We start from the raw sequence: 72,089 nt of genomic DNA, 5'->3' as shown, positions 1-72,089 counted from the left end.
AGGAAGAGGGGTATCCCTCTTCATGCCCTTTGCTTGCAAGACTGCTCCACAAATTGAGCATAAGGGCGTTTTCACATCTATAGTTCGTTTGCTGTGGTCCGAATCAGTTGATGAGTTTGTAAACTTGGAGCGTGTCCCCCTTGGTTCAGTTTCTTTTCACACAGAGAAAAATCCAAGCAAACCAAAATGCATCACTACAAACCACGTGAGAACGTTCACTCCGCTTATTGGTCAGATGTGTCTGGAGTGGGAGCAAGAAAGTAAATACAGGAAGAAGGTCCTGTTTTTCTGGACTAGTGCACATTGCTATGCAACATGGAGCAACGGAAGAGTTGGCATTTGCTCATAACTGTTGTAATTATCTGGGCAATATACCAGGTAAAACTGTATATACCTGCTATACCTGCTATACCTGCTACACCTGCTATACCTGCTACACCTGTTATACCTGTTATACCTGCTATACCTGCTACCTGCTACACCTCGCTACAGGAGCTAGCTCAAACTTGTGGAGTAAATTGAGTACACCTGGTAGTTGGGTCGGATCGAGGTCGGATCACGTTCCCACCACAAACAAACCGCTCCAGAGTTCGTTTGGGACCGGACCAAGACCGCCTCCTCTAAAGGGTCTCGGTGCGGTTGTTTTGGTCCGCACCCGAGTGTGATTACTGTGTTCACACCTGCCCAAACGAATCGCACCAAGGGGGAAAACGAACCGATCCGATTTAACCGGACTAAAAGTGCAGGTGTGAAAACGACCTTAGTCCGGTTAAAGCGGACTCTGGTTCGTTTTCCCCCTTGGTGCGATTTATTAATTTTTTTTAACTTTATGGTCACCCTTAATATTATCGGTCTAAATGCAAGAGGCCTTAATTCTCCCGTTAAAAGGGTTAAATGTCTAGAATATTTTTGATGTAAAAACATAGATGTTGCCTTCTTTCAAGAGACCCACCTGAAACAAGTCGATGTTCAGAGATTTCAAAATAAGTAGTATAAAGTTGTCTCTACTCTAGTGCACCTAATACTTCTAAAGGAGTCATTATTGTGAAAAAAAAGTTGAATATGAGTGTTGGTGTGGTGGGAGGTGACTCAGTGGGTAGGTTCTGTTATGCCAACACCAAGACTGTAATCTTGTTGTTGACGCATCTATGGATTGTAGTAACCCCTTGTCTTCTGGACGTAGTTCCTCATCTAGTTAAATCAAGTCATTCGTACATGATCTTAACATTGTCGACTTCTTATGCTTATAAAAGGAATAGTTCACCCAAAAATGAAAATTCTGTCATCATCTACTCACCCTCATGCCAAATGAAACACAGGTGAAATTTGTTAGTCCATATAACACACAGGAAGGTTGCCAGCACAACTTGGTAGCAGCCTTCTCCAAAACAACTGAAGTCAATGGGGACCTGTTCTTTAGAGTTCCAAAACAAAAACAGCCAAACAATCACACTGTGAATAGAAAGACCTATACACCATTATTTGTTGCAAATCAATCAGCTGTAGTTCAGATTTGCACTAAATGATGGTGTAAATATACTGTAGGTCTTTTTGGAACTCTGAAGAACTGGTCCCCACTGACTTCAGTTGTTTTGGAGAAGGCTGCTATGGAGTTGTGCTGGCAACCTCCCTGTGTGTTATATGGACAAACTTCACCTGTGTTTCAACTGGCATGAGGGGGAGGAGATGATGACAGAATTTTCATTTTTGGGTGAACTATTCCTTTAAATCCAACTACTAAAGATTTTACATTCTTCTCCCCCCGCCACCTTTCATATTCCAGAATTGACTATTTCTTTATTTCACCTGTGATTGTCAAATACATCACTAATCCTGTAATACTTCCCACCTTATTGTCTGATCATTCCCCAATCCTTATTTGTCTGTGTGACACTCCTGGTCCCCTGGGGCATAAAAGATGGCGCTTTAATACTTCACTTTTGCAGGACAGACTTTATTCCTTACTTACTGAAAAGAGTAAGTGAATTTTATTATCATAATCCCCAGTCAGATGTTAACCCACACACAATGTGGGAAACAACAGTGTTATATACGTGGAATTTGCACTTCATATTCATCCCACCTGAATAAAGAGTGCACTCGAAAATTAGAGCTGCTTGAAAAAGAAATAAGCGAGCTTGAGACCCATCAAAAAACCCAGTTCACCAGTGACAGACAGAAAGTTACATAAGAAAAGGTCAGAATATAAATAACTAACAAATATTAGAGCTGAATTTCTTCACCAGAGGACAAGGCAGTTAAATTATGAGAATGTGGAGATGCCGAGCAGACTGCTTGCTCAGAGGCTTAAACAGTCAGAACGTTTCTGACGATGCTATCAAGAACGAAAATGGCAATATATGCACTCTCCCTTCCAAAATAAATGAAATATTTACCAGATTCTATAAGAAATGTCCATTCTGATTTAATATCTGCGTTTTTAGAATCTTTAGAATTAACACCTCTCTCTTGAGCAGGCAAAACAATTAGACTCTCCTTAAGGATGCTATTGACATAATGCCCAAAAATAAGCTTTATTCTATATATGTTATTATATTTATATTCCTCCTGAACTGCTGCTGGTGTTGTGGGATCTGGTGGGCCCCACACTACTGAACTTGATCAATTTCGCCTTGGATACTAGCTCCTTCCACAGAGACCAGAAAACAGCTCTAATCACCTTACTGTTAAAAAAGAATAAGGACACGTTAGACTGTTCCAGCATTAGGCCTCTGTCAATCCTTAAAGGAATAGTTCACCCAAAAATGAAAATTCTGTCATCATCTACTCACCCTCATGGCAGTTGAAACACAGGTGAAGTTTGTCCATATAACACATAGGGAGGTTGCCAGCACAACTCCATAGCAGCCTTCTCCAAAACAACTGAAGTCAGTGGGGACCAGTTCTTCAGAGTTCCAAAAAGACCTACAGTATATTTACACCATCATTTAGTGCAAATCTTAACTACAGCTGATTGATTTGCAACAAATAATAGTGTGATTGTTTGGCTGTTTTTGTTTTGGAACTCTAAAGAACAGGTCCCCATTGACTTCAGTTGTTTTGGAGAAGGCTGCTACCAAGTTGTGCTGGCAACCTCCCTGTGTGTTATATGGACTAACACATTTCACCTGTGTTTCATTTGGCATAAGGGTGAGTATATGATGACAGAATTTTCATTTTTGGGTGAACTATTCCTTTAATGCATATTGTAAACTGTTTGCTTAAGTGCTGTCAAGCAGGTTAGACAAGTGCATCTCCTCTTTAGTACTCCCAGACCAGGCAGGTTTCATTAAAGGCTGTCAGGCATCAGATAATATTCAACGTCTATTGCATATCACTTTTTCTCCAAACTGTTTACAGCAACCAAAAATAAGTTGTTTAATAATTTAAACCGCTAGCACCTTGAAGTTTAACTTTAAGTTAATTTTACATTCAAAGCAGCACTGTACTATTTTAAATAGCTAATCTTTGTTAGCTTAGCTAACCAACTCACTATTCAAAATCACGCCCTTTTCTCCCAACAACAAAACTAATGGCAACTTGTCCTTATCACACAGGTAATCCCGTTCTAAACGGTCGAAAGCCTTTTCTGCTTCTCCAAATCCCAACCCAGTTTATCTGGATGAGTTTCTAGGTGTAACGTTACTGTTGACTGTGTCATGTTGTATGAGACAGGATGTGACTGAATGTTGTGTCCATACACATCCTCTCCTGCTCTCCTCCCAGCAGCAGGTGTCCTCTCCTCCCATGGCAGGACAGGTCTCCTCCTCTCTCCCAGTCGAAGACTTCCAGGTCGCCACAGGAGACCTGCTCTCCTGCAGGTCCTGCAGCTACTGGGTGCAGTCCTTCCTGGGGGAGGGCACCTATGGAAAGGTTGCTAAGTGCATTAAGATGGGCAGCAACGAGACAGTGACTATGAAGATTATGAAGAATCACATGGATGTAATGTGTCAGGCCAAGCAAGAGGTGGATTTTGATTGATTTTATTTAAGTGCCCTGCATCTATAACATGCCCAGCCCTCATGGGCTTACAGACATTATTTTGCAATTAATTAAAGCAGTGGTTCTCAATGTGGGGTCCGGGGACCACCAGGGGTCCTTGAGGGGGTTCTAGGGGGTCCCCAGCAAAATGATTAATTGTTAAACTTCAGCATTATTTCATTTACAAGAAGTTAACTCAATTAGAGAATGTAGAAGAATGACTGTTTTGATCATAGTTTCACTGTTATCTCTCTACCTACAATACAGATAGACATGGAATTCTGGACAAAATCATTTCTAGTAATAAAAATATTCTCAGATTTGGGTCCGAGAGACAAAATCTCATCAAATGGGGGTCCGTGGCTCTAATGTGGTCTAAATTAGTAGTCCTTGATATGAAAAAGGCCTATTTAAGTCAGTACATAAGTATTGACTTAAATAGGCCTGTAGGCCTACACAGGAGTTTAGACCTATGTAGTAACAGCAATTCAATAACACATCACGATATAAGCTAAAGAAAATCCTTACAATACAGTGTATCATTCATCATATTTATGGGTATAAGACATTTTACCTTCCCCTCCCTGCTCTTTATATAAACTTAGCTAAAACGAAAACTTCCTCCTTACAACAAATGTTTTCTCAAGTCACAGTATGTCATGCAATGAAATATAAAATTAAATTCATTTCATTTTGGGCTTGCTTATCAAAGTTTGAGTTGTACCATGCTTGTGTTAATACTCTGTACAGTAGTTATATCAACTTTATATATAAAGAAGAACAAGAATATGTGCAAAAATATTCACCAGACAACACCAGACACCCACTTACAGTAATGTTGTGCCATGTTTGCAAAAGTACTGTGTTGCAGTGTCAACTATATATATATAAACCTGAAAAAAACCTCTCCCTGACCTCTGATATATTCCCCAGGTGTCCATCCTTATGAAACTGGAAGCCTTGGACCTGGACACATGCAACTTTGTGCAATGGAACAGCTGTTTCATCCACAGAGGATACATGTGTCTGGACTTTAAAATCTGGACATAAGTCTTAAAGATTGCGTGAGGCAGAGATATTTCCAACCTCTGCCTCTGAAGAAGATAAGACCGATCCTTCACCAGGTACGGTGTACTTTCTTCCTCTCTGTGTTGATACACTCTTTGAAAATGGATACTGATGGAATGTAGTTGACCTTCTCATAGAATGAAGGTCTGTGATTTTGATGACTTTTCAGTTGGCCACAGCGCTTAAACACCTAAAGACCATCGGAATAATACACGCAGACCCGAAGCCTGAAAACACCATGATGGTAGACCTTCGACAGCAGCCGATCAGGATCAAAATCGTTGACTTTGGCTTAGTCTGTGATGTTTCAGAAGCCAGTTTGGTTTCATATATTCAAACCCGGTGGTACAACTGAGTCACTGACACCGTAACTGATCTCTTTTTGTAGTTTTCACTGATGTAATCATTCTTGTTGGTCTCCTCTCAGGTCTCCAGAGATCATACTGGGCATTCCCTTGACAGAGGCCATTGATATGTGGTCTCTGGGCTGCAGATCTGTTCCTTGGCGTTCCCCTCTACCCCGGCACATGTGAATATGACATGGTCAGCATTGTACTGAAGTCTGTTTTCCCCTCTCCATGTCTCCTCATAGGCTTTTGATTTCACATTTTAATGAAAGAATTGAGAAAGAACTCTTGAGAAAATTGTCATCATCTGCTGATTTATGACAGGAGAAATAATGGCTAGAGAAAGTATTCCCCCCACTGACCTTTTGTGCATTTTGTGCATCAAGTGTTTTTCATTATGCAGTTGTGTAATTTTTTCCTGTTCTGAAAAAATGAAAATGAAAATGTAGAAATGTATTTTCATAAAACAACAACATCTAGCTTGCATAAGTATACAACTATTTTGCTTCAGTTAAAGCTAAATTGCCAGACTAGCTAAGATCTGTTCAAAATTTCACAGCCAGACATAATCTTTATTTAGGAGGTCTGAGCGATACTTTGCTTTCAAAATTGCATTCATTCTGTCTTTACTGGTAACAAACCAAGACCAGGTCTCTTCACTACATCTTAATGGGATTTCACAGTGTATTGTGGATTTTCTATCACACTACTCAAGCACAGTATGGGATATGTGGTTCATTCATTGTCCAAATCCTCAGGTTTCAAAGAAAATCCAATTCTTCAGCCACTTTTTACTGCATGTCAAAATACAAATGTGATTTCTGTGTATTTTTCCTGGGTCATTTTTATTATGAAAGTCAATGGAGAAATGAGACAGGAAAAACTCATCAAGAGTGTGTGACCTGAAGTTGTGTTGTGTCTCCAGATGCGGTATATAGTGGAGACTTCAGGGTCGACCTCAATTCTGGAGGCAAAACCCAGTACTTCTTCCAGAGGAATACCAGCTCCACTGACCATCTCTGGTGACTCAAGGTAGTCTGATCTAGCTGAGCTAAGACCTAGAATTTCTGTCTGTCTGCCTATGTGTCCATCTGTCTGCTTGTCTGTCTATATTTCTCTCTGTCCATCCATCCTTCCTTCTGTCAGCCTGTCTGTCCGCCTGTGTGTCTGTCCTCCAATCCGTCCGTCTGTCCTAGTTTACTGTATTCAGGATATAATTGCTAACTACTACTGCAGTCAACTCAGACACCAGTAGACTACTGGAAGGAGACCGGGACCCAGTTGACAGAGGCCAGGAGGTGGAGGTTCAACTCCCTGGATGACCTTAAGCAAGTAGGTTATCTCTTTCGATCGTTCAACTTCCAGGACCTTCCTTGAACATGAGCATATTTCTCAAGGATATCTTACTCTCAAGGATCTCCGGGAGGTTTCATTCACTAGCTCTATTTTCATGATCCAGGTGATTTGAAATGACTCTGTTGTTTATTCAACTTTCCGTTCCAACTGCCCTGTGTTGAGAGGGCTGCACATTAGAGGTCTTCACAGGTCTACCCGGACCCTAGGATCCGAGACCCAACCCGGGACCCGTACGGGTTCGGGTCCATGTTTTATTATGGTCAATCGGGTCCGGGTCGGGTCCCATTCTATTACCGCGGGTCCCGGGTCTGTTTATCATTATGTGTAATACCCGAGTGGATCCGAGAAGACCCGTGATCAGCGCTGATCATGTGACGAGACAAGAAATGCACGGAAGCACTGTGTAACTTGTGTGATGATTAGGCTGACCTAGGATCAGATTACAAGAGCGAAAATAAGGTGAAAAAAACGTTGAGCAGCGCCAGCGAGTTGGAGCGGAGGAAAGGCGCAAGATGGATCCCTTCTTCACTGAGGTGAAAAATATGCCAAAAGAAAATGAATATAAAAAGGTCAAACCTAGCAGTAATTGTAGGCTATTGTAGCTACGTAGCTGCTGGATTCCATGATGGAGTCTCACTGTCATCTACTGGACAAACTGTAGAACAGCACAACTTGGCAAGTCTTTCTGTTATTTTGATCTCCTTTTATTAGGCACCATATGTTGTATCCGACATGATAAACGTTTTTAGCAGTAGAACGTCATTTTTAGTAGCGATTTTAATTACCGGGTTTGTCTGGTCCATAAAATAGACCCGACCCGATCCTCTCTCCTCTCGGACATGCACCGGGTCGGGTCGGTATATATATATTTAAAAAAATTATCGGGTCCAATCGGATCTCGGAATGAATTTCCCGGATCCATTAGGGTTCGGGTCCGTCATTTTGGACCTGTGAAGACCTCTACTGCACATAACGTTGCAGTTGGATGCCAGCATTCGAATAACACCTTGTCAGGTTCTGGAACATCCATTCATCGGCATGCGCCACCTACAGGACATCTTCCACCAGTATGTCTGTCCTAAGTGTGTACTTGTGTGCTGATGTTGATGAATGAAGTTGGTTGATTCACTAATCTGTTGTCTTTCAGTGTCAGGTCATGTTTTGAGATGATGGGCACCTGAGGCAAAGCCTGACCTCTGATAGTGGGAAGGCTGTGTCCGAGTCCACCGATCAGCCATCTCTGCACCAGCAGGCCTCCTCCAGCACCACCCACCTTGCCCATCAGAGCATCCCCCGCCAGGTTCACCCTACTGGGATGAGCAGGGCCCAGCCTCTACTCCAAAGCACCAACCCACATCTCTCTACCACACAGGCATAACATGCCTTTTGTATCTGAGTTAGCGGAGTTGTCCATATAATAATAAATAATAAAGTTTATTTGTATAGCATAGGGTTGTCATGAAACTAGAATTTCTAACTTCGACACGATACCCAGGAAAATATCGATATTCGATACCATTTTCGATACCACGGAAAAAAATGACAACACATTAAGAGGCATAAAAATTTATGGTAACACTTTACAATAAGGGTCACTAAGTTAAGTTATAAATTGATACCTTAGTTAACATGAACCCCATTAGTAAATTACACATTAGTTAACTGTTAATTAAGGGTTAGTTAATGCTTATTAAGCATTAACTAACCCTTATTAAGCATTAACTAACCCTTAACTTAGTGACCCTTGTTGTAAAGTGTTACCAAATTTATTTTTAATAAACATGAAGCTGAGCTCTGAGCTCAAACAACACATTTTTGATTGGCAGGTGTCGATCGCCGTCATGATTCGCTCTTTTTTATTGAGGGGCGTGAGCTTATACTGTACAAGCATGTTAAACATCATATCCTGGCCTCTGCAGCATAGACTGTAAGCAACTAAGCAAAAAACACAGACACAGAGACCTAGTCGCTTAAAGGAATAATTAACCCAAAAATGAAAATTCTGTCATCTACTCACCCTCATGCCAAATGAAACACAGGTGAAATTTGTTAGTCCATATAACACACAGGGAGGTTGCCAGCACAACTTGGTAGCAGCCTTCTCCAAAACAACTGAAGTCAATGGGGACCTGTTTTTTAGAGTTCCAAAACAAAAACAGCCAAACAATCACACTGTGAATAGAAAGACCTATACACCATTATTTGTTGCAAATCAATCAGTTGTAGTTCAGATTTGCACTAAATGATGGTGTAAATATACTGTAGGTCTTTTTGGAACTCTGAAGAACTGGTCCCCACTGACTTCAGTTGTTTTGGAGAAGGCTGCTACCAAGTTGTGCTGGCAACCTCCCTGTGTGTTATATGGACAAACTTCACCTGTGTTTCAACTGGCATGAGGGTGAGTAGATGATGACAGAATTTTCATTTTTGGGTGAACTATTCCTTTAATATCCAACAACGGAGGGGGAAATCCCAGTGCAAAATGAGAGTGACAGATGGACAGACAGACACACGCACACACGCTTCTCCATAATGTAGGTCTGATATAACTCATAGCCCATTCAAAACTTTGCACTATGCACTTACACAGCTCAAGTCATGAGCCTATCAGAACGCTTTTAGCTTGTTCAAGCAACAGATACCCTAATACTAATGATAGGGAAAAATCAGCACTTATCAAAAACAGTTACAAAGTGCTTTACATAAAAAGCAAAAGTAAAATCAGTAGACAAAATAAAAAAGAAGAAAAGAAGAATGTTTTAAGAAGCGATTTAACTGATTTAGCAAGCCTCAGCTCCTCAGGCAGGCCATGCCGGAGCCGAGTGGCCCCTCACCCTTTGTCCTCAACCCCAGGTCAGGGACAGCCAGCAGGTTCCCGCCTGAGGACCATCATCACCACCAACATCATGATCCAGGGGCGGACTTAGTGATTTGGGGGCCCTAGGCAAAGGCAAGCATGGGGCCCCCCTGAATTCCAACTCTCTCACTTATTAATCCATCCTTTCTATATGTAAACTTGGGTAGCTTTGCGTATTTTAATTTTTTAACTTCTCTCTCAGGTACTGATGCAGTGACAAGGAAAATGAGTTTAAAGTCAACTGGAAAAATCTCACTATAAGTGGAATAGCCCACTATAGCTTGACTGAGTAGGGGGGTGACCATGACTCCCGATTTAAGTCATTTATTGTAACAAAAAGAGGTGTTTTTCAAAAAGTACATTTCTTTAAATTGATTAAAAATAGGTTTACATTAGTTGTATTCTTGTCTTTTGTGGGGCCTTCTGCTGCTGGGGCCCAAGGCAGTCACCTACCTTTGCCTAATGGTAAGTCCGCCCCTGTCATGATCATCACTGTCATCATCACTGTCATCATTATAATTGTCATCACATTGCATACTTTGGAGGGATCCATGCTTTGGATCTGTTATTTTGACAGTCATGCCCTGAAAGTATTGCTGGTATTTACAAGCATCTAAATGTGTCTCCTGAAGCAGGTTCCAGATGCACTTTAAAACTGTGATCAGTATAGATAGAGATGAGATAGGTAGAAGAACACCATATAATTGTATAACATAAGCCTTTCCTACCTATTCCTACCTATCCTACCTGTCAGCAGTTTATAACCCCATAATTTATCATTTATATTTTAAACTGTGCAATACCGATTCTAGTAATAATTTTGTGCAATAATTCAACTGTGCAATAATTATTTAATTATTTAATTATTTACACTGTTGTATATATTGGAGTATGATGCACATATTTGTACATAATTCTTATTTCTCATTTCTATATAATTATTATTATTATTATTATCATTGTTATATATTGTAGTATAATGCACATATTTTATATTTCTTATTTCTTATTTCTGTTTTTCTTATAAGTTCTCTATGCTTATATATATTTCTCTTCTAGAATGTGAGCAACTGCAATATCCCCTCGGGGATCAATTAAGTATTTCTGATTCTGATTCAATTGATACATTATGATATTGGGATACACCCCCCCCCAACGATATTGTATCTATAGGTTGATTTCCAATATTGTGATATTTTCAATCAAATTTAGAAATATCTATGCAGCAATCCATCTATGAATGTCTGTCTTTTTGTTCCTTTTTCATTCATTTATTTATTCATTCATTCATTCATTTAGCTCATACGCTTCATGCTCTGCTTTCAGATGAACTCCAACCTGAATTTAACCATGTGTAGAACGCACCGCTAAAAAGAACCACAGCTGTTGTTTTTCTAGCTTGCTGAAAGAACATGGCTTTTGTGTTTCAGCATCCCTCGAGTTAAGCCTTGTGCAACTCCCAGCACAATGAGGCAGTGTTTTTTTTGGCTGGTTAAAGACCATTATGCAGATTGGAGTCTGGCAGAAAACATCCAAACCTAATTTCCCCGTCAGAGAGAGGAAACACAATGGAACTGAACTCTGAACTCCATCACCGTTTTACTCTGTTTGACCCCGCTTCTCAAATGTAGTGTCCAGTCCAGCCATTAGTTAGGCCAGTGGTTCTCAAACTTTTTCACATCAAGGACCCCTAAACTGACACAAATTAGACCACGGACCCCCATTTGATAAGATTTTGTCCCAGGGTCCCCCATCTGATAAGATTTTTGCTTTTAGATGTTTTATTACAGAAAGTGTATGAAACCCATGACCAAAATAGTCATACATTCTGTCATTGTGTTACTTATGGATGGAATTATAGTGAAAATAAATTATTCCCCTTTTTACTGGGGACCCCTGGAACCCCCTCAAGGACCCCTGGGGGTCCCCCGACCCCACTTTGAGAACCACTGAGTTAGGCAACAGTACAGTCAGTGGTGATGATAGCAAACTGACACGTCTATGAGAGCTGTATTGTAATTAACCATGCATAATACCATGATGCCACACATCATGTATTCTTGATTTATTTTATGACTTTTGCTTTACGTTATTCGATTAGTTTATTTTGCAAGGACAATGCACATTAACAAACATTTCAATAAATGTGGCGAGAGTTTGCCAAAAAGGCTAGTTTTCATCTGTGGTCCCTGGCCAGATGTCATTAATGGCCACCTAGAATTAAAAGCAAAAAATAAAAACACAAACAGATGCATGAGTGGAAAAACAGAAATAGATATTGCAGAATAAGTGTGACAATCCGAAAATCCTTTAACCCTTGGCTATCCATAATAATCAATGAGTCCGAAAAAATCACTGGTGGACTTTGAGACTGTCTTTTTTTTATTTTTTATTTACTTGACTGCCTTTAGGGTGTTTGCTTCATGCCCCTTACCCCCACGCCCTACCCTCCAACTCTCTCTCTCTCTCTCTCTCACACACACACACACACACACCCACACCCAAAGGCCGATTTCAGTTGTGTAAATCCAGCCGTGCAGATGCATATCTATTTTGCATATCTTTTATGTCTTTGCCAACGCATTGGCCGCAAGCCTAATGTGTTTCCTTTGTGACTGTAAAGAACAGGACATGTGGGATCAACTTAGAGCTAGAGATCTTTGCATTGGCTGACTGATGCAAAATGCCCAGTAGGCCCTCTAGTGGAACATTGTCCACACTGCACCACAGTCTCTCCAAAGGGTAAAAGGGGGATACCATCATGTCCATATATCATCAGGAGATTGAATGGATAAAATAAAAGCAGCTGTACAGTCAATAGCCTAGTTCTCATTGGGGCTGTAAATCTGTAACTTAACTATCTCTGCAACTTTTTTTGCAACTTGAACAAAGCATCTCTCCAATCATAACGGTAATCAGTTTCACATTGGTTACAAAACCACTGCAATCAAGACCTACACATTATGCACTTCACGCTCTTCATTTGCATTTCACCAAAGTGAGTGACAGTGTACAGCCCATAATTTGCCTTTTGTCCTTTTTAGATTTGTCAAACACTGATAAACCACCAAACCTTAGGAGTGAAACACTTACTGATGTTTTAGGGAAAGTGGGAATTGATTTGCATAGCAGGTTATAACATAAACATGGTACATTTGTAGTGCAAAATTTTATATATTTAGAATATGGTAACACTTTACAACAAGGGTCACTAAGTTAAGGGTTAAGCATTAACTAACCCTTAATTAACAGTTAACTAATGTGTCTGGTAATCATTTACTAATGGTGTTCATGTTAACTAAGGTATTAATTTATACATTATTTAATAGTCATCTTTATAATCTATTAAACAATGTATAAATTAATACCTTAGGTAACATGAACACATTAGTAAATTACACATTAGCTAACTGTTAATTAAGGGTTAGTTAATGTTTATTAAGCATTAACTAACCCTTAACTTAGTGACCCTTACTGTAAAGTGTTACCTATAATATATATATATTTGCCAAAGGTGGAAAGAGTAAAATATCTGACTCAAGCATAGGTACTGTCACTTTACTGAAAGTTTATTTAAGAAAAAAAGTAAAACTAAAATGTAGCTCACTTAAAATGTACAGTTCTGCAAGTGTTCAAAACTGGACCTTGGAGCACTTGGATTATGCTGCACGAGCTGAATGGAGTAATTTTATGATCATTTTTTTTTGCTTTTTTGGAACTCTGAAGAACCTCCCTGTGTGTTATATGGACAAACTTCACCTGTGTTTCAACTGGCATGAGGGGGAGGAGATGATGACGGAATTCACATTTTTTGGGTGAACTATTCCTTCTGCAAATACAACATCTTGCTCTTCGTTATGTGCCTTAGCCCTGTCTACATGTTGAAACAATTACATCATATATCCCGGGTAACAGGCTTACCGTGGGCGGAGGTTCTTACCTGTAACCACCATCTGTGCATCGCTGTGCCTCACACAGCAACACACAGCAGTGCTGCGGGAGAAAATGAGTCATATTTGAAAATGTTATATTTGAACCCGCTTGCTATATTTTTGAAACTGGCGTGGGGATTTGTTTGGGGAGATTCATGAGAGTTGGCAACCTTGGCTGAGGCTAAATCATGCTTGGAGCCGACACCCTACTGTGCTCTCCTCAATGTGACGGATGCCCAGTGAAATGAAATCATATCGAGACTGCCAACTCGGAGAGAGAAGACAATATTTTGGGAATAAGTTCGCAGCGTCATATGTGCTCGACTTGCGTGTGGGTTTGCGTACGAGAAACGGCGTCCGACTGTTTCATATTTTCTTTATGCGTTTTGGAGGGTGACAGAATGAAAACCAGACCTGTTGCCTGCGCCGCATATGGCAGGAGTGGATTAATCCTGTTGCCACATGTAGCTAAGTTTGGAAACCAGGGCTTCACGCCAGAACTGTTAGCTCTGAAATATGTTGCAGAGAGAGAGAGAGAGGACGTGCATTTTTTCGCTCGCTTACACTGTGTTCTTCACCGTTGTTGAAGACAAAGTAGGACATCTCAGGTGACCGTCTTTTTAAAATAATAATCAGTTGTTTTGTTACTCTCTATCACTGATGATATTCGAGGGCTTGGGGCCAAAGGGGCGTTAAGTGCGATTTTGGACGAATATGAGTATTATATATCAACTGAAAGGTCTCAGTGAGATCTTTTCAGTGCCAAAAGGACATAACTGAAATCATGACCCATAAGTTTTAATTAAACAAAAAGTGAAAGCCGTAACAGTAAAAGTAGGGTTTTGCTTGGTGTCAAAAGGGCGTAACTGCACTTACGCCCTTTTGACACCATGCAAAACCCCACTTTTGACACTGAACAAGCATTGTGGGTAGAGGACTCTAACAGCACTTAGGTCAACTGAAAATGCATGCTGACGTAAGTAATGCTAGCATGGCAGCATGATCACATCATTTTTAGAATCCTATTCATATCCTAATTAATATTCTAGGTCATTAGATTAATGTAAATACATATGTTAATATTCCCATGAAATACTTAGGCCTATAGATTCAAAATGTTATTTTATAATGTTAGGAGTGTGAACTGGTCAGGATGAGCTCTGATAGTCAGACTGCTGGTAGCTGAAGTTCTCCCTCAGTGTTATGAGGAGTTTGTCTGTGAATGTGGCCCAGGACATCAATAAGTGATGTGTCCTGGGACACATACAAAAATGTATTATACTAGCAAAAGAAAAGAAAAGTAGTAGTTTAGAATCAAAAGTAGTTTCCTATGTCTATAGGGGTTTATTAAAAGTTTTTAACAGAAAAAAGTATCAATCAATTTGATATGTTCCATGTAGCCTACAATTTTAAAGGCCTTGGTGAAAAGTTGCTGAGCATTACTTCAAGGTAAAGATATTCATTCTGATCTTGTTTTATATTTCAGTGTTGACTGAAGTGAAATTGCTCGATTTGTATTAAAATGAATGTGCTTTACAATTGTTTACTTACATACGGCCATATTCTGCATGGCTGTATTGGGACAATGTTTGTGCCAAAAAGGCATATTTCACTCTTTTGCCATTTTTAAAAGAGTTAACAAATATAATTCAACTTAAACTGTAGCAGTATTGTTTTTATAGTAATGCTCAATCTGATAACATAAAAAGTTAAAATATTGTGCTTAGTATGTGGTAACGGCAGCTGATCCAAGTTTGAGCAAAATTTGTTTTGGCTCTCTTGTAAAATCTGCTATAATTCACTTACGCCCCTTTGGCTCCAAGTCCTCAAAATATTCTCTTTATATAACACAAAAAGCTCTGTCCCCCAAACTTTCTTGTCTCTCTCAACGCAAAATGCTGAAAAGAGCGCCACCTACAGAAACTCAAAGGTCATCAAGAGAAAATCCTAAGGAAATCAGTACTGGACACACTGTTTGATTGACAGGTGATCTCTGGGAAGAAACACAACAGCAATGATAATCATAGTACATGAAGAGGTCCTGGAACACGGCATTCAGTATTTGCAGTATCCCTGTAGTTTTATGTAACACCGCTGATGCTTACAGTCACAGTTTTACTTTAGATGAAGGCGTGGCAGAGTGGTGATGGCACCCACAGGACATAGCATTGCCTTAATAGGGGGAACATGTGGCCATATGGTAATGTCTTTTACATGTGTCGACAATCTGCTACCCTCAAACATTTTATTCTTATTTTGGGACAGTAAAATGGATAAGGGGGGAGCAGGGTAATGGTGTGTCTGTGTATCTGCAGGTTTCAGAAAGCCAAATTAAAGCCTTTTTAAGACCTTTTCAGTGCTACCAGGAATTGAAATTAAGACCAATTTAAAAACCAAAATAATTGCATGTTATTGTGTACTGCATATAAAATGTGTGTAACCCTTGTTACCAACAAACATTAATTCCTTCACATAGTTTACTGATCCTCACTCTGTGATGGAGGCTCTGGGTATGGGAGCTGAACACACAGCAACCCAGTTCCTCTGTCCAGGCACTGACTCTCACACACACACACACACACACCTAGACTGATATTCATCTCGATGCTTTGGCAATATTGTCTGTGAACTTTCATGCCAATAAAGCACATTTAATTGAATTGAATTGAATTGAATTGAATAAAGAAACCAAGCTGTAAAAAAAAAACCAACCTATTTCTGATTGAACATATGAAAATGAAAGTTGTCAAACTTACTGTAAAATCTTAAATCTTAAAGTCCAACTGTGTTTAGTACAGCAAATAGCATATTGTACTGACCCTTAATCTAAGAGTGGAAAGGCAGCACAAAGAGACCTGTCATTGTATGGTGGAGAAAATATGGTAACACTTTAGATTAGGGAACACATATTAACTATTAATGAGTTGCTTATTAACATGCATTTTAGCAGTGTTTTGGTTCATTATTAGTCATTACAAACCACTTAATAGCACCTTATTCTGTACTATCGTATTCTACAAGTATAGTCCATTAACTATAGCTTTTCCCTCAATCATCCTAATTAGTGCTTGCAGGAGTCAGTAGTTTTTGCATATGAATTGGGCTTTTAGTCTGCTTTGCTCAGTATGGGGCTCATAAGGTGCTAGTATCACATATTATTGAGAGAAATTATTAAACTATTGAGGGAAAACCCATAGTTAATATTTAATATGTGTTCCCTAATCTAAAGTGTTACCAAATATTTTAACACTTTTTAAGGCCTTCAATTTAGATAACTTATTTGAATACTTTTTCATCTGTTTTAAGGACCTGTGGATACCCTGGTGTGTGCGTGTGTGTATCTGTGTGTGTGTGTGTGTGTGTGTGTGTGTGTGTGTGTGTGTATCCGTGTGTGTGTCTACATTTATGCATATGTACAATTGTATGTACCTGTGTGTGCTTGAAGAGACTAAATCTTTATAAAAACATTCCTGCACACTTCTCATGCACACACAGCCACACAGTATGCTAGTTCAGTGCATATTAAAGAGGTTAAAAGACGGCATTGAAACTTGTGCAATAGCCACATCATAACTGGCATTATGACAGCAAAACTACAAAAAAGTGGCCCAGGGTTGCCTTACCGTCCTAGTAAATTCCTCTCATCTGTATCCCAGCATCCTTTTCTCAATAAATAATGAAAAAAGCTGGCATCCCCGTACACTTTAGATCTTTGAATGGAGTGAATAAGGGAAGGCTGGTGGAGGGAGGATTTTAGAATTAAACTACTTCTACAAGCCCCCACAGTTCTTAAATAGTGTGCTAGAGGGCGCCATAGCTTCACACTAAAGCCAACTGCTTCTAGGTCTGCTTGAGGTCAGACACTCAACTGAAGCCCCAATTTCAGTGTGTGAATGGTTGATTAACATTTGAGGTTGAATCCAAACTACTCAGATGGTACAAAACTCCTAAAGTGACCCAACACCAAAAAAAAAAAAAGCCATATTCTATACTGTCCTTTCACTTTCCTTCACTCTTACATGCTGAAAAACATCTAAAAAAAACCTTAAACCACCTTAAACTAATACAGTATAAATGGTTAATGCAGACATATGTGACACCGGTGGAATTAAATCGATATAACAAAACATACCAGACATATGCACAAAGTGTACGGAAACTAGAGGAACATTGTTTCATTGTATTTGGCAATGCAGAAAGATTAAAATGTTCTGGGAAGAAGGTCAGAGTTATAACCGAGAAGATTATTACAAAACAAATCTTATTGGTTCCCAAGCTTTTTCTGTTGGGTTTGTATCCAGAGAAAGATAATTATAGTAAAAATGAACCAACATTTATAGATCTCTGCTTGCTTAACGCCAAAAAATGTATCGCACTGTTATGGGAAACGGTTCACAGACCAAGCACTAATCAATGGATAAGACTGATGTTATCAAGCCTTCCATTAGAAAGGATAACTTCCATATTAAAGGCTAAACAGCGTGTATTTGAGAATATATGGATGCCCTTCATTAATTATGTTAAGGACTTAGATTTAACAGATGATCAAGTGAATGACTAATATTTGTGGCCAATGCAGTTTCTGAGCTTGTAGATTTTTTTTAATTTTTTTTATTATTTTTCTTCTAAATACTTGTTATATTTTGTATCTATTGCAATTAATATACTCCATGTTTTTTTTGTTTTTGTTTTGTTTTATTTTGTGTTTATGCAGCAATTTTATGTTGTATTTTATATTATATGAATGTAAAATGCTGTATGGCGATGTTGAAAATGTAAATAAAAATATTGTGGAAAAATAAAAAAATTGCACAGAACAGAGCAGCCAGATTAGTTCTTCGTTGTTCTTTCCAGGCTAATGTGTGTGAGATGCATAAACGATTATCTTGGCTAACTGTGGAGGCTAAATTAAAATCTAGTCTTCTGTTATTCATGCAAACTGTCATCTGGAATAATACACCACACTTCTTTTGTGAAAAACTAGTATATACTGGTTTTTGTCATGTGAGTACTGGTCATGTGGTAGTACCTAGTCCACAAACAAATTGTATGATGAGAACTGTTCTTTATAGAGGTTCTTCTGCCTGGAACATGCTCCCCACCAACATCAGACAAATCAAAAACACAACATTTTTTTTTTCAAAAAGTCACTAAAACAAAAATTTATGAATCTCAAATAGCTGTTATTGCGTTGTTGCTGTTTTGGAACCTTTTGGTTTGTTTTTATTTATTTATTTTTTGACAATTTTGCTTTTTGTGAGTGTAGAATTATATGGTTCTATCTGCCTTCAGGATAGTTCTGAGATATTGAGCTTCAAAGTTTTCAGCATCCATTGGGTTAAATGGAGATGGGTCCTTTTGTTTTAGAAATTACAGACTCAAAAATCATTATTTTCAAAAAATAACACCACACATATGTCAACAGGCACAACAGGCAATAGAATAGGTTCAAAACTCAGTTTTGAAAAAGGTCAGATAGAACCTTATAATACCAAGGTCACGTTTTGTTTCCATTATAGGTTACTGCTATTTATTGTTTTAGGTGTAGAGTCATTTCATTTATTTTCTGATCTATATACAGTACTGTGCAAAAGTCTTAGGCACCCTAGATTTTTTATATAAATTTCTTATAAGTCTTAGGTGTTTATTTGTTTTCTGCATTAGTGTGTCAGTAGACTGCTGTTTATTGTAAATTTTTGATATTCAGAAACTTTTCATTTCATTAGTTTTGAAAGCATCTTCGCTTTATGGATTTCTTTGACATATGCCTAAGACTTTTGCACAGTACTGTATATTTGGCTTATATGGCTTTTTCTTGTTGATACTGTGTGATTTCAAATTGTCTTTTTATTATTGTTATTGTTGTTTTTGTGTGGACCCCCAGGAAGACTAGCGACCACTTTGTGGAAGCTAATGGGAATCCAAATATAGAATAAAGAACAGAATAAAGAATACATGACTATATAAGCTTATGCCATACTCAACAGGGTGCGGTGTTCATCTGACTTTCACCGGATTCACGTTCTCGGCTCTAAACATGCCGTGCTCGCGTGTTTGTTTTTTTTCCGATATGAAAAATTCATCTCTCAAAAAAGAAAGCAGCGAAGGAGCCCCGCCCCTCCTCGTCCCACCCTCCCCTCCCGCATCTCAATCGACTCGAGCGTCTATATGCGAGATGGTTAGGGAGATGAGCGTGTCACTCCATCAACCCGCCTCACTTTGGTAATACTAAACAGGACGAGGTTATGTGGCGGTTAAAAGTATGCTGAAGGAACAAAAGTGACAGAACACGGGGAAGGAGGCGGGAGTTTTGTGGTTTTATCTTTTATGCCGTGACTAGGATCCTTCGACAAAGCTGCATGTAGCCTAAAGCAGTCCTATTCTATCACTGAGTAAACAGACGACCCCTGACCAAGTGACATATTTTATGGATATTTCATATTATATTCAATGCATAACAATAACAGCGCAGAACAGCTGATAACTGTACAATTAACCCAAATAGTGAACGCAATAACTGCAGGAAGTTTGTGTAAAATGAGCAATTTGGATGAATATTGAGCAGATTATGTGAATGTTGCATCAGAGATTAGTTTTCCTCATATTTTTAGGAACGTTTTATAAAATTCTCTTTATTATTTATTTTTAACTATCATAAATACTTATTATGCTTATTTCAGTGTTTTCTTCTCCCTGACGCTCGGACAGTGAATATAGCTTGTGTTCACGTTGTCCCTTATCCTCGTTTATATCTTAAAAAAACATCTAAACTTTAAAAATAACAACTACATTTAGTTCATTTCTTGAAATTAATGAAATGCTGAGATATGCTGTATATTTTTTAAGTTTCCTTACACCCCTTAAAACCAAGAAGGCCTTGCGACCCCCCGTGAAGCTTTGGCGACCCCTAGTGGGGGTCGGGACCACCAGGTTGGGAACCAGTGGCCTAAAGGAGTGGTTCTCAAACTTTTTCACGTTAAGGACCCCTAAACTGACACAAATTAAACCACGGACCCCCATTTGATAAGATTTTGTCCCAGGGTCCCCCATCTGATAAGATTTTTGCTTTTAGATGTTTTATTACAGAAAGTGTATGAAACCCATGACCAAAATAGTCATACATTCTGTCATTGTGTTACTTATGGATGGAATGATAGTGAAAATAAATTATTCCCCTTTTTGCTGGGGACCCCCTGGAACCCCCTCAAGGACCCCTGGTGGTCCACGGACCTCACGTTGAGAACCACTGGCCTAAAGGTTGGGGAAAGTGGGCTGATGGCTGAAAAGGTTGCCAGTTAGAATCCCCAAACCTGGAAAGTAAGCAAGTAGCTTTCTCCCTTCCCCCTGACAGCCAACTGAATGAATGTGAATCAGGGCGTCAGCAGCTCATCAGCAAATAACAAGAAATTGAGGGAATTTATGTAAGGCTGAGTGATTTATACATTTCTATAAAATCTATAACCTGAATGAATAATTGAATGTTTTAACAGCATTAATTACAATGAATGCTCTGATTATCAGCTAGGGGTGAAAAACATTTGAAAATAAATATCAACCCAACCATCTAGTAGTTGGCTTGCAATTATACAGACAATTGGCAGCAAACTAAGCAAACTGATTAATGATGCAGATTCATTTAATATTCCCACATTGTAAATGAATCTGCCCCGAGGTTTGTTGATATTCTTATCATGTCCTCAGCATAACATTGTACAGAAGTTGATGACATTATCATCTTGAGCAAAGTTCGTTTCTAATGCATCTGTCAAGTAAATACTGTATTTTAATTGCACTGGAGAAATAAAAACCCCTTAAAACCAAGTGCGGTAAGTTTGGGAGGTTGTCCTTGAGGGAGGCAAGATAATAAATGGCCGTTGTGTGTGTATATATGTGTGTGTGTGTGTGTGTGTGTGTGTGTGCAGCAGCATGGCTTGACGTGAGGCAATAGGATAGCACAGTTGCATGGTTGAAAAAAAGAATACTACATTTTTCTATATCTACCAGTCTACCTCACTCACAGGCATAGGCACACACACACATAGATGTGTATGTGTGTGTGTGTGTGTTTTTGTGTCTGTGTTAGTATTCCTGAGGAGAGTCAGGCAGATCTCTGGCCCGGAGAAGTGTTAAATAATGAAGCAGGGTCTTTTATCATGCACAGTCCTCTCAGGGCTCACACTCTGTCTTCTCTTCATCGTCCTCACACAAACAGGCATCGCTCAGCAGCCCCCCCCCCCCCCCCCCCCACCTGTCTCAGGACATGTGAGGTAAACGCTGAAAGGTGCGGGTGTGGCAGCGGGGGCGCGGCTGAAGTGTCGGATGGAGGCGGAGCGGCAGAGATGGCTGTAAGCTATCAAGTTGATTGGCAGCCCGGCGTATTCGAGTGCTACTACTCAGGGGTTTGCGCTCATCCAGTGAGACGGGGGACCACGGCAGGACACACACACACACTACCATGCAACTTGACGAAAAGAAGATAAAGAAGCTGATAAAGAAGAAAGACCAGAGTACCAGCCGGTAGACTCACTTGTGTTGGTGGCCTGTTTATTTAAATCATTTGTTTTGAATAAAGCGTGTCCAGTCACCCAGTGGTCCATTTTTGAATTTGCATGGCGATTCATCGGGGTCTGGACCCTGGACAAGATACAGTCTGACACACCTGATTGGATGCTTGATGTGGGCGGGACAAACCTACTTATGACGAGCGTTACAGAGCGACAACAACTACCAAAATGGCAGCGCCAGCAAAGGAATTGGACGATAGCAAGCTAGATGTAGTGATTTCATCAGTCCTTAAAAAACGTAATGCCATCAATGAATTTACACAGGAACAAACAGTGTGTTTAAAAGCTCGGAAGTGAACGCCGCCATGATTGTTATTAGCTCTGAGGCGTTTCCAGATTACATCAGTCTGCCTTGCTACTGTTACCTTGCAAAGGCAGCTGGATTCGCGAGATCACGATCACGCGAGAATCCATCTTGCCAGGCTTCAAGTTATGCGTTTGTGGCCGAACCACAGTGGTGCGGACTAATCAGCGTCCTATGAGGGCAGCTGGGGGCGGGGCTTAGGTGTGACGACAGTGAGAAGCGACTGTTCGTTCACAACAATGGCGGCTCCTAAAGAGGCTAGCGTAGATGCTGCTGTAACATCAGTTATCTCTGAACTGGAGAGTATTTCTTCATTGAAAGAAGAGCAAAGAACGGCACTGAAGGCTTTTCTGGATGGAAAAGATGTTTCCGCAAGAGTTTGTTTATATGGTTCGTTGATCTGATTGGTTGAAGTTAGCCTGTGATAGACGGTGATGGTTCATCCAATCACCTGCCAAGTATTTTTTGAAAGTGCCTGCCCTTTTCCAAACAGTTTCCAAGGACGACTTCCCAGATGGTTCTGTGTAACAAACCATCTGGCAAGTCAGGTTATTGCTACTGTGATTGGTCAAAGATTTTGATAACTAGCACTAACCAATCGGTTGGGGCGAGGAATTACGTCAGTGAATCAGTCGTGGATAGGCTTGTGTCCAAACCCCTATGAATCGCCATGCAAATTCAAAAAGTGCTAAAGACTGTGATTCATGGGGGCTGAACACCAGGCAAAGTCCATGGCATCATCCATTGAGAATGCACAACATAATGTAGAAGTGTAATTATAGTGGTTGGATCGCTAGGAGTGTCCATAAAAGCTTTGGTGCACCTTGGTGTAGTGTTTAAGATTTTATTATAGGGATGCAACACCCGTCACTAAGGGTGTTTTCACACCTGCGCTTTTAGTCCGGTTAAATCGGACTCTGGTTCGTTTTCCCCCTTGGTGCGATTCGTTTGGGCAGGTGTGAACACAGTAATCGCACTCGGTTGCGGACCAAAACAACCGCACCGAGACCCTTTAGAGGAGGTGGTCTCGGTCCAGTCCCGAACGAACTCTGGAGCGCTTCGTTTGTGGTGGGAACGTGATCCGACCTCGATCTGACCCAACTACCAGGTGTACTCAATTTACTCTGCAAGTTTGAGCTAAACGGCTCCTGTAGCCAGGTATAGCAGGTATAGCAGGTATAGCAGGTATAGCAGGTATAGCCAGGTACAGCAGGTATAGCAGGTATAGCAGGTACAGCAGGTATAGCAGGTGTAGCAGGTATAGCCAGTATAGCATTTTCAAGACGTTTCCTCGAAGTGCATTCGGCATTCTGCTGGTACAGTTTGGCCTGGTATATTGCCCAGATAATTACAACAATTATGAGCAAATGCCAACTCTGCCGTTGCTCCATGTTGCATAGCAATGTGCACTAGTCCAGAACACAGGACCTTCTTCCTGTATTTACTTTCTTGCTCCCGCCCCAGACACATCTGACCAATAAGCGGAGTGAACATTCTCATGTGGTTTGTAGTGATGCATTGTGGTTCGCTTGGATTTTTCTCTATGTGAAAAGAAACCGAACCAAGGGGGAAACGCTCCAAGTTTACAAAGTCATCAACTGATTCGGACCAGAGCAAACAAACTATAGGTGTGAAAACGCCCTAAGTGTTCAATAATAGGCTCGGGATCCAGTTACTGAGATGGCCATGGCGTAAGCCTGTGACCGCTTGTGTCCTTGTGGATGGGGGTGCGATCATCCTGGGAGAGATCACACCTATAATGATAGAGGATAGGACGAACGTCATCAGAATGATATGGCATGAGTTTATTAGCAGTTACCTTGTCCTCTGGAAGGTGATGAAAAATAAAAGTGAACCGATTCAATAAATGAATGAAAACGCCTCGCGGCATAATTCTTTTGAAATTTTGTGTTTAACGCAAGCAACATGATTTTTTTTACCAGTAGACTTTAACTGTAGACAACGCTCCAGCTGCTGACACATTACTCTTTAAATGTTTTGTCCCTGCATGAATTAAATGGTGTCCTATGGGTGGTAGGGGGCTATTTGTCAGACTTTGTCAGGCGAGTGGGTGCCACCAGTATGTGTGACAAGTTCAAATGAGCTGTGTAAAAACACGTCATTTTATCAGTGGAGTGTCAGAACTGGTTAGATGGACAATAGATATAATAACTTATTTTCCCAGCAGTAATGATTATAAGCCTATTTGTCCGCATGTTATTCACATTAGGGACGCAACATGTTTTGTATCATCAGCAAGGGATGGGTGAGCCAAAAGACAGCAGTGTGTGTGCAAGTGAGTGTTTGTACAGCAAAATAGTGTTGGTGTGTCAAAAGGATCTGACAAACCAGCTACTTACAGTATGTAAACCCTAAATCGTACAGCAGATAATTTGGGGGGCAGTAACAAAATGACACACTTGCACTGACAATAGGCTATTTTCACTAACATAGCTACCGTTCGTCCGCAGGGTATAGATCGGTTCTCACCATTGCCAGCGATGTTAAAAAGCCAACTTTCTGTCACCCATAACTCTGTTTGTGTTTCAACATAATCTATAACACAATACAGGTGTTGTCACTGACATATCTTTCTGTTTCTGTTGTCAGACGACTGCGCAACTATAAAAAAAAGTGATTTGAACGAGGGTCACAAAATGCTAATGTAGCCAGGTTAAATAATGGCCATTAGATCAAGCTACATAATATTTAATTTATTAGTAATTAATTAATAGATATAAACACACTCCATGACACCTACGTTAGACAGGGTATTTTTACTGAAGGAAAATACATCAAATGTGAAATACAGTGGGCAGATGGACAGCAGTAGTCGGTAAAAATATAATATATACGTTTTTTTTGTTGGTAAGAAAAATATTATCTTAAACAAAGTTGATTAACTTAATGTGCTTGATACTGATTTATGGATTATTATAACCTAGAGCACAGCCCAAATCGAGGCCGAATTGGCCATCAACAGTGAACTCCGAGATCCAGCGGTGAGTTTGCTAACTATGCTAACATTGCTAGCGGGTGATACATAAGAAGTGTAGTAACTGCACCTACACCGTCATTGTCATCACACATCTGGAAGGGCCTTGCATCCTGTGTGAGCCTCTTCCCTGATAATGGACCAGGAAAGTGGTTGGAAAGTGGTTGGATCGTAAAGGAGGCCACTGACCTCTTGGTAAATCTCTCCAACCAAGAAACTCAGTAAACAACCATAAAACACCAACACACAGCTTGTCTCTGATGAGCCCCTAGGCGCCAGAGAGTCTGAAGTGACACCCATTGGAATGTGTCCAAAATCAGAAGAAATCTTTGATACAGACTCATGAAACCTTGGGTATTACATTGTGGTGGACTCTAATGTATATGTCTAATTTTATGTGTAACTGTGATGTTTTATATAATAGTTATTTGCATTATTCAATTTCTTTATCTTTACATGGGGCTTAGATAGCCATGTTTGATATTAAAGTGTTCAGGAATTTGTGCTGAGTTTAATAATAATAATGTTACGCCGGTCAATTATATTGGATAGATCTGGGAACCAAAATTTGGTTTTCATGCATATGTAATGAGCTGTAACACTAGACATGCCAGCCCACGCACACACCCCTCAACTGATCACAACAAAACCAAACACACATTTCCAATGGGGATTTCATGCACTTTACGTGGTCGCGACACGTGTGCTAACGGAGTCTGACAACAACCAGTGGTGGAAGAAGTTCTCTGATCCTTTACTTAAGTAAAAGTACCAATACAGCAATGTAAAAATACTCCATTACAAGTAAAAGTCCTGCATGAAAAATCCTTAGTAGGATCCTAAATCCTACTACTAATATTTGCTGCTAGTACATAAGTATTAGCAGCAAAATGTAGTTAAAGTATTAAAGTAAAAGTAGTGGTTTGGTCCCTCTGACTGATATTTTATTATATATGACATCATTAGATTATTAATACTGAAGCATTAGTGTGTAAGCAGCATGTTACTGTTGTAGCTGCTGGAGGTGGAGCTAGTTTGAACTACTTTATATACAGTTAGCTAGTTTAGTCCAATGGTTCCCAACCTAGGGGTCGGGCCCCTCCAAAGGGTCACCAGATAAATCTGAGGGGTCGTGAGATGATTAATGGGAGAGGAAAGAAGAAAAAACAAAGTTCTGATACACAAATCTGTTTTCAGTTTTTGGACTTTTTCTCTAATCTTTGATTTTTGCTGAAATATTGGATCATTTGAACATTTATTGAAATGAAACCATGTGAGGTTTAGAGGGAAAAATCACTATTTGGTGGAGCTGTTAACAACTCATAGACATCTGAAATGTGACCCGACTACACACTGCTTTTTGTAAGACGTTAAAAGCCAAAAAGGTTGGAAACCACTGGTTTCATCTTTAACAATGTGTTGTATTTTAAAAGCTTGTTATATTATCCATTGTGTCAAATCTCCATCTGAAAAGTAACTAAAGCTGTCAAATAAATGTAGTGGAGTAGAAAGTACAATATTTCCCTCTGAAATGTAGTGGAGTGGAAGTATAAAGTAGCATCAAATGGAAATACTCAAGTAACTCTAAGTATCTCAAAATTGTACTTAAGTACAGTACTTGAGTAAATGTACTTTCCACCACTGACAACAACTTTGTTCCAAAGTTTGTCTCCAAAGACATACCCAACTGCATCATCATCATAAGCCAAGTAGAAAGCCTTTCATCCGAAACAGTGAAGATAGCCTTGCTGCCTTGCCTGTCTGCCTGACAAATACACACACACACACCAGCACGTGTGTCTGTGTGTCCTGCCTGCTACAACCTCGCTATCAGCTATCCTGCTGAGTTTAACTCTAAAGAATCATCAGAACCTCCAGAGTGGGTCGGCGTTAGCCTTGAGAGACCCACAGCCCTGTCCAGCAGCCTGCGTGCTCCAGCCTGCGTGCTTCACTCTGTTGCGGCCTGCTGAGATCAACTGAACAGACGTGGGATCTTCATCCTCCAGCACCTCGTCGAGCCGAGACTCCTCACAGATGTCTTCCACTGCTCATCTTCCACGATTGTGTCTGCTAAAATATCGGTTTAATTATCAGTATTGTATATTCAAATGATCATCTATTGCTATTGCCATTGATTCATCACAATTCATATGTATACCTCTTGTATATACTGTACTATATTCACTTGTATTTACCTGATTATTGAGTGTGCTTTAGTTTAGTAATAAATATATTATTTTGCATAAAGGCACCTCCTGTGCTCATTGTGTGGGTTTAAATTCAAACATGCAGAGAGTTCACTCCTTCAGATGAGACCTGTTGATGCTGTCTGTTATCTGGTGCCCCGTTCTTAATTCTCATTGAAGCTAACTCTAAATTATATTGATATCAGACACCATTAATACTCATACCGTTACCATTAGAGCTCAACCCAATTGCTTAATGTGACTGTGTATTAGCCACTATTTTGTGTTGTTTTGTGAGGCTGATTGTTAAAGCTAATTTTTGCATTTTCACATGCTTTGCATGCATTGTAGGCTAATTTGACTTGTTGTAACTCACTGCCTCTGAGGATTTGATATGTTATTGTAATGAACTTGTACCTTATGTAACTATGGTTACTACCTTTCTCAATAAGCTTATTATCAAGTTAATTTATTAACATTCATACTATAAGGTTAACTGTGGTGGCTACATTTAATTGTAATTTTGAAGAAGTTACTAATGTAGTTATGGCTCCCTGATTCTGTATTTAAACTTACCAATTGGTGTATCTATGAAAGCAATTAAGATTTGCTTTTGGATTTTAGGTTTTACACTTTATTCTTTGTTTATAGCTTAAGAAAAATGTTTAATAGTAATTGATAGTTATTATTTTAGTTTGTTATTTCGGCCAATTAGAGTGATACTATTGGAGTACTTACCTGCTTTAATTTCCAATACAATCTATTTTTTTCTATACAATTTTGTGTTGTCTCTTTCATTACTGCTGTTCAATCTTTGCCTCCTGTCGTCCCTAGCCCTTCTGATACTCGTCCATCTATCTATGCTATTAGCTCTAATATCTACATACACCAACATATATGCTACACTAACAGCACAGAAATTACCTTTAGCCTTGATTAGCCAGTTAGCATTTTGTGACCCTCGATCAGTTACAGAAACAGAAGTGGAGTTTTAGTTCTACAAACATTTCTCGGAGGCAGAGCTACGGTGGCCGAGACGAACTGCATATCCAAAACGCTTTGCAAATTCGAAAAACACACACACATTAACGGAAAACACAAATGCAAAAATCACAACACAAATGCAAAAGCCACAACACAAATGCAAAAGCCAAAGAATAACAACGGAAACAACGGATGTTGACAATGAAACGGGCCGACTATTATTGCCGGCAAACTATTATTACCTGCACATTGAACAACATTGCTCATTTGTGACAATCACATAGCAATAGTAATCATAGTTAGCTAGCGAACAACGTTTCACTTACTTCTCAAACGGGCAAGTCGGCCGGCAATAATAGTCGGCCCGTTTCATTGTCAACATCCGTTGTTGCTCACTTCCGTTGCTATGCTGTGGCTTTTGCATTTGTGTTGTGATTTTTGCATTTGTGTTTTCCGTTAAAGGAATAGTTCACCCAAAACTGAAAATTCTGTCATCATCTACTCACCCTCATGCCAAATGAAACAGGTGAAATTTGTTTGTCCATATAACACACAGGGAGGTTGCCAGCACAACTCCATAGCAGCCTTCTCCAAAACAACTGAAGTCAGTGGGGACCAGTTCTTCAGAGTTCCAAAAAGACCTACAGTATATTTACACCATCATTTAGTGCAAATCTTAACTACAGCTGATTGATTTGCAACAAATAATGGTGTATAGGTCTTTCTATTCACAGTGTGATTGTTTGGCTGTTTTTGTTTTGGAGCTCTAAAGAACAGGGGGGTATTCCATCAAGGCGGATAAAGGAAAAGCCTGGCTTATTTTGATAAGTCTCGCTAATTTAAGTGAGAGTTCCGTTCCATTACCGTGGCTTATATGATTCCCTGCTCAGTAACCATGGTAACTTGTACCGCAGAACTAGCCTGCTCCGCAGCAGGCTAACTGCCAAGCTTAATTTAGCTGTGTGTCAAAGAATGTCTGACGGGCAGAAACAGGCTCCCAAAAGACAGTTCTGTCACGTGTATTTTTGCGCTGGCATCACTTATGTAATGTCCGTGTTCAGGAACATAAGTTCAGACCTTTTTCTCACAATGTGACCAAGCATGAATGTGTTTACTTTAGATCCAAAGACCGTATTCATAAAAATAAGTCATGAAAATCATGTCTTACCACTTTCACTGTCTCCAAAATCAATCAAACTTTATTTATATAGCACAAGTCATACATCAAATGCAACTCCAAGTGCTGAACATAAAAAGAGTTAAAAAGAACATGAGGTTAGATTAAAAAAGACGCCTTATTTCATTTCCCACCTGCATTCCGTGAAGACCCGCCCTACTCTGCCTCTGATTGGCTAATAGTAGTCGTCAGCGACGGATGCCACTGCTACTGGTGGAGCTCCCCCCTTTTTTTTGGTGGCTACAATGGTACATATTTACAACTCAACAACTATTTTAACAAATACATTTTACATTTCATTATAGGCTACTTCCCACTCTGGAAAGTGTTTTTGTATTTTATTTATACTTGTTGCCACGTTGGTTTCTGGTTATTGAGATGGCTCCTGTTGAGAGGTAACAGTGAAGAATGAATATAGGCCAAGGGTCACTAGGTCAGAGGGGCTTCACACACCTCACCGAATTAGGCTAATTAACAGCATTGTAGTTATGTCGGTTCTCCTAAGTTAGCCTACACCATTATTTTAAACATACATCTGATATTATCTAGCCTACTGATAATATAGCCACACAGTCTTACTGTATCTAGTGATCTGAATGTTCATTTATTAATAAATACAAACGAAACAATAAGTATGCTTGTATAACTTACGCATTTAGTCTGTCTGCAATTTCTTTGCCAAGCCATCTCCTTCGCTTTGTTGATTGCGGCAGTATTGCCCTTTTTGGTGACGACCCTTTATATTCCTCGTATAATTCTATATAACTCGTATAATTCTATATAACTCGTACTGCTGGCAACCTCCCTGTGTGTTATATGGACAAACTTCACCTGTGTTTCAACTGGCATGAGGGGGAGGAGATGATGACAGAATTTTCATTTTTGGGTGAACTATTCCTTTAAACAATATTTTAAAAGAGAAATGTTTTTTTTAGCCCCATTGACTTTCCCTTTGCTAACAAATGCTAACAACTCCTGCTTCTAATATCTCGACAAAACAAGTGCTTTTTGATGGCATGAGGGTGAGCAGATGGTGACAGAATTTTCATTTTTGCGTGAACTATTCCTTTAATGCGCTTGTGTTTTTCGAATTTGCAAAGCGTTTTGGATATGCGGTTCGTTCGACACGTCTGGGCCACCGTACAGAGCTGCTCTGGGGGCAGAAATAATCTCATTGGACGAGTTAAACTTCAGTTGGTAGAGCCAAAGAAACACAAGAAAACAATTTTTCTGGCTCCGCCCATTGAAATCAATGAGATTAATTCTACCTTAACAGTAGCTCTGAAATATATTAGAACTAAACCTGTAATCTGTGCTGTACACAAGAATAAACAAATAACTCATTGTAGGAGGCACTTAGTGAGTGATAGGACAAAAAAGCAAGGACTCATCACCTTTGAACCCCACTGTGTCAGGACAACTATGTCACTGTGCAACAGGAGAACATTTATCTGTTTATTTTGTGACAGAGAATATTCACATATGACTATAATCATACATACAGACTGGGCAGAGAAGCTAAAACCACCTGCTGAATGCAGCGGCAAAAACAAGAATATGTCTGTCTGTTTTACACACACACCCACACCCACACACACACACACACACACACTCACACACAAAAGTGAAACCTTCCAATCAGCCACACTCATTGGCAACTGGAGGGGGAGATTATTGAATTCTCCATCTTGGCAGAATGTTAATGAACTTTCTCTTCACCTGTGAAAGGGCCAGCCTCCCTGCACCTGTCAATGGCGCTCAATAAGGCAGCCAGCCATGTAATGAGATGTTCATTTTGAATTCTTACATCTGGCCCTCTGCTCAAAGAGAGAGAGAGAGAGAGAGAGAGAGAGAGAGAGAGAGAGAGAGAAAGAGGGAGATTGCAACCGAGAGACCAGAAGCTGGAGTTCCATATTTTAGCGATAACATATTTGCCCTTTGCAGTGGTTTTACCCCCTACTGTGAAGGACTTGATTTCAGGTCTGAAACACAATAAGTGGCTGACAAACAGGCACTGCAGAACACATAGCTATTTGAGGAAAAAAGGAACTGCCAGATCCGCTGCTTACATCAAAATGGACTCTCGGATAGAAACACAGCAGGTAATCGTGACAATGGTGTAACTAACATTCATGTTGACGAGATTCCTGCCTAGTCCTATTTCCCCAGACTGCGGAGGCGATATTGGATCCTAAATGGCAACCATTTTGTTTTGAAGAGTTCCCTGCTGGGCTTAGACCATGTTGGGAATATCAAGTGAGAAACAGTGGCTCTGTTTATATGCTGCTCCCTCAATGTTCCATTGTGCACTGTGAAATGATGTTTTCAAACCACGTTGGAACACAGATTGGATGCATAACAAAATATATTTTTTTGCCCAAACACAAGCATTAACAAAAAATAAGAAAAGCTTTCTAACTATGCATAACTAACAGTATCTATTTAAAGGACCCATTGTAAAATTGACCAAAGTTAAGCAACAATACAATGCAAATACATATGGTCATCACTTGGAACAAAGAAAAGGAAATTTGGAAGTGAGTGAGGGGGTCAGTTCACATTCAGCCTTGCAAAAATTTTATCCAATTTTTCTACTAAGCTCTGGGAAAATGTTACAGCTCAGGTAGGGCTGGGCGATATGGTTGAAATCAATATCATGATAATCATAAGGATTTTTCTCGATATCAATATATATCACGATATGGTTCATGTATGCAAAATCATGTTAAATAATCAAATGAATGTTCATCTCATTGAACCGAATGGTAATGTTAGGTGTGATGTCAAACAAAACAGAAATATTCAAATAATATTCCTACATACCTCATTTTATGAGAGTTTTTAAGTAAAATTTGCTTGTCATCATCAATTTAGACAGCAGAAATGTGTGTCACGATATTAAAATATCTTCATATCATCACCATATGATTCCACTGAAAGACGATAAATGATAATATTGAATTATTGCCCAGCCCTAAGCTCGGGCAACAATATAAAATGATGGAAGCAATTTTTTCCCCTTTCCAGTTGCAGACATGATAATGACATGATCTCAGGCAACATCTCCAGGTGATATATAATATTTTCTGTTCACATCAGACCACAGAGTGTGTGTATATACTGTATGTAATATGACATCTCATTGGGAAAAGACTTACCTCTGGGCCTAGAGAAGGAAAAAAAAAAAAAAAAACAGAGAGAAATAGCAGTGGCTCACACTTGTGTTTTCGATCTGGAGAAAACTGAAAACCATACTGCAACCCCCCCCCCCCCATCCCTCCTCACACTTCATTTTCAATCAGCATTTCAACATTTCAAAGCACGCAGAAGGTTCTTCAGCCCCCAAAAACAAACTCGCATATTTTTTACAAAATTTACACCCGAGCCCTGAGGCTACTTTTTTTTTTTTTTTTTTTTTTACACATCGTGGGATGATGAAGTGAGAAGATGCCATCATAATTGGTATTTCGCTTTGAAATTGCTTTCGGCGGTGCTCTTCTCATTCACAATTTCTAATGCAATACTATGTTATGCTTGCACTGAAATCATATATTGTGATCACTTGTCAACTCGTAAACATTAACTTGTCAGTGTTTGCATCGCATCTATCGGTCATTCTAGGAGCTATGTCACACAATACACCCCCCACCCCACCCCACAGCAGACAAATAGACCTGGCTTTGGCTCAGGTCTCAAGTCAGCCGGTTCAGTTCCCACTGCCTCTCAGTGGGTTTTCTCACCGTGGAGAAAGTGCTGCAGTATCCAATCAATACCTTCAATCTAGTAGGTTATTCAGGCTGGCGAAGGGATGGGATGGGATGGGATGGGTGCTTACAGAGGGAGTTCAGGTGAGTTGAAATGAGGTTTTTATCCCCACAGCAAAAAACATCTGTTCAAAATGGTCTCAGATAGACACTTTTTAGTCACATTTAAAACCAAAAGGGGGCTAAGACCTGAAGCCTGAACAGGATCTAAAGCTTTTTGGATGCCTTTCTTGTAACATGTATAACTGAGAAGGCTTGTTCTGAAATGATTTTTAGTTTTGGGTTATTATTCAAGATCGTCGAGGCAGCAATTGATCAGGGGCGGACTTAGTGATTTGGGGGCCTGAGGCAAAGGCAAGCATGGGGCCCCCTGAATCCCAACCCTCTCCCTTTATAATCCATCCTTTCTACATATTACCATCAAGCTGGGGCTGAGAAAACTGTGCATGCAAGGGCACTTTTTGTTGTTTTTCTGCCCCATATGTGTAGCTTACTTTTCAGATGGAGATTTGACACAATGGATAATATAACAAGCTTTTAAAATACAACACATTGTTAAAGATTAAACCAAAAATTACAAAAAGCAGTGTGTAGTCGGGGTCACATTTCAGATGTCTATGAGTTGTTAACAGCTCCACCAAATAGTGATTTTTCCCTCTAAACCTCACATGGTTTCATGTCAATAAATGTTCAAATGATCCAATATTTCAGCAAAAATCAAAGATTAGAGAAAAAGTCCAAAAACTGAAAACAGATTTGTGTATCAGAACTTTGTTTTTTCTTCTTTCCTCTCCCATTAATCATCTCACGACCCCTCAGATTTATCTGGTGACCCTTTGGAGGGGCCCGACCCCTAGGTTGGGAACCACTGGACTTATCTAGCTAACTGTATATAAAGTAGTTCAAACTACTTTAACTACATTTTGCTGCTAATACTTATGTACTTTTCCTTAAGTAGGATTTTTCATGCAGGACTTTTACTTGTAATGGAGTATTTTTACATTGCTGTATTGGTACTTTTACTTAAGTAAAGGATCAGAGTACTTCTTCCACCACTGGGAATAACCCACTATAGCCTGACTGATTAGGATGGGTGACCATGACTGAAGATTGAAATAATTTATTGTAACAAAAAGTACATTTATTTTTTATTGATTAAAAATAAGTTTACATTAGTTCTATTCTTGTCTTTTTTGGGGGCCCTCTGGGTGGCACTGGGTCGGATTGAGCAGGAAATCTGCTGAAGGCACAGAGGGAGATTGCTTTATGGCACAAAACAGGAAGAGGGCACTGTTCTTCCAGCTCAAACAGAGCTAAAGCTTTCAGAGTTTCTGGCAATGGCAGAAGGAGGAAGGAGTTAGGGAATGAAGGAGTTAGGAGAGGAAGGAGTTAGGCAAGGAAGGAGTTAGGAGAGGAAGGAGTTAGGCAAGGAAGGAGTTAGGAGAGGAAGGAGTTAGGGGAGGAAAGAGTCAGGTGAGGAAAGAGTCAGGGGAGGAAGGAGGGCAGGACAGGACAGGAAGCAATAGGGTTTATGGGAAATGTAGTCTTGAGAAACACTAGCACTAACAATACCACTGGTGTGAGATAGAGAGACTACCACCATGATCTCATTTGTTTATGGCAGTGGTTTTCAATGTGAGATCCGGGGACCACCAGGGGTCCTTGAGGGAGTTCCAGGGGGTCCCCAGCAAATTGATCTATTGTTAAACTTCAGCATTATTTCATTTACAAGAAGTTAACACAATTAAAGAATGTAGAATCATATACAACAATACAAATATTCTCAGATTTGGGTCCAAGAGACAAAATCTCATCAAATGGGGGTCCGTGGCGCTAATGTGGACTAAACTAGGGGTCTTTGATATGAAAAAGGTTTGGAATCACTGGTTTATGGTAATTATACAGAGGTATCGCAATAGTGACAATGATAATTTATGTAGCACTATTAAAATTGTTGATGTGAAAGCAGAGGCTATCTCCAGTGTATACAAGGTTAGTGCAATAATATCATTCATCCATGCATTCATTGAAACCAACCAATAAACCTCTCCAGATGTCCTCCTATGCACTTGCCTTTTTACTACTCAGTCACACACTGAGGTTATGAGAAACTGATGATTATGATAATGCAATTGCTACAATCCTGCAAGCTTGATGAGGACTGTCAGGCAATCTGGTGTTGAAATCCTGTCCTCATTATACACACGTTCTTCAATGCACCCGATGCCATATTAGTTCTACTGTGAATAATACATTATTCTTTTTTATCAGTTAAGGACAGTGTGTGGAAGGCCAAAAAAAATACGTGTGACAAAAGTTGATTGCCAAAATTATCATAAACGTAATCAGTCAGGTTCATATTTTTCTCTCAACTCATACACATGAGGGAGCAACGGTATACATTCTCTAAAACCTTCCCATTCCCGTTAAGCCAGTGGTTCTCAACGTGGGGTCCGGGGACCACCGGGGGTCCTTGAGGGGGTTCCAGGGGGTCCCCAGCAGACTGATGAATTGTTAAACTTCACCATTATTTCATTTACAAGAAGTTAACACATTAGAGAATGTAGAAGAATGACTGTTTTGATCATAGTTTCACTGTTATCTCTCTACCTACAATACAGATAGTCATGGAATTCTGGACAAAATCATATCTGACAATAAAAAATATTCTCAGATTTGGGTCCGAGAGACAAAATCTCATCAAATGGGGGTCTGTGGCCCTAATTGGTACTAAATTAAGGGTCATTGATAAGAAAAAGGTTGAGAATCACTGCTTTAAGCTATGAGCAGCAGCAACAAACAAATATCAAACCACATCTATAGTTCATGTGCATACAGAAAAACTACAGTGCATTACACAAGATATCCTGGACATGTTAAAGGTGCTATGTGTATCATTTTGTGTTTCTCAGAATTTCACATTTCCCATAAACCTCCTGTCACGAAGAGGATGTTGCTTCTTGTCCCCTCTCCCGGCATTTCTTCTGGATTTTGAAGAGCGAGAGGAAGGATAAGAGCTGATAACAGCCTTTGATAACAGCCAAGATGTATTCTGACCAGGTAAGTTGAAGCTGTACGGTTAGAGTAGTGGATAGGCTTGGGCGATATCCTAAATTTAATATTGCCATACTGCCTCGCCAAAATATTGTTTTTTGTTTTTTTTTCTGTTTTTTTGGGAGGGTATTTGATTTCTTCCAAATGACTTCAAATTTCTAGCATTGGAGGAAACAATGGCCATTTGGTATAATTTGCTCCTTCCTGCTATTTCCAGAAAAATTGGCTGATTGTGGAAAAGGGAACCCACTTGAATTAAAAAGACACATTTTTCACTTACAAGTATGATTATTTTTGTTTTTTTACTATCCTACCATTAGTAGATTATAGGTTTATAAGTTTAAAAGCTTGTACAATTGTGATCTAAGCCAGTGGTTGTCAACGTGGGGTCCGGGGACCACCAGGGGTCCTTGAGGGAGTTCCAGTGGGTCCCCAGCAAATTGATGAATTGTTAAATTTCACCATTATTTAATTTACAAGAAGTGAACACAATTAGAGAATGTAGAAGAATGATTGTTTTGGTCATAGTTTCACTGTTATCTCTCTACCTACAATACAGATAGTCATGGAATTATGGACAAAATTATATCTAACAATAAAATATTCTCAGATTTGGGTCCAAGCGAAAAAATCTCATCAAATGGGGGTCCGTGGCCCTAATGTGGACTAAATTAGGGGTCCTTCATATGAAAAAGGTTGAGAATCACTGATCTAAGCAACACATGGTGCCATGGCGTGATTCGTTATCGCAGGAAATATTATGATATTGTCAAACATTGCGATATTTCATGAATATCATGATATTTGATTATATTGAATATCGGCCCTAAGCCTAGTAGTGGAACTTGAATACAGTTCCTGTTTTGTGCCATATGCAATATCCCTTTGTGCCATAAAAAAAAAACATCTGCCAGCAGATTCAAATTCTACACGTAACACCTTTAAATATAACACATTAAACATAAATCAACAAGGTGTCATGTTTGGGAGGAATGTGTATGCTGTGACTACATAAGTTATACCAGGAGCCATTATATACACAAGCATCGGCTGCCACTGGAGAAGGAGAACGTCCCTCCTGCTCACTCACTGGAAGCATTAACAAACAGACAGCAAAGGGCAGAGCTGTCAGGGAATCCCATGGAGGGCAGCTGGTATTTCTCAACGTCAGGAGGGGAGTCGTACATCAGGAGCCGGATGTTAATCCCAGATCCCCAGTGCCAGTCCGGGTTTGGGGCGATGGTGATTAAGAGCTCGAAGTGACGGGCCTGTGGGTTCTTGAAAGTTATGTTTTCACTCTGTGAAGCTGAGGCTAAAATAGTCCTAGAAAGTAAACTCAGAGCGCTTGTAGCAACTGATAATATAATAGCTATGTAATATAGTTATGTAATAACTTGTCAAAATGGAATGAAATGTCCCTCTAAATTGGTTGAAAATATAACAAAACCTGTTAATGTAATAATATCACATTATTACATTAACGGAAAATTATTACTTCATAAGGGGTGTGTAACAACGCATTATGTAATAACACCACATTATGTCATAACTCGACAAAATGTAATACATTTTCACTTCATTATGTAATAACACCCGCATTTTGTAATAATCTGCCGCATTTTGTAATACACAGCCTGAGCGCGATATGTAATAAATTATTACAGTGGTTATTACAAAATGCGGAAGTTGCACTTTTTTTTATGATGAAAATGTAATAATACAGTGCATTATGTAATAACCATCTATGGTTCTTTCTATCGTGGCTACTTGATAAGTAGTTTTTGCAAGTTAAAACTGAACTGTTTGTATATTAGAAATCCACTGCAGATCAGTGTGTTGTTAGGCTTTATGCTGTGGCTGTTTTTCACTTAATTACTTAAATTCTACGAACCCTCAAGTACAGTTTCTATTAAGCTAAGGAATACAGTGACACTTAATGTAGTTTTGACCAATGAAAGATACTATTAATCTACTGAACTAATAGTATCTTTTTAAAATGAATTTGGAGTATGATTCATGCTAGAATGCATAAAATAAACGTTGTTATAATGTTATAACGATTTTTATGAATGAACACATCCATTTTGGTTGGTTATTACATAATGCACCATATTATTACATTTTCATCCAAAAAAAAGTGCAACTCCCGTATTTTGTAATAACCACCGCAATATGTAATAATTTATTACAAAATGCGGCAGATTATTACAAAATGCAGGTGTTATTACATAATGCGATGTTATTACATAATGCGTTGTTAGGTGTAAGATATTTTGAACCTGAATGTATTGCAGTTATTACAGTTATCAGTTGCCACAGTGCTTGAAAGCGAAAAAAAAAAAAAAAAGACAGTCAGGGTAAAACAAAGTGATTACATTGCTACAAGGTCACAAAAAAAATCTTAAACCATCCATGTGATCACAATGCAAAGAAAAACTCCATACAAATAATGCAGAATCAGTCGTTGTAAATATAAAATGTTAATTAAGAAAAGATAAACGATGAAACAAGCGAGCAAAATGGATCAAAAACTAACTGAACACAGACTGATGTAAAGGTGAAGTCGCTGCCATAGACAACATCACAAATTAATTTTTGGTATGGGTGGGAAAAAAAGTTAACAAATTATCCAGTTAACTATTAATTGGTAATGGGATAATACATTTCCATTTCTTCTACAAGTCACATTAAAGGAAAAGGTCACCATTTTTTTAATGGTCAAGACTTGAAATCATCCTTTTAAGATGCTTCCTGTTGATTCCTGCTGAGCTGAGACTGAGGAATGTTAAAGTGGTACAGTAGCACCCACTCTGACTAATTGCATAATTGGATTACACTTACACTATATTACATCATATTACCTTATCGATTTACCCAAATTTACGCATAATTTCAGAGACAAATAAAAAGACATTTGAGGAGATTTATTTTTATTTCTAAGCAATTAGTTGAAAAAAAGAATATGAAAAAATTAAAAATCATAGAAAAGAAAATGTCAATTTCAGATAACAAAAAAAAAAAAAAAAAAAAAAAAAAAAGACCAACTCCAAACCAATAAATAACAAAGTATTAAATAACAATGGCATAGAATGGGAACATAATAAAAATGAACAATAAACGATTGTCAAAAGAAGATGATAATTAATGACAAAAAAGTGATCGGACAATGATTTGAGGTGCTCAGTCACGCTTTTTATCACGCAGTTCCAGCTTGTCTGAACCGTGTATCCCAATCCATTATAGTCTCTTCGTCTTTCTCTTTATCATAGCTTTGACTTTATTCTCTTTCAAATAGAAATAACACTAGAGTAACCCAGAACAAGAAAGCCACAGTACAGTTAAGAAGGGCATCTTGTATTTGTTGGACAACTTCAAGTAGTCAAATATCCATGCGACTTTAGAAACATCTCCGATTAGATCTCTAGGCTAACAATAGATTTTTTTTTTTATCCTTTCTTTACAAAATATCGATATGATTCTCCACGCTCTGATTAAAGTCTTTCTCCATGTGAATTAACAGTTAATAGACTTTGTCATGAAACACACTGATAAACCATATGTTCAGTCTGTACAATAGAGGTACTAAAAAATTACAACTGTCATGGTATATGTACAATATCCTACCTACAAAGTACAACAGCTAGTATGTAATAAAATATGTAAACAAATTTCTCGTTGTTTGACACAGTTGACTGTGACAGCAGATAGAATTCACACTTTTCACATTAGATTTATTTCTGTATAGACATCTGTTAACAGTGTTATAGTACTGCATCTGTCTTCCTCCTGACAGCTCCATAGAAAAAGAGAACGATAGGCAATGAACCAACATACAGAGGGTTGCAAAAAGATACAACCACCACTGGCTGCAAATCAACATTAGACCTGTTTTCTGCAAGAGACCTTTTTTTTTTTTTTGTGGTTAACATTTTGTCGGGGGTGGGGAAAAAAGAAAAGAGGGGTGGGGCTGCAAAGTTCTGATCTGATGATGAAGAACCATTTTGGCCTTGAAGAGAACATGTTCAAACCCAGGTTGAACACTGTATACTGTACTTTTACTGTACTGTACTGTACTGCACTGTACTGTACCGTAGAATTAGGATGGCATGCATTTTACAATCAGTTGCTTTTTTACCGAGACAAGAGAAACCAACCACTTCTTGCCACAAGTACACATTTTCAGAGTCACTCTGTCCGTCAGACAATGAGAGTAATAGTGGTGAAATCAGATGCCAGAGCTAGTAGATCCTACGAGATCTGCCCTTAGCGATTTGCTCACTTGGTTTCATTTGATACACAGTAATTGTTTTCTTTTTTTGCTTAGAGCAAAAATGAAATAAATAAGACACCACACTTGTATAATGTATAAACAATACAAATTTTGTCATATTCTGATATGGCAAGAGTCCTTTTTTTTTTGTTGACTTTTACAATGATCTTGTGTCCTGACCCACTCTTGTTAAGCACTACGTGTTGCTTACATGCTGAAAATGGTCAAGATTATGAGCCTTTTGTCATTAACAATTTTACAAAAAAAAATCTTTTTTTGTTTAACGCCAAGGATCACATAGCTCTAAAAGTCACTTAGGAGAATGATGTAGCTGTGAAATATTTCTACACTGATAACGTCTTTGACCAGATAGAAGAGTAAGGTCACTAAAGTTGCTATTTAGCCTTCTCGGTATGCTTACAATAGTAAGTGTGCTTTATATTACAGTACATGTCATCAGTTCAACCACTCAGCACAGTATATGATTATTCAAGTTCCATGTTTATACCATCGTTTGTCGTAGCTCCTTGCAAGGAAACCGATAAATAAATGTTCTCTCAGTGCTTTCTCTCTCTCTCTCTCTCTCTCTCTCTTTCTCTCTCTCTCTCACGTATAGATGCTCTCTCGTGTTTTTGCGAAAGTCTCACACTCACACATAATACTCCTTATCCTTGTTTTTCTGTTTTTTGTTGCCGCCCTTCATGCTCTGCTGTTTGTCCTTCATGACGGCGCCGTTGCTCTGCACAGCTGAGTTGGTGATGTAGTTCCTGCTCTCGTCCACCTGGTAGGAGCCTTCGTCCCTGTTCCTGTACTTATACATGGCGTACAGAAGGATGAGGATGCACAGGGCGGCGGCCGCCACTATTCCGACGACCATTCCGGTGGTGCTGCTAGATTCGCGGACCACTTCCGAGGGCCCCGGGACTCGCCTGACGCCCGGCTCGGTGGGGAGTGCTGTGGGTACATTACGGAACATGGGGGAGGTTATTAATGGGCCCCTCAGCTTGGTGCTGTCTACCTCAAAGGACGTGGGCAACGGGAGCAACACTAGGTCTGGCTGGGGTTTTAGCTCGCGGTTATTCATTTTGCCGGCCGGCCGTTTGGCGGCGGGAGCATTGTGGAGGGTTGCGGTGGAGGCGGAGGCGGCGGTGGTGCGGCTCTGGTCGGGGGTTAGTGGCATGGCGGTAGTGGTAGTCCTACCGCGACTGGAGGTGGAAGGTTTGTTAGGTCTAAAAGTCTTGGTGTCCCACTTGGGCGCGTGAGCTTTGTAGCCACCTTCAAAGGCCGACGTGGACAAGGTCTTATCTGTTACCAAGGAGAAGGTGGTGTAAAAATCTTCATCATCAGTAGGGGGCAGGTTAGAGTTGAACGCTTCCCCAGAGCCATACCCCGATATCACCAAGCCATCATCATCATCATCACAATCATCGCTGCCTCGGTCCGACAAGCAAGGTACCCCCGCCTCAGTGGCCTTGGACAGGGACTCTTTGGTGGTCTCAATAATGGTGAGGAGTGGGTGGTGGGTTGGGGGGAGGGGGATGAAGGGTGCACGAGGAGCTACAGAGGGGTGCACTAACGGATCCTCAACAAGTACTGGGATCACTAATTCACCTCCTAGGGTTGGAGACAGACAGGTAGACATGTTAGAGGACAGCAAGGGGGTTTTTATTAAAGACAATAGACTAGAGGATACATCCAGAGAAAAGAACACAACAGGCAAAGACGAAACAAAAATTCCTTGAAAATAAACAAACTCAGCATATCACTTGAACACTCAAGACCAAAGCAATACAAAAGAAAAGAGGCAAATCGAAAGGTTTAAGTGCATCAAAAGGATTAAGGGGTGTGCAAGGGTGAGCCAGACTAAAGCAGAATTCATCAAAGTGTTGGCTATAGTTTTATAGTTTGGTGATAGGGTACACTATAGTTAACTTTTTCTTTCTCAACATAATGTCTCACACAAACTCTCCTTTACAGTTAAAAAGAGAAAAATGTGCAAATACAAGCTAAAATTGAATGTGCTCAATAAAAATAAAAGGAAATATATCCAGCAGAGATAAGTAGTTACAAATCAAAAGATCCTGCAGCTATTGCTCTCAATACAATTTAATGAGGAAGAACTGCTGATGATAAAAAGCTTATTTCTGCTGTTACGTGGTACATGCAGTAGCATTAATTCTGATCAAATAAAATGTATTATCTGAAACTGTATAAAGATTGCTATCATGATAGAGATGAGATGTATCTACACTGAGAGCAATGTCAGCACTCTCTGGCTCCCCGGTCAGCTCCAACCTCTCGCCTTTTTAATGATTTTACAGCTGATTGTAGTTTTAGCTCTACAAATATTTCTCAGAGGCAGAGCTGTTCTGGAGGCAGACATTTCATTGGCTGAGATAAACCTCAATGGGCAGAGGTTAGCTACCTGGCAAACTTGAATGGCAAAGAAGGAACTCTGGTCAGAATATACATTTTTTTAAAAATGTAAAAGGCAATGATGTCTTTTATTTATTAATTCATGACCTTGGCATTCATGATCTGGGAGGGTCAGCAGGCTAGTTAACTAACTTATCTAGATAGCTACGGGCTAGTATGGCTAGGAAGGTCAGCTATGCTAACAGATCTAGATAAGTTAATATATATATATATATATATTTTTTGTTTCAGTTTAGTTTCAGTTTTTTCAGTAACAAGAGTTGTGTTTTTCACTGGGCTTCAGTCGAACATGAACCCTAAACCCTACTTTTCACCATTAGGTGTCAGGCTTCACCACAGATTTTGGTGGGGTTTGGTTACTCTTTAACCAGAAAAACTGTGGTTCTTTGGCTCCGCCCATTGAGGTTTAACTCAACCAGTGAGATTAGCCACCAGAGCAGCTCGGCCTCCAAGAAATGTCTGTACAACTAAAACTCCAATCTTAAGTTATATGGCATCCAAAATGGCAGAATAAAGACACCCGAATGCTCACCCTTTGATTCTTGAACTCAAATGTGTAATCATTGTTGTTCTACCATGTCCATACTGTGAAAGATATCATGAAAGCTAGCATTTTCATCCACTGTGTTACAGTCTTTGACAGCAATACATTAAATAGCTTAAATAGCTCTTTACAGTCTCACACCTGCAAGTCCTGTGTCCCCCAGCAGGATAGGAGACCACAAGCCAATTCAAAAGCATGCTCTTAATTTAGACCAAAATTTAGAATAATACTTTTATCAAAGGAGTGAATTTAATCTACTGCTTCAAACGTATATATGTGACATGACTAAAATAAAGAGCTACTTCTGCTTTGTTTTGGTAACTATAGTTTGAGCTCAAGCCTTGGTAAATGGATTTATAAGTGAAAGTGCAGTTAGTAAAATCATTGATTCTTGATTAGAGCAAAAGAAGCCAAATCACAAGCCATAGAGCGCTTATTAGAGGTTGCACAGGGAACTAAGTTAGATATTAAACTTGCTGGTGACAGGCAAGGTAGATAGCAAAGCAATTTCAAGGCAAAGAGAAAAAAGTGTGATTTACTTTTCATACATATTGCATATCTAAGTCTGGCTATGCTTTGTGCTATTGCTGTATTGTGATCTCAAGCAGGTATCATTGGGGTGAACATTCAAAGTGCCATTTAGACTGCAAATATCCACTGCCATCAAGGCATGCTATCACAGCTTTTCACTGATGCACATCCCAAATTCTACAATATATAAAAAAGAAAAAAAAAGAAAATCAAGGCAAATTACTCTATCACTGACAAATCACCACAAACACTACCATCTACATTCACAAACACACAACACAGTTACTGTGGATTTACTATTCTATAAAGCCAAACATTCAAACACTATCAAACATCCATTCAGTCAATCAGAGATGCAGTTTGAAAGCTTTTAGAAAACCGCTGCCTCAGGTAGGCATTTGGTCAAATTGTGTCTGGAATTGGTGCAGCAGTCAGTATTGCTAAAGGGTACAATATGTAGCATTTTGTGTTTTTCAAAGTTAAAGCAATAATCTTTTTCATATAAATAAATGTCCATTTTTTCTTACTCTCTATCGCCGATTGATATAACACAATAGTACGGTGGGCGAGACAGGCAATCCGTGCTACATGAACTAAGTACACGCGACAACTAAAAGCACACTGCAACAAAGGAACACTACATTAACGAAACCCGCAACAAAAACAACTGAAATTTCGGTCGGACCACTGGGTGATAGTGATAGCGATTTCTTTTTTTCAACTTCACCCGCTTTTAGGCTTTTATATTGACAACGATATTACAGTAAGGTTCCAAATTTGTGTTTGTTTCACTGCAATAAAGATGTAAGAACACCGTAGTTTAGCCTACTAAAACGGTCTTAAAGCTAAATTTGAGTTTAATTTATTCCGGGTTTCTTCCATTTTGTGGCATACAGTTAGTGGAGCGTCCATCTTGGAGACTTAATGTTTGTAAAAAAAACACATGTCAAATCCTGCATGAAACGCCGGTGAATTGAAAAAACAAAACAAAAAAAACAGCGAACCTTCGCCCAGTGGTCCGACCGCAATTTAAGTAATTTCTGTCGTGGGTTTTTGTTGTGTGTGTGGTTAATGTGGCATTCCTTTGTTGCAGCATGCTTTTTATTTTTCACGTGCATTTAGTGTATGTAGTGCCGATTGCCTGTCTTGGCCACCGTACAATAGTGATTCAACCTATTACCAATGCAGATAGATCTGCCATAAAGACGATGATGCTACTTCCCTCCCTGGCATTCCTCCATTTGTTTTGACACGTTGTTGAATGTCATTGCAGTTAGAATAGTGGAATTGTAATAAAATCGTGTATTACTTGTAAAATAAAATGGCTTCTGTTTTTGGCTCCTTTGTGCCACAAAGCAATCCGGCAGATTTCCCGCAAAATCCGACCCAGTGGCACACAGTATAAAATGCAGTGTAGAGGCAGCCAGTCTTCTTAGCTGTGGTCTTGTTTGTTTACGGTAATTATAATTCTGTCTCAAAATTAATTAAGTATCGATTTTTTGATGTTAAAATGCTACACGTTGTACCTTTAATAAACTAGCTTTTACAATCATGACTACAGAGAAGCTTTACAATAACAATTTTGAAATGTTTCAGGACATTTTACATTTTACAAACTGCATCTTTTCAAACCAATTCAAAGATAATGAAAGCATACCACATATTGTTTGTCCACTTACATTAACAAATTGCCCGCATGATTTTGGCATGAAGAAAAGAATTTACAAAGGAAAGTTGTGTAAGAATGTTCTTGGATAAGTGTTCGGTACTGTTAAAAATCATTTTTAGCCATTGGAATTTGTCTTGAATCTATCTTTAAACATGATGGTACAGGGAGGCAACAACAAATACATCCACACCACATAACATGAAAAATAAACTTCACCATAATTCTGTTTTGTTTTTTTCTTTGATAAATAATTTCAGTTTTTACAAAAAAACTGTATATCTACAAGTTTTTTTAATTTCAATAGACTTTTCAATAAATATCTACATTCTATTCATGTTTCAGTTTTTGCTTAAATTGTCATTTGTTCTTTAGTTTAGAATGGATGGATGACTGTACATATTTTAATATCTCTAAAGACGGGGGAGAGGGGTGAAGAAGGGGGTGGGGCCTATGAACATACTACATAGGAAATGAGGGTGATGAGGGTGATAGTGTAAGTCAGTTGCCATGTCCATGTAAAGGCAGTACGAAGCGGTCGGGCGGCATTAGAGCTTTTGGCTGTAAGGAAGGGATGGGGATATACAAACAATGAGCATATACATGCCCATCTACAGAAAAGAACAGAAGAACTCTAACACTGACAAGTCTGACAAACCCTAAACTGCAACTTCTTAGCCATGCAATTCATTTGTTTTTTTTTGTTTTATAGTCAACAAATTATTCAGTAAAGATTCAATTGTTTCATCAAAATAGCTCTCAAAAATCTGAAAAACTTAAGATATCATGTGGATCTGGAACTGCTTCACCAACTAATGTGTGGGCTTTGTTGAGCATAAGTAAAAAAAAAATGGTAGATATCAGTATGTCTGGAGTTGAGTTGAACTATGCAAGTGTCGCTGTTTTGACATTTCGCTTTATCACTTGAGGTTTGTCAGGAAAGCTTACTGTATAAATGTAAAAGCGCACAATTCATTCACTGAAGTAGTTCCAAATCCAAAAAAAGAAGTCAAAATTATAAAATATCTTAGAAAAAAATGATCAAACTGTGATTCAAATATTCTCATCTGATTGACAAAATACAAATTTTCAACCAAACCAAACATACTCAATAAGCCAAAAAATCATAATCAGAACCAAAATGTCATTGATCAATTGGATATCAATACAAAAAAATGTGACCTGTTAAAACTACCAAATGAAAAATGTTGATAAGATGAAAGAACAAAGCCATTTAAAAATTTGCACACACTACAACCAGATGCACACAATAGAAAACAGACACAGTCGAGAGAGGCAGTCGAATGGAGGACTGGCCCCTCTCTCATGTGTTTCTTGATGACAAATATATCTGTTAATGTTAGTCTTTAAACATGAACCGGCCGTGCAGTCTGGGTGTACGTCAAAGAGAGAAGGTACTGGCTGAGAATGGGTTAATCTGTTGTTTTTCTTTTTGTTTTGGTTGTACTGCAAGATGTTGATGCATGCTTAAAGTAAGTTGCATTTAGGGAAAGTAGAAAAGAAACAAGACACAGCAAGCTGGGATCAGGTAAGACATTGACCAAGGTTAGAAGAATAGAAGACCAAGTTCAACTAATAGCAGTGGGGTAAGGAAAAACAAAAACACAAAACATCTATTAATCTTATATTTGTGTTATATATGTGAAATGCATAATTTTTTTGCAGGATTCAAATGTAATGAACAGCCAAACGACACAAGCTTAACCCATAGTGTCTTTTGACAGATGATCCAATAAATTATCTGATGTAATGTTACCCACAGCCTTTAGTTTTCCCATGTAGAAGTAAATATATTTACAGAGGAATTCCATAAGATGGCACAGGTCTGACTTGCCTACGCTATTAGAAGAGTGGTTCGAAACACCGTAACTACATTTGAAACAAAGAAAGGCCATGTGACCAAGTTGAGAATGGGTGTTTGCAGAAAAACCAAATAACAGGTCTGTTGAACAACTGTGATTTAAAACGCTGTTCAAGATCCCTGAAACACCAAACATGCCCACTGAATCTAACTTCTTGTTTTTGTAAAGCAGATTTAAGGGCAATCTTTTGCACACTTATTTTCACCCTCTATTATTATCTTTTTATGTTGTGGTGCCTTCTTTTTCATACTTATTTTATCAATATGATGTTTGCTTTTATGTAATTGTTACAGTACTTTGTACATTTTGTTTTAGAAAGTTATTATTAGTAGTATTAGTATTGTTATTAGTAGTATTAGAATAGTAGTAGTAGTATATGAGTAGAATTTCATTATTTTACTGTATATTACTGTTTCACCGTGTATTGCTTTCTTTAGGAAATATGCACATGGTGTGATGTCTCATCAGTGTTAAAAGATACATTTTGTCAAGAAAGGTGCACAAATATGGGCTGCAGTGGCCAAGTTGAAGAATACACTCGCCACAAACCAAAAAAATAAAAATAAAAACTCCTGTAAATACATCTTCAAATTAAATGAATAATAAGCAGCAGCTAATGTTCTTTATTTTTTTTAGATTGAAAGCTTCTGGGTCATCCTAGCTGAATCATAATTAAGGGCTAACATATCCAACAAGGAGGAAAATTAAAGGACTGACATGACAGGTGTTTCAAAATATTCAATTTGGTGTTTCAAAATGTTCAGTTTGGTCTTTCAACATCAGTTTGGTGTTTAAAAGCATTCAATTTGGACTTTGAAGGCATTCAGTTTGGTGTTTCAAAGCATTCAGTTTGATGTTTCAAAGCACTCAGATTGGTGTTTTAAAAGCTTTCAGTTTGGTCTTTGAAGGCATTCAGTTTGGTGTTTCAAAGCATTCGGTTTGGTATTTCAAAACATTCAATTTGGTCTTCCAATGCGTTCAGTTTAGTGTTTCAAAGCATTCGGTTTGGTATTTCAAAGCATTCAACTTGGTCTTTCAAGGCATTCATTTGGTGTTTCAAAGCATTCAATTTGGTATTTCATAGCACTCAGATTGGTGTTTCAAAGCATTCAGTTTGGTGTTTCAAAACAATCAATTTGGTCTTTGAACACATTCAGTTTGGTGTTTCAAAGTATTCAATTTGGTGTTTCAAAGCACTCAGATTGGCGTTTCAAAGCATTCAGTTTGTTTTTTTAAAACATTCAATATCATCTTTGAACACATTCAGATTGGTGCAGTATAATGCAGCATTGGTATTTCTCCAAACCCTAAATAAAGAATGTTTCAAGACACTGTGTGTTTGTAAACACCAACAATATTATATGGTTTTACACTCTCTAGCTAGTGGCAGTTCAGTTGCCACCACCTTTTGGGCTTCATGTCCTTCCATGTCCATATATATTCATTCATACATTCTTTAGTAAACTTATTTTGGATCCATTTTGCCCTCCAAAGGGGGGGTAAAGAGCTTTTAAGTCATTGCTGTTATTCTGTCAGTATACAACTCTGTACAGTATGTTGATGTTTTTGAGAATATGGAACAATTTGTGATAGAAGGATCAGCTGTTCTTTGATATACTCTGGCAGAGATACAGTCCAAAATACAGTGTGACACATTGCCTCTGTATTCACTGTTCACAGTCTTGGCATTCTTAATAGTGTGTATGAGTAGGGTTTTGGCTTGGATTTCACTATTGCATATAGATAATATACTTTTTTTTTTAAAAATCAAAAACATTGATATAACTCAATCAACTGAACTGCTATTTGCATATGCTCTAGGACAGACATTACTGCTTTACAGTTTATTTACCTTACTTGTTTTACTTCTGTATATGCAATTAAAGGCCTTGAACACACTATGATTATATTAATTAGGAAAGGGCACAACTTAATTAATGGATCCTAGAAATGTTTCTGGCCTTGTTTGTATATGTGTATCACGCATCTTCACATTTATTGACATTACTGAAAAGTCTTTGGTCACACTGCAGGCAACTTTTGATATTTAAATGTATTCATAGCAAATAAACCACTACCCTCATCTGAAAAAGAAACAGTAAATTCATGCACACACTAATAACTTACTGAAACTCAAATCCATCACTTACTGATAGTAAATATTACTACTACTGCTACTACTATACTATACTATACTATAGTTTCTTTGACAGTTGGGTTAACACTGCCAACAAGACTGACTTGTACTGGAGAATAGATATTGATCATTTGGAAAACCTGCAGCCAAATGGTTGTGTATCTCTGTTTATCCCACAATTGATACCAGGGAATTTGTTTGCTTGGATATGAGTTACAAACCCGATCAAACCCTTTCCTAATTACACTGGGGGCAAGACCAAATAGTTCTGTTACTTCCACCCTTTCTAAAGCACTGAATAAACTGCTGCTGGCTATACTTATGAAACTGGCGTATAAATATGCAGCGTAACATGGATTTTATATTGATCTTTTTTTCTAAGTTACAAGAAAATACATTTTAATTTTTATATAAATTGGTGTGGTTTGTCTGACTACAACATTCAAAGTGAAGTCTATGATAAAAGCCATGAGGCAGCTATAGGACCAGAACACTCGTCCAGGTAATAAGCCCTCTGGAGAGAAGTTGAACTTTCGATTTGATAAGTTCATTTTCTTACCACTAGTTGGTGAAAGGTTTAGGCCCTAGACATACAATAACAAAAACAGATTCATTTGGCACTGTATCCCAGAGAGAGCAGTATGACTCATTAATTTTAACTGTCAGAGTTATCAGTGGTACTGAGAGTTTAAAGAAGTTATAGTGGGGAATAGTGAATTTGTAGTATTGATCATTTGTCCGTGTTTTTTTTTTTTGTACCAGTACATCTCAATTAGGGCTGAACGATTTTGAAAAATATCTAATTGCGATTATTTTGACTGATATTGCAATTGCGATATGATTTGCGATATTAGAGGGAATGAGAATTTTTACATCATTATTCTCGTTTTCATTGAAAAACGTATTAAAATGATTATGGCGTGATTTTTGCGGGAAAATTGCAGTAGGCCATATTGCGATTTCGATAAACTTTCGATTAATTGTTCAGCCCTAATCTCAATATGGTGTCAGAATATCTATGGTCTACAAGTTTAATTTATAACCCTACAGTAATTGCTCATACAATGTGTAACAGTGTATTTCCTTAACTATTTTAGGACCATTGTTTCATAGCCATCTTATGAAATTACTTGAGGGGAAAGGGCCACGTATGACAGTTTTACAACAGAGAACAGAATCACTTGACAACTCCTCAAGACAAACGAAACGGACAACAACCAACAAACAAAATCAAAAGACAGTGCGGGGGGGAGAGAGAGATGATGTAGTAGCATTCGATGTCGCTGCGACCGCAAAAGATGGTTTACAACTTAAACATGAACGTTAGACAGACCAGCCCAGTTAGCCTAAATGCAGGGACATGGAGTCAAAGGGTCCAAAACCACCGGATGGAGCCAATCAGAAAGTGCGGAGGAAGGATGATCTTGAAGAAAGCATGCCACCCAATGACTGCTTAAGAGCAAAATAAAAGTGGAAAACATATACAGCTTGTGGCAATAAAATTCTTTTTATGCCATCCGCATTGAAAAGATATTTAAATGCAGAGCGGCTTTGGCGGGGGGGGAGGGTGGGGGGGTGTAAGGGATAACAGCAGGAGAGTGCAGTGAGGTAATTAGGAGGGTATCTTTATTTTTTTTTTCATACACAACTTTCTTCAGTTAAGATATTACAATTTCCCTCGTAGAGGCCAAAAAGGTTGATGGCAAGAAAAGATTTTGTTGCCTTTTTTTATCTGCTTTGAGGAAAAAAAAAAAAAAAAAAAAAAATGGAATGTTTTTGTTAAAAGCCTCATGGTACAAATGCTCCAAGTATATGAGGAAACAAATTGTTTTTTCATCCACCGAAAATTCATGCCGCACAATGAGGAGGCAAGACAACAGGAATGTCTTTTTTTTTTTTTTTTTTTTTTTTTGATAATTGGCAGATAGATGAGGATGATGGCTCAAAAACAAACAGAAATAGTAAAGCGACACACCTGACCGAACAGGAAAAGAAAAGGAACACATCAAACCCCCCCCCACCCCCCACCCCCCACCCCCCCCACCACACTTCGCTCATGCTCCACAAGCAGACGCAACAGAAAATAGTATTGACTCCCCCAAAGGACACAACGAAAGAGAATGTCAAATCAACAGAGCATGCCGCTGTCCACGTCAAATGATGTCGGGGGTTAGAATGGTGTGAATTTCTGTGTAAACATATGATTGGATGACTGGGGCCCTGTCTGTGTCTGTCTTCAAAAAATTCCCATGAGTCTCGGGCTACAGAGCAGAGCGTTGAACCCATTTACACCGCTATCTCTCACATAAGCTTTGGAAGAACTTGGGAATGACCTTCAGGACGGATAACATTGTGTTTCCGATAACACAGTCAGCAGAAAAAGCATCATCTCCTGTCGCCTATCATGTCTCTGAGTGTTGCTGTTATGAGGCGGAATATAGAAGCTGCAAATAAAGGATAAAACTGATAATCCAATGTCCCACTTATATGCTATAAATAAAGAAATGAAAAAAAATCTCAAGTTAGCTGAAGGGAAATCAAAATGATCAAATGTTATTCAAACCATATTTCATACGTTTTTCAGATTTCATAAATCTGTGAAATATAATAAGATTTATGTCAAATTAGTTTATATTTCCAAATTGAAATCGGTGGTGGATGAGTCCCCCCCCCCCCTCGATATGTGAAGCACTTTGAGTACCTAGAAAAGCGCTATATAAATGTAATCAATTATTATTATTATTATTATTATTAAATGTGTATACAATATGTAAATCGTCACTGGGAAACGTATATAAAGCAACTGCATTTCTTATATGTGTTATATGGGATGTAACTCAGTTTCCCCACCTTTTTATTTACAGTACAGCGTTTACTATCTTTTTAAATCTTTATGAGGTAAAGTCATAGTATAAATCATAGCGCAAACATGTAAGTTAGATGATGAAAGGGTCTTTTATAGGAAAAGCATAAATTCATGGTTTTCTGAAAATATAATTTATTTATTTTCATATTGGTGGTTGTTTGCTTTATGATGATCACTGACTGGAGACCATAGTTTTATTTCCCACTTCATGACTGTGTATAGCGAATACTTTATAGCTACTGAGTAGATTCAAATACCATTTTCTATCAAGATGCAGCAGCATTTCATGGACAATGTTTTCCTGAAAAGGTATGTTGTATTTATAGCATCATTTATGACAAGCAGTGACCAGTGGAGTGAATGGGATATAGATGCTAGAACATGTTATGAACTAGTAGTGCATACTGTAATCTGAAAAGCAATTCATTATGATGCTCACCCAGGCTATGAATAGTGAATAGTAATAGCTTGTTTCACAGCAAAAGGAATGTGGGAATGTGTAGTGTGGAAGTAAACAACTGGCTAATTGTAGTTTCCTACAGAGACATGATAGCCAATGGACTGTCGCCAAAATATGGCAATTCCCAAATTCTCTCAAAAAACCCAGAGGAATTGATGATTTGAACATCTAAGTTATCACAATATTCTATTTTTTTTTTTTTATATTTAGATAGAAAAGAGAATAACAAGATCACCTTAGAGCGAAAGTATAACAAAAAAAACAAAACAAAAACTTGTACACAGAAATTCGATGATATCTGTTCTCTATTACATGTATCAACAAAGCAAGCCTCTAAATATGGAGAAACACAAATGAGAACAAAAAGAAAAAGTAATACTTCAATTTACTCTAGATATCACGCTGCATTTTTTTTTTCGCTGAAAGCAAATCTTAAAAAAGAGAATTGTCAAAATGTATCATGTGTCAAAATGCAAATCAGTAGGGCACCACATGGCAGGAGCATTGGACTCAAACACGATATGATACATTTTGAAGCATCAATGCAGAGAACATGGCTCACCATCATACTAGTTTTGCGCAGTCTGTGATGACATCTACTAAACCTCATATTTCGCTAAAGCAGGCAAAATTAGTATGCGTGTTGGTGACCATGTTAACCACTTCGGAAGACCCCATGGGCAAGTGTAGCTCATTACACTGATGGGTTTCTGTGTTACTGTTGTCAGTCAGTGATATACTGCATGAATCGTTTGGGTGACTGATTTACCATTTATGTTCAGCTATGTTTACCATGTATCTGTTAGCTTTTTTTTTTTTATAATGTCTATCTTTCCCCCCCCTGGTGTGGGGAGTAGGAACTGCAGCATTGGCGTTAACCGTTAACTCTCTCGGCTGTCTTATGAAGTTACACTTTGTGGAGCCATGGGGGTGTGATGCTTTGAGGATGCGTCGATCCTCAGGTGCGGATGAGTGAGAGCACGAGAAAGCAAGCAAAGGCAAACTAACCTAGCCCACCTGCATGGACTGTTTCGCACTCCTCCAGGTCCTCGTCGTCGCTCGAACACTCCGCGGACGACACGATGTCATCCGTCGTGTGCTTCGCGGGGCGCCGAGGATGGGCGTCAGCAACATACAGCGACCGAGAAAAAAACAAAACCAAAACAGAAGACAGACAAAGCAAAGAGAAAACAAAACAAGTTATAAGTTGTTAGAATATCGAATCGATAATAACGGTAGTAACCTTCATTCATATAGCACCTTTTTGGGGAGCGTATCTATGTTCCCAGGGTCCTATGTTCCCCAGATTTATATGGCACATAATGGGAACATGGCAAAGGGTCCTATGTTCCCAGGGTCCTATGTTCCCAAGGTCCTATGTTCCCAGGGTCCTATGTTCCCAGGGTCCTATGTTCCCGATGGTCCTATGTTCCCAAGGTCGTATGTTACCAGGGTCCTATGTTCCCCAAATGTATATGGCACATAATGGGAACATGACAAAGGGTCCTATGTTCCCAGGGTCCTATGTTCCCCAAATGTATATGGCACATAATGGGAACATGACAAAGGGTCCTATGTTCCCTGGGTCCTATGTTCCCAAGGTCCTATGTTCCCTTGGTCCTATGTTCCCAGGGTCCTATGTTCCCAGGGTCCTATGTTCCCAAGGTCCTATGTTCCCAGGGTCCTATGTTCCCTGGGTCCTATGTTTAACCCTAACCCTAACTAACCATATTAAGCGAATACAGAGCTGGGAAACATCTTTTTCAGGTTCCCATTATGTGCTATATAGATCTGGGGAACATAGGACCAAGGGAACATAAGAATGACTCCCCTTTTTGTGCTTGCCAGAAAGGAAAGCATTCCATGTAATCCTAATCATAACCCTAAGTAAGCCTGTAGTATTTTCATCAGGTCCTTGTTGAACTGCCATGTCTGAAAAGCCTGTGATAGTAACCTTAAAGACTATAGCTGATGCTCCGCTGATGCTAGTTTTCCAATTGCTTGTGGAAGCGTTTGGCTAGCTAATAGAAAATTAATTTAAAGTTCCAGGTTTCCTGATAAGGTAAGTTGTATCATTTTACCACATTAGATTGTTTGAGCGTGCTTTTGCATATTATTTGTTGGACTTCTTTGTTCTAAGTGGGCCTAATCCTTTGCTGAGGATGTAACACTTGCATAGCAAGCCTTGCTCAGTATGCTAGTAGTATTAAGGAAGAAGTTTTTGCACACTTAGATCCATGAAAGTTTCTTTAATAAATCAAGTGCCAAGCTTTCGGTCACAAGACCTTCATCAGGGCAAAGCAGCCTTCACAATGAACTAGGTCCATATACATTGTGAAGGCTGCTTTGCCCTGATGAAGGTCTTGTGATCGAAAGCTTGCCACATGATTTATTAAAGAAAATTGCATGGATCTAAGTGTGCAGAACCTTCTTCGTTAATACTGTTCTTCGGTCTTCTGGCACCTTAGCGCATTCAATAGTCGTGAGTGCGGTGATTTTCTCAAAGAATCTAAGTATGCTAGTAGTAACATTAGTTGTTAAGTTGTGGTAGTTATTTTTTTCATTTTCATATTTTCAGGTGGCTTTTCAAAACTTGGAAATGCTGTTTTTGTGCTTTTGTTGGCTGTTTTTGTTTTGGTGGTAATCTAGATGGCTTCTTAGCTGCAACACTCACAGCTAGCAAGCACAGAACTAGCACTAAGCTAGTTTTCACTTCACCTTTAGTCTAAAGCTGAGACTTTGGAAGAAGGATCAGAGGCTGCACACTAGCTCATATAGTGTCTAAGTTACGTGAGGAGATAGGAGACAAATTTGGCCTGGTAGTTGTCAGGGTCAAGCCCCACAACAGCCAATTTGTCCATCAACAGCCAGGTATACCCAGCTGTCCAATTGTCCTTTAAGATTAACTAAACCCCACCCAAATCTTTGCCGAAGCCTGACACCTAATGGTGAACAGTAGGGTACTGAACAGGTTATCTGCTATTGGCTGGTCTTTGTGCCATGTGATGTAACCACCTGTTGTACTCTATAGAGGGTGACATCACCTGGCACAAAGACCAGCCAATAGCAGATGGGCAGTTCAGTACCCTACTTTTCACCATTAGGTGTCAGGTTTCACCAAAGATTTGGGGTTGGGGGTCAGTTACTCTTTAAGACACTGAACCCCTGCATGCTCAGCCATTGTAAATTGCTCTGGGTAAGAGCATCAACTAAATGTCTAACATGAAATTATGATTTTATCCAGATTACTAAATGGTAAAAATGGCTCCATTTTGGAGATTGGTTTCAACTGAAGGAAGCAAGTCTGCTTCACTCTCTTCACCTGTTCATCAAAGCATGAAAAGTTCTGGCTTCAGATTGGCTGAAAGCATGCTTAGTTAAGTGCTGGCCTTACTAATATATATCAAATGTGACATCATGTAAAAAAAAACAAATGAATAAAAAATATTTAAATAAATAAATAAGTAAATGGCTGTTTACATACTAAGAAGTAAGGCTAGGTCTCAGCATTATAAAGTTCTGCTTGTGTTCCAGGCTGTGCCCAAACTCATTACGGATGCATTATGCTGTATTTTTGATTTGCGCGGCCAGATCTCTGTCTTTTATACTTTGCTGTGTGCTGACAGATAATTGAAAAACTTTGCTCTGTGCCTCAAAAGGCTTTATTTCAAACCCCCTCCATAATATTTCCCCACATTTGACATCTTTTTTTTCATGGTCGTTAACTCCGTCCAATCTTTCACCCCTGTCACCTTCATCTCCCGCCTTCAATAGTTTGCATGGATTTTCATTACTATAGATCATAGGTATTGAGTGGAAGGAGGGTGTGTGTGTGTGTGTGTGTGTGTGTGGTGGTGGGGGGGGGGGTCGGTCCGAGCCGGGAGTGATCATTGACAATCTATGCCCCCCCCTGTCAGGCCAGAGCCCTGATTTATCTTTCCTGGCTAAGGCCTGGGCACCGAGGCGTGCTCGTTTTTCAACTGCCGTGCTTGGCATACCTTTATTAGGAGCAGATTAGGCAGGGTGGGAGGGGGGGGGGGGGGGGGGGGGGGGGGGGATAAAATAAACGTTGTCATACAGCAGCTTTATGAAATTATAAATATCGCAGGGAGTAATGGAGTCCTCAGACCTGGGGAGAGCTGAACGGCACAGTAAATATGACCGGGCCGACAGGAGAGATAAAAAAACGGCCCTGGACCCGACACCGTGATGCACCCGGCTCAGGACTTGGCCAGTGAAGGTTTATGGTCCGCTGATGTCAAAAGCATTGAAATTGGACTCAGATGAGTAAGCGGTCAGCATGTGCGTCCACACTGGAATACTGCAAAATACGGGGGGGCCATTAGTAAATATGAAATTATTCACTGAATTTAGATACAGTATTGAAAATGTATGGCTTGGCTAGGGAAGAGATCACAGATCCAGAGAGCGTTGAGGAAAGTAATTGGCCAATTCTAGGGGAAATGTGAAATCATCTCCGATTTTGGCTGAGAATGACAGTGTTTAATCTTCTAAACAAGCTTGAAGCCCGACTCCTCTGGTTTCTTTCCACATGTGTAAGGATATTCCTCTGAAAGGCACCGGGCCAAACCTAAAATCGATGGATTCCGTGTGGGTAAAATTACATCTCTTATCTGGAGATTAAATGAATCTATCCATGGTTTTGTGGGCTAGTCTATTTTTATACTCGCATTGCAACACTCCCTTATTTACACACGCAAAAAAAAAAAAAAAAAAAAAAAAAAAGTGGGTGAATTTTCACAGGCATCCCGGATACATTCCCATGCAGACGGGCGAACCCATACGCGCACAATTATTCTTCACATTAACTGCAGTATCCCATGCGTAACCACTGTTAATAGGAACAGGGAGAATGGGGCGGTTTAATCTGGTCTCTAACAATGGCAGAACACTTCTCCCCAGCATAGATATCCTCAACAACCATCTCCCAGCCAGAGCCTTAATCCCTTCACTCAATCACACTCATGTCTGACAGCAAGAGGGGGGGCGGAGGGGGGGGGGACTTCATATTGAATCCCTTGTATAAGATTAGCCCTGTTCGTGATATGTTTCATCAAGTCTTAGGCACTGTAAATGACGTGCACTGTCGCCCCTGATAAGAAAATCCACACAAATCCTCTCAATCCATTTCCAGTCTCAGGGAAATTAGGTATTGCCCGCCATGCAAACATTCCCTGACATCAAGAATTATTACACCGTTATTGATTTGGATTTGGTATTTCTCCCATATCAGGGTGGAAACCTTTCGGTGGCAATTGTCACACTTTGAAGTAATTTCCTCCTGTAGATGTCCACGACTCTACTGAAACCTGAACTTCTCTAGCTTTTCTCGCTCACTCCATTGAAGTTTAAGTCTTTATGGACATAGAGTATACGTTCCCTACAGTGAAATGAATTCCACTGGCCTCGCTACATGGCAATCAAAGGAACTTGAACTTTCCGAGGTTTTTCTGTTGAATTTTAAACTGTTCATTTTCACGATTCCCATGGCTTTGAGAAATTAATTGCATTTGACTCCCGAAACAATCTATCAATATCCGCACTGGTGAATAAGTGTAGATCAGTGTTTCAAATCTAAACAGCATTTAGACTCTCATGGGACACTAAAACTCTCCACTGAAATCCACACTAATGAAATTCTTCAGCAGCTCCATAAAGGATTACACCGGTGTAAATTTTATGTTTTTCCTTTCGCCATTAATGCCCAAGAAAAGTTTAAACCCACTGATGTATTTGCTACAGTCAGAAGCTACTACTGTCTGTTCTACTGCAGGTTTGTCCGACCTTTAAAGAATTAACTAAAACCAGCTCAGAGACATTCTACTGCCTTGACTAATGAAGTACATCATTTAAAAAAAAAATTCATCCATTCTGCCAGAATCGAATGCGAAGAGATCATTGCGCATATTTGCGTCCCACTCTGCCTTACGTTTCGTGCAACAGTGCACAGTTATGGAAAAAGTAAAAATACTCCCCTTTAGACTCGATAATTAGCTGCATGATAATGTCATGTTAGGAAAAAACTGCATTATACCACTGTGTACTGCTTTTCACCATGATGATTACGTTACTAAATTACCTGCAGTAGAACAGACAGTAATAGCTTCTGACTGTGGCAAATAAATTGGTGGGTTTAGAATTTGGATGGGCAATAATGGCTATAGGAAAAAAATAAAATTACACTGGCATTATCCTTAAGGCAGGGTGGCCCACCATACCTATTCAGTAGCAGGGAAACACATCACCAGATTTAAAAATAATATCCGAAAATTAGAAGCATGGAGGAAGGACTTGAATGAGGAAATAACATTGGAGGATTGGAACATGGTTTGTGAAGATGCACAGAAATTATCTATAAATACTCGCTGAAAATGAGTGCAATATAATTGGCTCATGCGTATATACTGTATGTAACACCAGTAAAGTTACACAAGTTTGACAACAATATACCAGACACATGTACTAAGTGTAATGAATGTAAAGGAACCCTGTATCATTGTATTTGGGAATGCAGGAAAATAATGAATTTTTGGAAAGAAGTAAAACATGTGATGGACAGAATCACCTCTGAACCTAAGATTTACATTTTGAACTTGTACCCTTCCAACTTAAAACTAAGGAAGAAGGAGTATACACTTACAGACATGTGTATCTTGCAAGCCAAACGGCTTATTGCTCTTTATTGGAAGAAAACAAATAGACCAAGTATCAAAGAATGGATTAACGAAATGGCATCATGTATGGTATTAGAAAACAATAACTTACATATTGAGGAATAGACAAAATGTGTTTGAGGGAATCTGGAAACCTTTTATTACGTTCCTTAGAAATGCAAGTGTTAGAGATACCCTATCATAAGGCAATAATCTTATAATTTCTTAAAATTTGTATCACCTTTGAGACAAGAATGGCATTGAGAGTACTACCAAGAGTATTGGCATAATTTTTATGTATTTCCTTTTTTTTTAGTTTCTTTTTGTTTATATATTTAATTTGGTACTGCTGTGTTGTTTTTTTCTGTGCGGGTTTATGCCACCCATTCGTCTTTTGTTAGTCATTGTTAGTGTAATGTTTTGTTATTTTGTTATTTGGAAGGGTCTGGGGAAGTGGGGTGGGGGGAGGGGGGAACATTGTTTGTTCTTGTCATTTGTACTTATAAAGAAAGCTAATAAACATTGTTTACAAAAAAAAAAAAAATCATATCCTAAACCCTTTATGATAACCCCTGGCATGTACAAAGGCAATCTCACACACACACACACACACACACACACACACACAATCTTACTTATGTCACTTTTGGGGTATTTACATAGACTTACATTCATTTCCTGGAGACTTACCCTAACCATAACCATAACCACTACTTGCCTAAACCTAACCCTTACCCTAACCTTAACCACTGACCCAAAAATCAGCTTTTTACCAATTGGGGACACAGCTTTTGTCCCCAATTGCACAAGCTGTCCCCAATCAACTGATCTTAAGTCTGGTTTGTGTCCCTGAAAGTGACTTAAGTCATACTCCCACACACACACACACAAAGCTGCTTTCAAAAAACAAGAGAGAAAAAGTAAGTCAAAGCAGGCGAAAGCGATGGGGTGTTTGTGAGGATCGGCCTCATCATGGATGCGGGGTGGTTTTTAAGCATTCTCGTCTGCCTCAGCCATACCCTCCGGCCTCCCGCGCCTATGCAAATCGGCCTAATCAATGTGGGATATTTACCGCGGCTGGGCGGCTCGCTAACTGACAGCCGCTGCTAGCCATGCCAGGGAATATTAGCGTCCCACTGAGTCGAGGTAGGCAGAGGGCAGGCAGAGAAGACGAAAGCGAGACAGCGAGAGACGAGCGGGGTGGCAAGGCAGAAAGAGGCTGGCATCTCAATTAGGGGGGGGGGGATCGTTAAAGTGCTCTGGCAACTCCCGGGGAGACAATGCGGTGCACATAGGAGACGAGGGAAGCCCTTGCAAGTGGTAGATGTAGGTAGGTAATTTTTAGGCGATTTTTCCATGCAGGGGACTGTGGTCCAACAAAGGTGGAACAAAGCACGGTTAGCTGTCAGTCCGGGGCTGAAACTTCTTTCACGCCTCGGGGGGAGCTTTGTATCCGTGATTGGAGTCCCACTGTTAGCCGTCCAGGAGAAAGATTCATTTTTGCAAAGACAATAAAAAAAGAAATCACTCATTCTCATGCTCATATAATGGGGTTTTTCTACCACCACGGTCTGAAACGCGACGGGGAAAAGTTTGCATCGACTTTGATTGACTTTGGGTGATCATGAAGAAAATGTTCCGCTGAGGATTTTAGTCACGGATGAGTCAAACAGCACAAGCTTGCCCACTCATACATGCATAATTCAACCCCACGTATTCGGTATCGAGGGAAGGGGAGTGTTACGGACAAAGGGGCGTGCGTGTGCGCCCGTACATGCTTGCGAGCGTACGCGCACGTTCGCGGCGGTTCTCCTTTGAGTAATATTTGATATGCACATGTTTTGACAGTCAAAGGTACTGGTGTGTGTCTCCTTGTTGTGCTCAGCTGGGGACCGCTGCACAGAATTAGTGAGGCAGAAGATTAAAAAATGCATTCAGAAAGACATGCTCAGCCGTCAGACGACTAGCCAGAAGTTCAAGAATGGAGAACTTTCCCCTCCATGTAAATAGACCGATCAGTCTCTTCGGACTCCGCTCTTTGAGGCGAACGTTCTCGAAATTGACGAATTTGACACGGACATTGGAAAGACTGCTGTTGTTTTCTTTGAAGCTTCAACTTGGAACAGATCCTTACATTCAATAAAACAGCCCCAGCGCCAATAATAATCAATTGGGTTGACAGTGGGAGATGACATGAAAATAATATATATATATGCAAAAAAAACTATGGAGCGTACAGTGTTAATCAAAATAAACCTTCTCCCTGCTGAACAGAATGGGTGTCAGAAATGTCTGCTGGCGTGACACAATGATAGTAGACTAATACTGCAATGAATAACTAATGGAAAGTACTTCAAGCCATTACCACGAGAAGGCCATTATTACGCTGACAACATCAAAGTCCTAAACATGTAATTACACATTATTCAGCACAAAGAGGAAAGGCGAGAGAGTCTTAATGCGCGTGGATATTCGGAGGAATTTATGTCTGGAATCCATGAAAAGTACTTCTGCCTGAGGGAAAAAAAAAAAAAAAAAGATTTTCCTACTGTGCCGCTATTGCGATGAATTTTTTAAGAGTCTTTGAGCCATTGTGTTCGCTGTGTGTTCAGTCATGTTGCGAGATGGATTTTGCTGAATAGGAAATGAGGCACAACTAAAAGACTACAAAAACATGACTTACACTCCCGCACATTTGCTCTTTGTGAACTTCTGAATAGTGACGTTGGGTGCTTTTTAATGTCAATACATTGCATGGTCATTACTAATCTGCCATGTTGTATTTGCTTAAAAAGCTTGTGCAAAGTGTTGACTCTTGTAGGAGAAAGCTTTACAAGTGCAAGCTATCGGTGGGCTAGATGCGTCAGGGGCCAATTTGGTCTCATTCTGAACATTTTGATGGCACCGATCCGTCCCCGCTCGCTCGCCCTCTCTCCCTCACTCACTCACTCACACATACACCCTTGTACATACATCCATATGAAGAGCTTCCATTGACTAATCTCATCTAATTTTAGCCCAAAACCCAAATCCGAATCTAGCCCCTTGAAAACGTGAGGATCAGCCAAAACGACCTCACTTCTCAATGTCCTCACTCCGAAGGTCTAAAACTCAAACTGGTTCTCGCAAGGGTAGAAGTCCAAGAACACACACACACACACACACACACACATCTAGGAAGAAATCAAACCAGCTGTAAACTCATTTCAAACACTGTAGTTTTGCGAGGCCGTGAAGCAAAACCATTTCCTCTGACTGTACAGTTCTATTCCAGTTGAGCTCAGCTCAAATGCAGATGGCCAATACATCACGTTGTCGCCGGCATAAGGAGCCTTGGGGCATACATCATGTAGATGTACTGTACAGCCCAATCGCCTGTGGCCTGATTTACGGCGGAAATGGTGGCATGCTCGTTTATTCTGGCACCTAGACACCCTCAGGTCTTAATCGATTACACGGAAGACCCCGGGACCAAAAAATGCTGACGCTCACAGAAACTTCCCCCAGGTTTGTGAACTTCCTCGCTCTCATGTTTTTACACCTGGGCGAGATTGGAAGAGGTAAAAAAAAAAAAAAAAAAAAGTTCAATTGATTTGTGGATGTACTAATTAAGTGGGAATTGAGATGGAGGTTTCTGGCTTGAGGCTCCCTCACACTCCTAGCTATGTATGATGTAGTTTGTGTAGGGAAAGTGGTGCACAGTTCCTTGCTGGTTTCTGAATGACTGGCAAAGATTCTCATTGAGGTGCAGAGCTGTCTATGGGGGATGGGGGGGTACATGAAAGGGTGCTGCAGTAGAGGAAGGTGAGGTTGAATGCAAAAGTGTGTTTTACCAAATGAGAAGCATACTTATTTCCCATTCCCTCTATTCCTCACTTAACAGATGCTACAGGGCCAAAGACTTGGCCCTTCATACTGTCTCAGCCCCTGTTTAGATTCCGGATTAGAGGTCTACCCGGACCCTAGGATCCGAGACCCGACCCGGGACCCGTACGGGTTTGGGTCCACGTTTCATTATGGTCAATCGGGTCCGGGTCGGGTCCCATTCTATTACCGCAGGTCCTGGGTCTGTTTATCATTATGTGTAATACCCGAGTGGATCCGAGAAGACCCGTGATCAGCGCTGATCATGTGGCGAGACAAGAAATGCATGGAAGCACTGTGTAACTTGTGTGATGATTAGGCTGACCTAGGATCAGATTACAAGAGCGAAAATAATGTGGAAAAAAAACGTTGAGCAATGCCAGCGAGTTGGAGCGGAGGAAAGGCGCAAGATGGATCCCGTCTTCACTAAGGTGAAAAATAAGCTAAAAGAAAATGAATATAAAGAGGTCAAACCAGCTGCTAGATTCCATTATAGAGTCTCACTGCCATCTACTGGACAAACTGTAGAACGGCACAACTTGACAAGTCTTTCTGTTATTTTGATCTCCTTTTATTAGGCTACCATATGTTGTATCCGACATGATAAACGTTTTTAGCAGTAGAACGGCATTTTTAGTATCAATTTTAATTAACGGGTTTGTCGGGTCCATAAAATAGGCCCGAGACCCCGGGTCTTATTACATTTTCATTTAAAAAAAGTGCAACTCCCGTATTTTGTAATAACCACCACAATATGTAATAATTTCTTACAAAATACAAGGAAATTTATTACATATTGCGTTCAGGCTATGTATTACAAAATGCGGCAGATTATTACAAAATGCGGGTGTTATTACATAATGAAGTGAAAATGTATTACATTTTGTCGATTTATTACATAATGCAGTGTTATTAATGCATGGTTACACGCTGGTTCAGAGGCTTTTCCACCCTGACAAGAATCCAGTTCTGGGAGAAACACTGAATACTTAGAATTTTACGGGCATGGAAATATGTGCCGATATTGAATATCGGCACAAAGTATTGGCTGTTGGCAGTGTCATTACAAAAATATCAGTATCAACCTTCAAATTCCAATATCAGTGGAACCCTTTCATACTTTGAAAAACCCTGTTGTCCTCAGCTCTTTTTAACACACATTTCCCTATCAGCTAGCACATTATTTGACTCTCTGCTACATTTTATTACATTTTTATTATTTTGCAATTAGCCCACAGCCTTACATTTATCCTGGTTGTATTTTTTATTTTTTTTTATTTTTTATATTTCCCTCAAAACTTTGTCAGCATCTTACTTGGCATGCACAACCATTGCTCTGAACAGATTTTTTTTTACCTCCAGGACTTCAGTATTAAGACCTAGCCCTAGACATTTATCTTCATGTTTCTAAGACTTCTAAATCAATGTAATCTGAACCAGCGGAGGGGAGGATCCCATGGTCAACCGCTGAGGTATATCTGTTAAAATGATCCATTCATTCTCCCGTTGATAAGAAGCGGCGTCTCCGGCTGTGAGCTTTAATCTGTCACTTGTCACCAGAGCTCAAGGTCACGGTTCGGTTTAAAGGACAGTGCTGAGGGAAGGCACGGGGCTTCAGGAAAAACCGATAGGGAAAGAGATTCAGCAGAACAGCAGATTCAAAACTACACTAGGCATAGCGTGACTGGTGAAAGAGAGGGAGTTGGGAGAAAGGGAAGGAAATCGACAGATGGGAAGGGTGTGACATAATGACAAAATGATGTATTGTTATTCCAGGATTTCAAATTGAAATCCTGGAATGGCCAATCCATGCATGTGGCCTGACCAACCCCTTTTCCTGTTTGTACAGCATTTCTGTAAGTGGAAGTGATGCTTCTGATCATTTTACAATTTTAGCTAAAATGTTAAACTAAAGAAAAGCTTGACATCAGCATAATGCTGGGCCATAGTTGTAGGGAATCTAATAAACTGGGAACTTTTAGTAGGGTCAGACTGATATGGCTTTATGAAGGCTGATACTGACAGCTGATATTTTGCGCCGATATGCAATATCTTTAAATTTGACCATTTTCATGTCAACAAATGTCAATTGTCAGGGTTTAAAACGTCTCTGAAACAGCATTTAGACAATCACAGGACACTAAAACTCTCCACTGAAAGCCATACTAATAAAATCATTGTGGGTGGGTTTTGCAGACTGTTGAGTAAAACCCACCCACACCACACTGGAATGATTTCTCTGGTCAGACATCTCATATACAAACAATAATAATAATAAAAACATATTGACTAGCTGTGGTCAGGGAGGAACCCAGAGGTGGACCGCACTGACTGGACCAGATCTGATTTTTTAATAATAACAATATCAGCTTGATATATCAGCACACCGATATATCGGTCTAGTCCTGATTGTCATTCAACTGGGCTAAAAAAAACACTTTTCTACAAAAAAACACATGCAGCAACTTAAGCAAGTTCTGACCTGTTAAACAATATTTTAAAAGAGAAATGTTTTTTTTTTAGCCCCATTGACTTTCCCTTTGCTAACAACTCCTGCTTCTAATATCTCGACAAAACAAAACAAGTGCTTTTTGATGAACTGGTAATTGGTTCTTGGTCAGTGATTCGGGCTTCTTAAAAATCTTATCTCGTTAATGTAAGCGCTGTAGCATAATAAATACTGTTGATCTTTATAATTTCTCATGGCTTCTACACTCATTTCCCCACATAGAATAGAGAGAGGGGGAGGATTTTCTGTGTGACACGCTTCATTAGGCAACTTCCACAGTCATTTATCACAATATGCGTTCACACTGAGAAGACCTGACTGCTGCAGTGGGGCGGCGAGTTTAATATAGAGGGCTGGCTCTGAGAAATCCACCAGACTGAAACAAGCAAACACACCAACAGCATACTTTCTACTGCGTCACATGCTTCCTTAAGACTCCTATCTAAATCTTCAGTGAAAGTACTAATAAAGGTACATTAAAAAGGAACAAAACAATAATGTTACCAAACATTATTGACACAAAGTACTTGTCTACACACACACACACACAATTGGCCGATTGTTCAGTTTCTGATGCTTATGGAAAGCCACAAAATGTGTACTCCGTATAGAGGTGATTTAAAATATATCTTTAATAACATTTCGATTTTTTGGTAACACTTTACAATAAGGGTCACTAAGTTAAGGGTTAGTTGTGTCAACTAATGTGCCTGGTAATCATTTACATACATTATTTAATAGTTTATAAAGATGACTATTAAATAATGTATAAATTAATACCTTAGTTCACATGAACACCATTAGTAAATTACACATTAGTTAACTGTTAATTAAGGGTTAGTTAATACTTATTAAGCATTAACTAACCCTTATTAAGCATTAACTAACCCTTAACTTAGTGACCCTTATTGTAAAGTGTTACCAATTTTTTATATTTTGACATTTTTATATTATTATTATTATTATTTTGTATATTAATATGTATATTTAAGTGCAATACTTCAGCAACAACGTTAAGTAAAAGTCAAATTACTGACTTTAAAAATAGGCTACTCAAAAAGTACATAAAAAAAGCTACTCAATTACAGTAACGGGAGTAAATGTAATGAGTTACTTTTTCCCCCTCCAACTAATCAGAGTGCCTCTATGCTTTTTATTATTATATTCTATGTATATCTATCTATATTCTTTATATTATGGAGGGGGGATTTTTTTTGTTGTATACTGTAATATTCTTGCTCATTTCTCCAAAGTTGCCTATACACCCCAGCTTTAATAGAAAGAGGCCATGTTAATCATGTCATTAATTTGAGCAGAGGGACTCCAGCATCTCACCACGGAAATAATTAGAGGCTTCTGTCTCACTGACCGGGTAATAAATCTGTTCTGGCTGCTTTCATGGGACATTTGGAAATCAGTCGATGCTGTGTTGGGGCTGAGGTGGTTTATGATTTGTCCTAAGTCGTCCTGACATGCTAATAAAAATGACTGAAAACAGAATACACACTCATATATCCAAGATGAAGCACACAGACAAACTGAAACCCCCTGATTTCCAATCAGTAGAAGACAAAGCTTATTTCATCTCTATATCAGATATATATTAGATATTTAAATCATCCTGAAATTTCATTCAGCCTAACTTTTAAAGCTTCAACCCATACAAATGGAGATGAAAATACATAAATAATAATAATAATAATAATAATAATAATAATAATAGAAAGAATAATTGTTTATTAATACTTTACCAGTTTGTATTATTGTTATTATTATTACTACTATTATTGTTATTATCCAACCCCCATGAATCCTACTACTAATACTACTACTACTACTGCTACTACTACTAATCATAATAATAATAATAATAATATTAATAATGATAATATCAATAGAGAATTGATTAATAAATCAATATTTAAAGCTCAATAAATTGACATAATAATTTTACTGCATGTTGCAAGGTTGTTAGCGGATCTTTGGTTTTAAGTGTGTGTGTGTGAGTGTGTGTGTGTGTGTGTGTGTGTGGTGAAGGAGGGGGTCGCTGGGTGAAGGGGACTATTGAAAGCGGACACCCTTCCGGCTTGTGCATTATGTAGCAAGGGTGATCGAGGCCAAAACATATGAAAGCAAACTAATACCCCTTTGATGATCGATCCATAGGATGAAAAGCCAGAGAGAGAGGGAGTGAGAGAGAGAGAGAGAGAGAGAGAGAGAGAGAGAGAGAGAGAGAGAGTTATCTGTGGTGAAGCATGCTAAGGCCTCGCAACGTATAATAATGATCACGAATAAATGGTGAATTAATCATTATGTAGTATTAATATACTTAAGTAACAACCAATTGATGATCAGTTCATCTCCTAGAGCAGTGCTTCTCAACGTGCGGTCCGGGGACCACCAGGGGTCCTTGAGGGGGTTCCAGGGGGTCCCCAGCAAACCGATGAATTGTTAAACTAATTGTTAACACAATTAGAAAATGTATAAGAATGACTATTTTGATCATAGTTTCACTGACATCTCTCCACCTACATTGCAGGTAGTCATGGGATTCTGGACAAAATCATATCTAACAATAAAAATATTTTCAGATTTGGGTCTGAGAGACAAAATCTCATCAAATGGGGGTCTGTGGCCCTAATGTGGACTGAATTAGGGGTCCTTGATATGGAAAAGGTTGAGAATCACTGTCTGACCAAACAGAATGCAGCACGCACCTGAAGATAAAGACCAAGAACTAATGTTATTAGCATACATTTTTTTACATGCATACAGTTGACAGTGATGCCTGATAATTCTGGTTGTTTTCAACCTGGGCCTTGCATGGAAGAGGATTAGGGCCACATGTGAAAAATGTATTCAAATTCTGAGATTAGTCTCAGATTTCTGAGAATAAAGTCAGAATTCTGAGTTTAAAGTCGGAATTCTGACTCGGAATTCAGAATTCTGACCTGGGACCTGCGTACATCCTTCATAAATGCCGCGCTCAGTGCCACCTGTGCCCCACCTCGGCCACCGCAGTCAAAATGGCCTGGACACGCCACTGCTCCAGGCAGGCTTGATGGATCATGCAAACAGAAGTGAAATTGAATCTGACTCCCGAAGCATACAAGCTATCTGTAATATCTTGGTGCTTGCATTGAGTTAGAACCTACTGTTTCACACACTGGGCCTCATTTATATAACTGTGCCTAGATTCCACACTAAAAGGTGAATAAAGCAGACATGGGTCATAATATCATTCTTACCAAGTGAGGTATGATTTGTAATGATTATCTCCACCATTCCCAATCTCAGTCACTATAAGGTTCATAGGGTGCAGCAAAGTCACAAGGTCATTGGAGAGGGACTTAAAACAAAGAAAGTGAAAAGAAGAGGGAGAGAAGAAGAGAAAATGGCTCCTCTTTCATTTGAAGACATAGCTGCTGCTGAATGCCAACGAGACAGTTTAATAATCCAAAGTCAGAGGTGATTATAGCATTTACAAAGTACTAAACTTCAGAAATTACATCGTTCGCCCCTGAACCACTCCATTACACACCGCAAGAACGGAAAGCATGCGACTGAATAATAAGTTAAAATATACATATTTAATTTGTAGCTGTTTGTTTGGGGAATATCCCGTGCAATACAGAATGAGCATGGCTTTATTATTGCAGCCAAACAAAACAAATATCAATTATTTGACTGTCTGCTGGGAATAATAGAAGTAAACAACATACTGTACATGAAATCCACAATCAATCAGGGAAAATAGAGACAAAGGCTGCCAATTGATGCGGGGGATAAACGGCAAGATAAAGGAATGCATTTTTCGTCACTGCCAATCATATAGTACATAATCAGGCTCTTACACACACACATTTATTACTATACTTGTGAGGACTACATGCGTTCCCTAACCCCTCACCCTAAACTTAAAAGCCCATATTCTCCACCAGTGTTTTATTTTGTCTTGAGGTCCATTCAAAGCTGTGTGTGTGGTGTCATGCACCAGAAACACTCTCAATCCATTTTTCCACGTTTATTTTCCAGCATCTCTCTGAGCCTTACCAAGAACAGGCTGTTTCTGTCGCTGTGTCTTTAAGGCTCATTAATATTAACGACCCCTCTGTTCTGATTGGATAACCGTTTCAAGAGTTAAACGTGAGACACCACGGCCAGGCAGCTACAGGTAGGGAAAACTCTCTGGTAATAAACAATGACAACCGCTCAACCGCTTTGAAAAAAACACTTTGTTAGTCTATTATTTCTTACAAAAATGATAATGAGCGAACCTTTTGACGCCACAAAGTTACGGAAGTCCAAACGGCTCGTTTAGAGGCTCGCTTTTCTAATATGGATTGCAGGGCAGGAATTATACCACGGCCAAACGGCCAGAGCCGTGGATGCCCCGGAGTGTGGCCGTAATGCCCCTTCTAAAATGAACTATCCACACGGCCAGTTTGGCATGTCCTGTTTTCAACTGGCCGTTGTGCCTTAAAAGAAAGTTGACAACAAACTCACGTTTCCCAGAGTCTCCGTCGTCACGCCGGACATCAACAGTAGCGCGAGATTTCTCCCACTCCCGCAAATATGTGTGTAACATTAACGCAAACATTAACAACACAATTATTAATTAAACTGAGAGGGAGAGAGAGAAGCCATCGCTAACTGCTAAGCTATCGCTAACTGCTAAGCTATCGCTAACTGCTAAGCTAAGTAACTAGCAGATGTGAAAAGCGTGTAAACAACTGTGCTATTAGCGAGAAAGTCGCTAAAAGAAGGAGAGAGCTATGAGTGCTTGAGCAGAACTAGTGTAAGTTTAAATGTACAGCGGGTAATAGCCGCTATAATGAAGAATATAGCAAAATTAACCGGGTTGAGAGCAGCAAAAACGCTATCAGTAGCAGTAGCCTGCATATGAGGCGTTTAGGGGACATCGGTAAATTGTAGCTACAGAAAATAACATGGGTTACACTTACGTTATCGTGTGTTACTGGACATGTAACTAACTTTGCAGTCTGAGCCATCTTACATATGAGCTGTATCACACTGCAGCACTTCATTTTTCTATTAGGATATTTATTTTGTTGAGGAAAAGGACTGAAAAAGGATTTTAATAACCATTGGTTTTGGTGCCTGAAATTTTGGCCGCGATGCCCCAATAAATTTGTATCTATCAAAGGCCAAAGTGGCCTTAGGGGTTAGGGTTAGGGTTAGTAATTTATCAGCAAATTTTCCACTACATGCCTACCTTTAACCCATACCCTAACCTAAACCTACTAATATTAATCATAAAACCAAATCCTAATTTCTACTTGTGACCAAGTACAGTAGAAAAGATTGTTTGACAACAATCTTAGTTTTGAGAACCAGATTAAGGCAGTCGTTCAGTCAAATTGTATTAATCTTTGTCTTATAAGCACCTGGAATGCCTTCATCTCATTGCCCTTGGACTACTGTGACTCTCTTGACACCTGCCTGACCCAGCAAAGTCTTCACCGATTAGCCTGCAGCGTATCCAAAATGCTGCTGCCAGACTCTTAACGAGGTCCGGTCTCCATTGGCTCCCTATATATTTCAGAATTGATTTTAAAATTTGACTTATTATTTTTAAGGCACGCTCTGGAACAAAACTTTATCCTCTTTTAAATCCCTCTTAAAAAACAAGTTTTTAGACTTGCCTTTATTGATTTTA

General features: G+C 39.3%; 1 protein-coding gene across 1 annotated transcript; it reads right to left on the bottom strand.

The window, feature by feature from the left end:
* Positions 1–41,396: 41,396 nt before the first annotated feature.
* Positions 41,397–54,461, bottom strand: LOC139640974 (neurexin-3-beta-like; the record flags this gene model as incomplete). Its single annotated transcript, XM_071515181.1, has 2 exons — positions 41,397–42,453; positions 54,380–54,461. Coding segments are annotated over 2 exons (1,047 nt in total), but the record flags the coding sequence as incomplete, so codon positions are not given.
* Between the last annotated feature and the right edge of the window lie 17,628 nt (positions 54,462–72,089).

This window comes from Centroberyx affinis, unplaced genomic scaffold, assembly GCF_046629955.1.
Source record: "Centroberyx affinis isolate AG114_WGS23_722 - 3 ecotype Tasmania unplaced genomic scaffold, CSIRO-AGI_Caff_v1 ptg000026l_1, whole genome shotgun sequence".
Lineage (NCBI taxonomy): Eukaryota > Metazoa > Chordata > Actinopteri > Beryciformes > Berycidae > Centroberyx > Centroberyx affinis.
The sequence above is the reverse complement of the archived record's forward strand: the minus strand, read 5'-3'. Positions and strand labels throughout refer to the sequence as shown.